The sequence below is a fragment of the Camelus bactrianus genome, chromosome 23 (genome assembly GCF_048773025.1).
Source record: "Camelus bactrianus isolate YW-2024 breed Bactrian camel chromosome 23, ASM4877302v1, whole genome shotgun sequence".
NCBI lineage: Eukaryota > Metazoa > Chordata > Mammalia > Artiodactyla > Camelidae > Camelus > Camelus bactrianus.
In genome coordinates, this window is record NC_133561.1 from 40885103 (window position 1) to 40954338 (window position 69236).

The following is a 69236-nucleotide window of genomic DNA, read 5'->3' on the forward strand; positions in this document are numbered from 1 at the left end:
ACCTGTAACTACATTTTACAGATGGTGTGTCATTGCGCCTCTTTACAGAAGAGAGAGGAAGAGAATCTTCCTGGGATGAGGTACAGTCTGTTGTTGTTAATGTCCTTGTGTGACTATATAAGTACCAGGGGATTCTGAGATATAAACCGGAGGTTGGTGTGAGTGTGCATTTTCACGTTTGCATCTGATGATGAGAATTTTTGACTTATGCTTTTAACTTACAGTTTAGGATGTGATTCTGTGCTTCAGGCCGTAGGACTGTATAATGCACTTGTGTTCATTTTCCAGACTCACATAATGTAGCCATTGTCTGTATGGGCATTCTTGTTTTCAGGGTCTTTCCCTTACATTTCATTAGAGGATATTGAAAAGAAATACATCCCTGGGAAAGTTAGGTGCATCTTGGTGTTGGTTCTTGTTTTACCTGTCCTCACTTGAAATTAATTAAGTGATGTTTCATTTTCAAGGCAGCATGCTTTGTCTTCCCATTCCACCGCCAGTAACAGTTGTCTAGTTTACATAATGCCTTACGCTGTTTCCAACCTGCTCCTTTTACTCAGGCTGCCCTTCCCCAAAGCCCTTCCACATCCCCCCTCTGCGCTGGATCTTTCTTTTTTGAAACAGTGCGGTCTTCCCAGCATTCCCTGAGCTATCCACGTGCAGCGGACTCTCCTGTCCTTTGTGGCGTTACTGTACCCATTCACCTCAGTTTGTAGAGCTGTTGAAATGTTTCTGTGCTGAATTGTTTTCATGGATCCTGTGCCTCTGGCAGAACAGAGAGGAGAATCTGCCTTTTATTTGTACCACCAGCTTCTCCCAGGATAGGGCTTATGTTATGATACCTTCGGTAAATATCTGTTGTCTACCTGACTGACTAAGCTTAGGCATATTATCTGAAGTTCGGTTCCTGATTTATCTTGTTTTGTGTTCCTAGGAAGGGGCGACTAAGCAAGAAATTACAAAACTGGAGTACGCAACTGGGACTGTAGGAGTGGCTCCGCAGGAGCTGACGGATCATAAAACACTGACCTCTGTTGTTGGAGCACACGGAGCTTATTATACACTGGGTAAGTTAGTGAACGTGGCTGGCATTTCTTGTTCTCTGTGCCTAAAAAATAGTGTGCTCTTGGGGAAAGGGTATATGTAGCTCAGCAGTAGAGCGAATGCGGGCTTAGCATGCAGGAGTTCCTGGGGTCAGTATCCAGTTCCTCCAAGAAACGAGTGTGATACGGGGAAGGAAGGAAGGAAGGAAGGCGCAAAGGTTTTGTTTCGCTTCAGCAGTGACTTCGCAGGAAAGCCTAATCCTCCATCCTTTTCTGTGGTTTTTAGCCGACGCGGGACCTGGCGCGGCTCCGGTGTGGCCCGGCAGCGCCCACCCACCTGCGGCGGCCGCGGAGGCCCAGGGAATTGGGGTGGTCATGCTCTGTTGGGCCTCGTCCTGGGAAAGGTGATCGTCCCGTTCTCCCGGCAGCCGTTCCTGGCCTCGACTGCATACTGTGTGTCCTGTGACAGGTCTGGCGTGGCGTGTCGCTGCCTTTTTCAGACTCAAAATTCTTGCCCAGGAGCCAGTGGGCTGCTTGTCCCGGGAGCCCGTCGCCTTGTCTGGTGCCTGCAAGAGCCTTGAGGGAGTTCTTAGGAGCCGGGGCCCGCATACTTTGACTGTGGTTTTCACGAAGCAGCGTGAGGAGAGTGAGCCCTCACTACACACTGACTTCTCCTGGCTCGGCTGACTCGTTCCTCACCTCCTGCACCTGGGGTTGCTCCTGGGTCACTTAGACGGGTTTCTGTGTCGTCGTTCTTTTGACTGGTTTCCCGGCTCAGGCCAGGTGATTCTCCTGTTTAGAATGTCCATTCAGATCCTGGTAACTGGAAAAGGGGCAAAGCCCTCCCTCCAGCTTTGTACGGTTTGCTTTGTGCAACTTGGAGTCTTCCTGGTTTTGGTAAACGTCACAGCCCGTCACTGTCTTTTCTCGGGAGGTAAGTGTGTCTTGGCAGCTGCCTCCAGTTGTACTCTGGGCAGAAAAGCCTGGCTATCGGAGATGGTGCATTTGTAGTAGGGAATAGAGTCTGGAAGGTAGAGAGCCCGCAGGGAAAATGCCCCCTTCCCTGCGGGGGAATTCCGATGCGCATCAGAGTGCGTACGTTTTTATTGTCCCCCACCCTGCGCCGGGTCGGGCCTGCCCTGGAAGCTGTCAGAGCTGCTCGTCGGTCTCATGGCACACCGTGGGGTTTTGCGCACGAGCTGGTACATTCCCTTTGGTGTCAGGTGTGGGGTTGAGACTCCCCACGTCACTCTCCCGTAGCACGCAGGTAGGGTGCGTTCCGTAGCGAACGTAAAATCCAGACATCCCTGAGGATAGGGATGATTGTAGCGGAGCCTGAGTCCCTTCTGAGGACAGCCTTGTCCCCTCAGGAGCCCTTGGCCAGCTCCGCCGCAGGACTCTGGGATGCCCAGCTCCCCAGGGCTCTTTGCGCCCAGGGGCAGCCCCTGCGTGGAGGAGGAGGCCCTTGGTGAGGAGGGTGCAGAGAGGGCATGGTAAGGTCCTGCAGGCAGAGCCCTGCAGGCAGAGCCCTGCAGGCAGAGCCCTGCAGGCATAGCGGTGACCATGGTGCGGCTCTGCTTGCTCGTGTGGAGAATGAGCTCTTCACGTCCGTCCCGTGTCCGTGTTCCTGGTCCACGCCGGGCAAGCTTGCTTGGAGGCGGGGAAATTGGCGGGGAGGGCCGTCCCGCCCAGGGCGGCTGGCTGTTGGGAAGGCGCTAGATTGCCCGTGGGCTGGAAGCTCTGTGTGCAGCCTCTCGGAACGTAGGACCCTTGGCTTCCTCCAATTGGTGACATCGGCGGGGGTGACGTGCGGCATCAGGGTCGTATCCCCGTGTCCCCCTGTGCGACACAGGCTGCAGGCAGACCCCAGAGGTCTGGGCGGAGCGTGTGGCACTGTGCTACTCTCTGGGCACCCGGTGGAGGGGAGGGTGCCCGGTGCCGACGGCTGCTGCGTTGGGTTTTGGCTCTTGTCGGTGTTGGCGCTTTTGTCTGTCATCCAACCCAGCCCTCCCTTCTGTCCTGCAGGTCACCCCTTGGGCCGGAGAGCCCCAACCTTTCTGAGGACCAGACTGCGTGGCCTGCCCCGGGTGCGGCCTGTCGTCGCCCAGCTGGGCACCTGCACCTGGTCCCTCTTGGTGCCCTGTGCATTCTCGCCCCCCATGGACAGCTGCTCCGCTCGGTAAGAGGAAAGCATTGTCCTCTGTTTCTTCCTTGAGTCACTGCAGAAAAAGGGCCGATCGCTCTCCGGGGCTTCCCTGTGCACGGGCGGCTGTGACTGGGCTCACGGCCATGTGCCTCTGGTCCCTTAGAAGACGCATTTGATGGATCGTGTCTTCCCCGTCCTGCCCTGGGAAGGGAAGTGTCTGTTGTAGAGGGAAAGAGGGTCCTCGGACGGAGGGGAGACGTGTCGGTTCTGCACACGGGCCTTCAACAGACACCACGTTCCGGGCTCCCTGGAAGACAAGCCCGCCCATGTCACTGTCTGCAGCGAGTGGAGCCCTGACCTTCCACAGCCGATGATCGGTTATTGGAGACACACACGAACACGGGGCCTGTGGTATCTTCAGTGAAGGGTCCAGTGACCAGTCTCTCACTCGGTCTGATGTGAGACTTAGTGTGATACGGGGAAGAAGGCCTCAAAGTTCTTTTGCGCTTCAGAAAACTAACATATTTTGTAAGGCAATGAACCGTGAAAGAGTGTTTTGTATTTTATTTTATCTATGCCGAGAAGCTAGTTGAATCGGGGAAGGACATAGGTTGGTGGTAAATAGAATGCTTGCTTAGCATGCCGAATTCCGTGTGCTCAATCCCGGGACTTCCATTTAAAAACAGAAGAAAAGAAAAAACAAAAACAAGAGCAAACTTCAAATGTTAGAAATACATAATGCGCAAACCCAAATTCCATATCCATTCTTTTTACGTGTTTTCTTCTTACTACATGGTTTGAAATATATCCCAACCGTGACTTAAGCATTTTTTTCAGAAAATGCTCTAACTCTTTGAAAGTCTTTTCTGCCACTTTTGTTTTGACACATCCACGAACGGAGATAGATGCACATGGTAGTTTTAATATAAATTCGTGAATATCCTCATTAATGTACCTGTAACTACATTTTACAGATGGTGTGTCAGTGCGCCTCTTTACAGAAGAGAGAGGAAGAGAATCTTCCTGGGATGAGGTACAGTCTGTTGTTGTTAATGTCCTTGTGTGACTATATAAGTTCCAGGGGATTCTGAGATATAAACCGGAGGTTGGTGTGAGTGTGCATTTTCACGTTTGCATCTGCTGATGAGAATTTTTGACTTATGCTTTTAACTTACAGTTTAGGATGTGATTCTGTGCTTCAGGCCGTAGGACTGTATAATGCACTTGTGTTCATTTTCCAGACTCATATAATGTAGCCATTGTCTGTATGGGCATTCTTGTTTTCAGGGTCTTTCCCTTACATTTCATTAGAGGATATTGAAAAGAAATACATCCCTGGGAAAGTTAGGTGCATCTTGGTGTTGGTTCTTGTTTTACCTGTCCTCACTTGAAATTCATTAAGTGATGTTTCATTTTCAAGGCAGCATGCCTTGTCTTCCCATTCCACCGCCAGTAACAGTTGTCTAGTTTACATAATGCCTTACGCTGTTTCCCACCTGCTCCTTTTACTCAGGCTGCCCTTCCCCAAAGCCCTTCCACATCCCCCCTCTGCGCTGGATCTTTCTTTTTTGAAACAGTGCGGTCTTCCCAGCATTCCCTGAGCTATCCACGTGCAGCGGACTCTCCTGTCCTTTGTGGCGTTACTGTACCCATTCACCTCAGTTGTAGAGCTGTTGAAACGTTTCTGTGCTGAATTGTTTTCATGGATCCTGTGCCTCTGGCAGAACAGAGAGGAGAATCTGCCTTTTATTTGTACCACCAGCTTCTCCCAGGATAGGGCTTATGTTATGATACCTTCGGTAAATATCTGTTGTCTACCTGACTGACTAAGCTTAGGCATATTATCTGAAGTTCGGTTCCTGATTTATCTTGTTTTGTGTTCCTAGGAAGGGGCGACTAAGCCCGAAATTACAAAACTGGAGTACGCAACTGGGACTGTAGGAGTGGCTCCGCAGGAGCTGACGGATCATAAAACACTGACCTCTGTTGTTGGAGCACACGGAGCTTATTATACACTGGGTAAGTTAGTGAACGTGGCTGGCATTTCTTGTTCTCTGTGCCTAGAAAGTAGTGTGCTCTTGGGGGAAGGGTATATGTAGCTCAGCAGTAGAGCGAATGCGGGCTTAGCATGCAGGAGTTCCTGGGGTCAGTATCCAGTTCCTCCAAGAAACGAGTGTGATACGGGGAATGAAGGAAGGAAGGAAGGCGCAAACGTTTTGTTTCGCTTCAGCAGTGACTTCGCAGGAAAGCCTAATCCTCCATCCTTTTCTGTGGTTTTTAGCCGACGCGGGACCTGGCGCGGCTCCGGTGTGGCCCGGCAGCGCCCACCCACCTGCGGCGGCCGCGGAGGCCCAGGGAATTGGGGTGGTCATGCTCTGTTGGGCCTCGTCCTGGGAAAGGTGATCGTCCCGTTCTCCCGGCAGCCGTTCCTGGCCTCGACTGCATACTGTGTGTCCTGTGACAGGTCTGGCGTGGCGTGTCGCTGCCTTTTTCAGACTCAAAACTCTTGCCCAGGAGCCAGTGGGCTGCTACTCCCGGGAGCCCGTTGCCTTGGCTGATGCCTGCAGGAGCCATGAGGGAGTGCTTAGGAGCCGGGGCCCGCAGAATTTGACTGTGGGTTTCTCGAAGCAGCGTGAGGAGAGTGAGCCCTCGCTCCACACTGACTTCTCCTGGCTCGGCTGACTCCTTCCTGACCTCATGCACCTGGGATTGATCCTGGGTCACTGAGACAGATTTCTGTGTCGTCGTTCTTTTGACTGGTTTCCTGGTTCAGGCCAGGTGATTCTCCTGTTTACAATATCCATTCAGATCCTGGTAACTGGAAAAGGGGCAAAGACCTCCCTCCAGCTCTGTACGGTGTGCTTTGTGCAACTTGGAGTCTTCCTGGTTGTGGTAAACGTCACAGACAGACACTGTCTTTTCTCGGGAGGTAAGTGTGCCTTGGCCGCTGCCTCCAGTTGTACTCTGGGCAGAAAAGCCTGGCTCTCGGAGATGGTGCGTTTGTAGTAGGGAATAGAGGCTGGAAGGGAAAGAGCCCACCGGGAAAATGCCTCCTTCCCTGCGGGGGAATTCCGATGCGCACCAGAGTGCGTACTTTGTGTTTGTCCCCCACTCTGCGCCGGGTCGGGCCTGCCCTGGAAGCTGTCAGAGCTGCTCGTCGGTCTCATGGCACACCGTGGTGTTTTGCGCACGAGCTGGTACAGTCCATTTGGTGTCAGGTGTGGGGATGAGACTCCCCACGTCACTCTCCCGTAGCACGCAGTTAGGGTGCGTTCCGTAGCGAACGTAAAATCCAGAAGTCCCTGAGGATAGGGATGATTGTAGCGGAGCCTGAGTCCCTTCTGAGGACAGCCTTGTCCCCTCAGGAGCCCATGGCCAGTTCCGCCGCTGGACTCTTGGATGCCCAGCACCCCAGTGCAATTTCCGCCCAGGGGAAGCCCCTGTGGGGCGGAGGAGGGCCCTTTGTGTGGAGGGGGCAGAGAGGGCCTGGCAGGGTCCTGAAGGCAGAGCCCTGCAGGCAGAGTGGTGGCCCTGTTGAGGCTCTGCTTGCTCGTTTGGAGAATGAGTTCTTCACCTCCGTCCAGTCTCTTTGTACCTGGTCCGCACCGGGCAAGCTTGCGTGGAGCTGGGGAAGGTGGCGGGGAGGGCCCTCACAACCAGAGCGGCTGGCTGTTGGGAAGGCGCTAGTTTGCCCGTGTGCTGGAAACTCTGTGTGCAGCCTCTCGGGCAGGAGGACCGTTGGTTTCCTCCACTTGGAGACAGCGGTGAAGGCGACGTGCTGCATCAGGGTCGTATCCCCTTGTCCCCCTGTGCGGCCCTGGCTGCAGGCAGGCCCCAGAGGCCTGGGCGGAGCGTGTGGCACCGTGCTGCTCTCTGGGCACCCGGTGGAGGGGAGGGTGCCCGGTGCCGACGGCTGCTGCATTGGGTTTCGGCTCTAGTCGGTGTTGGCGCTTTTTTCTGTCATACAACCCAGCCCTCCCTTCTGTCCTGCAGGTCACCTCGTGGGCCGGAGGGCCCCAAACTTTCCGAGGACAAGCCTGCGTGGCCTGCCCCGGGTGCGGCCCGTCGTCGCCCAGCTGGGCACCTGAACCTGGTCTCCCTTGGTGCTCTGTGCAAACTCGCCCCCAACCGCCAGCTGCTCCGCTCGGTAAGAGGAAAGCATAGTCCTCTGTTTCTTCCTTGAGTCACTGCAGAAGAAGTGCAGATCGCTCTCCGGGGCTTCCACGTGCACGGGCGGCCGTGACTGTGCTCACGACCGTGTACCTCTTGTCCCTTATCTGACGCACTTGATGGACCGCGTCTTCCCCGTCCTGCCTTGTGGAGGGAGGTGTCTGTTGTAGAGGGAAAGAGGGTCCTCTGACGGAGGGCAGACGTGTCGGTTCTGCACATGGGCCTACAACAGATACCCCGTTCCGGGTTCCCTGGGTGACAAGCCCGCCCCTGTAACTGTCTGCAGCGAGTGGAGCCCTGACTTTCCACAGCCGATGATCGGTTATGGAAAAAACACCCGAACCCGTGGCCTGTGGTCTCTTCAGTCAAGTGTCCTGAGACCTGTCTCCCACTCGGTCTGATGTGAGACTTAGTGTGATATGGGGAAGAAGGCCTCAAAGATCTTTTGCGCTTCAGCAAACTAACATGTTTTGTAAGGCAGTGAAACGTGAAAGAGTAATTTGTATATTATTTTATCTATGCCGAGAAGCTAGATGACTCGGCGAAGGACATAAGTTAGTGGCAAATAGAATGCTTGTTTAGCATGCCGAATTCCGTGTGCTCATTCCCGGTACCTCCATTTAAAAACAGAAGAAAAGAAAAAACAAAAACAGGAGCAAACTTCAAATGTTAGAAATACATAGTGAGCCAACCCAACTTCCATATCCATTCTATTTACTTGTTTTCTTCTTACTACTTGGTTTGAATTATATCCCAACCGTGACTTAAGCATTTTTTTCAGAATATGCTCTAACTCTTTGAAAGTCTTTTCTGCCACTTTTGTTTTGACACATCCACGAACGGAGATAGATGCACATGGTGGCTTTAATATACAATCGTGAATATTCTCATTAATGTTCCTGTAAATACATTTTACAAATGGTGTGTCCGTGCGCCACTTTAAAGAAGAGAGAAAAATAGAATCTTCCTGGGATGAGGTAGAGTCTCTTGTTGTTAATGTCCTTGTGTGACTATATAAGTACCAGGGGATTCTGAGTCATAAACCGCGGGTTGGTTTGAGTGTGCATTTTCACGTTTTCATCTACTGATGAGAATTTTTGATTTATGCTTTTAACTTACAGTTTAGGATGTGATTCTGTGCTTAATGCCGTAGGACTGGATAATGCACTTGTGTTCATTTTCCAGACTCACCTAGTGAAACCAGTGTCTGTGTGGGCATTCTTTTTTTCAGGGTCTTTCCCTTACAGTTTATTAGAGGATATTGAAAAGAAATCCATCCCTGGGAAAGTTAGGTGTATCTTGGAGTTGGTTCTTATTTTAGCCGTTCTCACTTGAAATAAATTAAGTGATGTTTCATTTTCAAAGCAGCATGTTTTTTCTTCCCACTCCACCGCCAGTAACAGTGGTCTAGTTTCCTTAATGCCTTACGCTGTTTCCCACCTGCTCCTTTTACTCAGGCTGCCCTTCCCCAAAGCCCCTCCACATCCCCCCTCTGCACTGGATCTCTCTTACGAAACAATGCGGTCTTCCCAGCAATCCCTGAGCTATCCACGTGCAGGGGACTCTCCTGTGCTTTGTGGCGTTACTGTACCCATTCACCTCAGTTGTAGAGCTGTTGAAATTTTTCTGTGCTGATTTGTTTTCATGGATCCTGTGCCTCTGGCAGAACAGAGAGGAGAATCTGCCTTTTATTTGTACCGCCAACTTCTCCCAGGATAGGGCTTATGTTCTGATAGCTTCGGTAAATTACTGTTGTCTACCTGACTGACTAAGCGTAGGCACATGATCTGAAGTTCGGTTCCTGATTTGTCTTGTTTTGTGTTCCTAGGAAGGGGCGACTAATCCCGAAATTACAAAACTGGAGTATGCTACTGGGACTGTAGAAGTGGCTCCACAGGAGCTGACGGATCATAAAACACGGACCTCTGTTGGTGGAGCACACCGAGCTTATTATACACTGATTAAGTTAGTGAACGTGGCTGGCTTTTCTTATTCTCTGTGCCTAGAAACTAGTGTGCTCTTGGGGGAAGGGTATATGTAGCTCATCAGTAGAGCGAATGCGGGCTTAGCATGCAAGAGTTCCTGGGGTCAGTATCCAGTTCCTCCAAGAAACGAGTGTGATACGGGGAAGGAAGGAAGGAAGGAAGGCTCAAAGTTTTTGTTTCGCTTCAGCATTGTCTTAACAGGAAATCCTTATCCTCCATTCTTTTCTGTGGTTTTTAGCCGACGCGGGAACTGGAGCGGATCCGGTGTGGCCCGGCAGCGCCCGCCAACTTGCGGTGGCCCCGGAGGCCCAGGGAAGTGGGGTGGTCATGCTCTGTTGAGCCTCGTCCTGGGAAAGGTGATCTTCCCGTACTCCCGGCAGCCGATTCTGGCCTAGTCGCAGACTCTGTGTCCTGTGACGGGTCTGGCGTGGCGTGTCGCTGCCTTTTTCAGACTCAAAACTCTTGCCTAGGATCCAGTGGGCTGCTTCTCCCGGGGGCCCGTCTCCTTGGCTGGTGCCTGCAGGATCCACTAGGGAGCGCTTAGGAGACGGGGCCCGCAGAATTTGACAGTGGGTTTCTCGAAGCAGCGTGAGGATAGTGAGCCCTCGCTCCACACTGACATCTCCTGGCTCGGCTGGCTCCTTCTTGACCTCCTGCACCTAGGGTTGCTCCTGGGTAACTTAGACTGATTTCGGTTTTGTCGTTCTTTTGACTGGTTTCCCGGCTCAGGCCAGGTGATTCTCCTGTTTAGAATGTCCATTCAGATCCTGGTAACTGGAAAAGGGTCAAAGCCCTCCCTCCAGCTTTGTATGGTGTGCTTTGTGCAACTTTGTGTCTTCCTGGTTGTGGTAAAAGTCACAGACAGACACTGTCTTTTCTCGGGAGGTAAGTGTGCCTTGGCCGCTGCCTCCAGTTGTACTCTGGGCAGAAAAGCCTGGCTCTCGGTGATGGTGCGTTTGTAGTAGGAAATAGAGGCTGGAAGGGAAAGAGCCCACCGGGAAAATGCCTCCTTCCCTTCGGGGGAAATCCGATGTGCACCAGAGTGCGTACGTTGTGTTTGTCCCCCACTCTGCGCCGGGTTGGGCCTGCCCTTGAAGCTGTCAGAGCTGCTCGTCGGTCTCATGGCACACGGTGGGGTTTTGCGCACGAGCTGGAACATTCCCTTTGGTGTGAGGTGTGGGGTTGAGACTCCCCACGTCACTCTCCCGTAGCACGCAGTTAGGGTGGGTTCCGTAGCGAACGTAAAATCCAGACGTCCCTGAGGATAGGGGTGATTGTAGCGGAGCCTGAGTCCCTTCTGAGGACAGCCTTGTCCCCTCAGGAGCCCTAGGCCAGCTCCGGAGCAGGAATTCGGGATGCCCAGCTCCCCAGGGAACTTTGAGCCAAGGGGAAGCCCCTGCGGGGCGGAGGAGGGCCCTTTATGAGGAGGGGGCTGAGAGGGCCTGGCAGGGTCCTGAAGGCAGAGCCCTGCAAGCAGAGTGGTGACCCTGGTGCGGCTCTGCTTGCTCGTGTGGAGAATGAGCTTTTCACATCCGTCCCGTCTCCGTGTTCCTGGTCCGCACCGGGCAAGCTTGCGTGGAGCTGGTGAAGGTGGCGGGGAGGGCCGTCCCTCCCAGAGTGGCTGGCTGTTGGGAAGGCGCTAGTTTGCCCGTGTGCTGGAAGCTCTGTGTGCAGCCTCTGTGGCAGGAGGTCCCTTGGCTTCCTCCATTTGGAAACAGCGGCAGAGGCGACGTGCGGCATCAGGGTCGTATCCCCTTGTCCCCCTGTGCGGCCCAGGCTGCAGGCAGGCCCCAGAGGCCTGGGCGGAGCGTGTGGCACCGTGGTGTTCTCTGGGCACCCGGTGGAGGGGAGGGTGCCCGGTGCCGACGGCTGCTGCATTGGGATTCGGCTATTGTCGGTGTTGGCGCTTTTTTCTGTCATCCAACCCTGCCCTCCCTTCTGTCCTACAGGATACCCCGTGGGCCGGAGGGCCCCAAACTTTCTGAGGACGAGCCTGCGTGGCCTGCCCCGGGTGCGGCCCGTCGTCGCCCAGCTGGGCACCTGCACCTGGTCCCCCTTGGTGCCCTGTGCAAACTCCCCCCCGCCGCCAGCTGCTCCGCTCGGTAAGAGGAAAGCATAGTCTTCTGTATCTTCCTGGAGTCAATGCAGAAGAAGGGCAGATCGCTCTCCGGGGTTTCCCCGTGCACGGGCAGCCGTGAATGGGCTCACGGCCGTGTACCTCTGGTCCCTTAGCAGACGCACTTGATGGACCGCGTCTTCCCCGTCCTGCCCTGGGGACGGAGGTGTCTGTTGTAAAGGGAAAGAGGGTCCTCTGACGGAGGGCAGACGTGTCGGTTCTGCACACGGGCCTTCAACAGACACCACGTTCCGGGCTCCCTGGAGGACAAGCCCGCCCCTGTCACAGTCTGCAGCGTGTGGAGCCCTGAACTTCCACAGCCGATGACCGGTTATGGAAGACACACCCGAACCCGGGGCCTGTGGTCTCTTCAGTCAAGGGTCCTGAGACCTGTCTCCCACTCGGTCTGATATGAGACTTAGTGTGATACGGGGAAAAAGGCCTCAAAGATCTTTTGCTCTTCAGCAAACTAACATGTTTTGTGAGGCACTGAACCGTGAAAGGGTGTTTTGTATTTTATTTTATCTATGCCGAGAAGCTAGTTGGCTCGGGGAAGGACATAGGTTAGTGGTAAATAGAATGCTTGCTTAGCATGCCGAATTCCGTGTGCTCATTCCCGGTACCTCCATTTAAAAACAGAAGAAAAGAAAAAACAAAAACAAGGGCAAACTTCAAATGATAGAAATACATAGTGCGCAAACCCAACTTCAATATCCATTCTTTTTACGTGTTTTCCTCTTACTACTTGGTTTGAAATATATTCCAACCGTGACTTGAGAATTTTTTTCAGAAAATGCTCTAACTCTTTGAGAGTCTTTTCTGCCACTTTTGTTTTGACACATCCACGAACGGAGATAGACGCACATGGTGGCTTTAATATACAATCGTGAATATTCTCATTAATGTACCTGTAACTACATTTTACAGATGGTGTGTCAGTGCGCCACTTTACAGAAGAGAGAGGAATAGAATCTTCCTGGGATGATGTACAGTCTCTTGTTGTTAATGTCCTTGTGTGACTATATAAGTACCAGGGGATTCTGAGACATAAACCGGGGGTTGGTGTGTGTGTGCATTTTCACGTTTGCATCTGCTGATGAGAATTTTTGACTTATGCTTTTAACTTACAGTTTAGGATGTGATTCTGTGCTTAATGCCGTAGGACTGGATAATGCACTTGTGTTCAATTTCCAGACTCACCTAGTGAAACCATTGTCTGTGTGGGCATTCTTTTTTTCAGGGTCTTTCCCTTACAGTTTATTAGAGGATATTGAAAAGAAATTCATCCCTGGGAAAGTTAGGTGTATCTTGGAGTTGGTTCTTGTTTTAGCCGTCTTCACTTGAAATAAATTAAGTGATGTTTCATTTTCAAAGCAGCATGTTTTGTCTTCCCATTTAACCGCCAGTAACAGTGGTCTAGTTTCCTTAATGCCTTACGCTGTTTCCCACCTGCTCCTTTTACTCAGGCTGCCCTTCCCCAAAGCCCTTCCACATCCCCTCTCTGCACTGGATCTCTCTTTTACGAAACAGTGCGGTCATCCCAGCATTCCCTGAGCTATTCACGTGCAGGGGACTCTCCTGTCCTTTGTGGCATTACTGTACCCATTCACCTCAGTTGTAGAGCTGTTGAAATTTTTCTGTGCTGATTTGTCTTCATGGATCCTGTGCCTCTGGCATAACAAAGAGTAGAATCTCCCTTTTATTTGTACTGCCAGCTTCTCCCAGGATAGGGCTTATGTTCTGATAGCTTCGGTAAATAACTGTTGTCTACCTGACTAACTAAGCGTAGGCACATGATCTGAAGTTCGTTTCCAGATTTGTCTTGTTTTGTGTTTCTACGAAGGGGCGACTAATCTCGAAATTGCAAAACCAGAGTACGCTACTGGGACTGTAGAAGTGGCTCCGCAGGAGCTGACGGATCATAAAACACTGACCTCTGTTGGTGGAACACACGGAGCTTATTATACACTGGGTAAGTTAGTGAACGTGGCTGGCATTTCTTGTTCTCTGGCCTAGAAACTAGTGTGCTCTGGGGGGAAGGGTATATGTAGCTCAGGAGTAGAGAGAATGCGGGCTTAGCATGCAGGAGTTCCTGGGGTCAGTATCCAGTTCCTCCAAGAAACGAGTGTGATACGGGGAAGGAAGGAAGGAAGGAAGGCTCAAAGGTTTTATTTCGCTTCAGCAGTGTCTTCGCAGGAAAGCCTAATCCTCTACCATTTTCTGTGGTTTTTAGCCGACGCGGGACCTGGCGCGGCTCCGGTTTGGTCCAGCAGCGACCGCCCACCTGGGGCGGCCCCGGAGGCCCAGGGAAGTGGGTTGGTCATGCTCTGTTGGGCCTCGTCATGGGAAAGGTGATCTTCCGGTTCTCCAGGCAGCCGTTCCTGGCCTCGTCTGCAGACTGTATGTCCTGTGATGGGTCTGGCGTGGCGTGTCGCTGCCTTTTTCAGACTCAAAACTCTTGCCCAAGAGCCAGTGGGCTGCTTCTCCCGGGAGCCCGTCCCCTTGCCTAGTGCCTGCAGGAGACATGAGGGAGTGCTTAGGAGCCGGGGCCCGCAGACTTTTACTGTGGGTTTCTCAAAGCAGCATGAGGAGAGTGAGCCCTCGCTCCACACTGAATTCTCCTGGCTCGGCTGACTCCTTCCTGACCTCCTGCACCTGTGGTTGCTCCTGGGTCACTGAGACGGGTTTCTGTGTCGTCGTTCTTTTGACTGGTTTCCCGGCTCAGGCCAGGTGATTCTCCTGTTTAGAATGTCCATTCAGATCCTGGTAACTGGAAAAGGGGCAAAGACCTCCCTCCAGCTTTGTACGGTGTGCTTTGTGCAACTTGGAGTTTTCCTGGGTGTGGTAAACGTCACAGCCCGACACTGTCTTTTCTCGGGAGGTAAGTGTGCTTTGGCCGCTGCCTCCAGTTGTACTCTGGGCAGAAAATCCTGGCTCTAAGAGATTGTGCATTTGTAGTAGGGAATAGAGGCTGGAAGGGAAAGAGCCCGCCGGGAAAATGCCTCCTTCCCTGCGGGGGAATTCCGATGCTCACCAGAGTGCGTATGTTGTGTTTGTACCCCACCCTGCGCCGGGTCGGGCCTGCCCTGGAAGCTGTCAGAGCTGCTCGTCGGTCTCATGGCACACGGTGGGGTTTTGCGCACGAGCTGGTACAGTCCCTTTGGTGTCAGGTGTGGGGTTGAGACTCCCCACGTCACTGTCCCGTAGCACGCAGTTAGGGTAGGTTCCGTAGCGAACGTAAAATCCAGACGTCCCTGAGGATAGGGATGATTGTAGCGGAGCCTGAGTCCGTTCTGAGGACAGCCTTGTCCCCTCAGGTGCCCTTGGCCAGCTCCGCCGCAGGACTCCGTGATGCCCAGCTCCCCAGGGCACTTTGCGCCCAGGGGAAGCCCCTGCGGGGCGGAGGAGGGCCCTTTGTGAGGAGGGGGCAGAGAGGGCCTGGCAGGGTCATGAAGGCAGAGCCCTGCAGGCAGATTGGTGACCCTGGTGCCGCTCTGCTTGCTCGTGTGGAGAATGAGCTCTTCACCTCCGTCCCGTCTCCGTGTTTCTGGTCCGCGCGGGGCAAGCTTACGTGGAGCTGGGGAAGGTAGCGGGGAGGGCCGTCACGCCCAGAGCAGCTGGCTGTTGTGAAGGCGCTAGTTTGCCCGTGTGCTGGATGCTCTGTGTGCAGCCTCTCGGGCAGTAGGACCCTTGGCTTCCTCCACTTGGAGACAGCGGCGGAGGCGACGTGCGGCGTCAGGGACGTATCCCCGTGTCACACATTGCGGCCCAGGCTGCAGGCAGGCCAAAGAGGCCTGGGCGGAGCGTGTGGCACCGTGCGGCTGTCTGGGCACCCGGTGGAGGTGAGGGTGCCCGGTGCCGACGTTTGTTGCGTTGGGTTTCGGCTCTTGTCGGTGTTGGCGCTTTTGTCTGTCATCCAACCCAACCCTCCCTTCTGTCCTGCAAGTCACCCCGTGGGCCGGAGGGCCCCAACCTTTCCGAGGACCAGACTGCGTGGCCTGACCAGGGTGCGGCCCGTCGTCGCTCAGCAGGGCACATACACCTGGTCCCCCTTGGTGCCCTGTGCATCCTCGCCCCCCACCGCCAGCTGCTCCGCTCGGTAAGAGGAAAGCATAGTCCTCTGTTTCTTCCTGGAGTCACTGCAGAAGAAGGGCAGATCGCTCTCCGGGGCTTCCCCGTGCACGGGCGGCCGTGACTGGGCTCAAGGCCGTGTCCCTCTGGTCCCTTAGCAGACGCACTTGATGGACCGCGTCTTCCCCGTCCTGCCCTGGGGACGGAGGTGTCTGTTGTAGAGGGAAAGAGGATCCTCTGACGGAGGGCAGACGTGTCGGTTCTGCACACGGGCCTTCAATAGACACCACGTTCCGGGCTCCCTGGAGGACAAGCCCGCCCCTTTCACTGTCTGCAGCGAGTGGAGCCCTGAACTTCCACAGCCGATGATCGGTTATGGAAGACACACCCGAACCCGGGGCCTGTGGTCTCTTCAGTCATTGGTCCTGAGACCTGTCTCCCACTCGGTCTGATTTGAGACTTATTGTGATACGGGGAAGAAGGCCTCAAATATCTTTTGTGCTTCAGCAAACTAACATGTTTTGTAAGGCAGTGAACCGTGAAAGAGTGTTTTGTATTTTATTTTATCTATGCCGAGAAGCTAGTTGGCTCGGGGAAGGATATATGTTAGTGGTAAATAGAATGCTTGCTTAGCATGCCGAAATCCGTGTGCTCATTCCCGGTACCTCCATTTAAAAACAGAAGAAAAGAAAAAACAAAAACAAGGGCAAACTTCAAATGATAGAAATACATAGTGCACAAACCCAACTTCCATATCCATTCTTTTTACGTGTTTTCCTCTTACTACTTGGTTTGAAATATATCCCAACAGTGACTTGAGAATTTTTTTCAGAAAATGCTCTAACTCTTTGAAAGTCTTTTCTGCCACTTTTGTTTTGACACATCCACGAACGGAGGTAGACGCACATGGTGGTTTTAGTAAACATTCGTGAATATTCTCATTAATGTACCTGTAAATACATTTTACAGATGGTGTGTCAGTGCGCCACTTTACAGAAGAGAGAGGAAGAGAATCTTCCTGGGATGAGGTACAGTCTCTTGTTGTTAATGTCCTTGTGTGACTATATATGTACCAGGGGATTCTGAGACATAAACCGGGGGTTGGTGTGAGTGTGCATTTTCACGTTTGCATCTGCTGATGAGAATTTTTGACTTATGCTTTTAACTTACAGTTTAGGATGTGATTCTGTGCTTAATGCCGTAGGACTGGATAATGCACTTGTGTTCAATTTCCAGACTCACCTAGTGAAACCAGTGTCTGTGTGGGCATTCCTTCTTTCAGGGTCTTTCCCTTACAGATTATTAGAGGATATTGAAAAGAAATTCATCCCTGGGAAAGTTAGGTGCATCTTGAAGTTGGTTCTTGTTTTAGCCGTCCTCACTTGAAATAAATTAAGTGATGTTTCATTTTCAAAGCAGCATGTTTTGTCTTCCCATTCCACCGCAAGTAACAGTGGTCTAGTTTCCTTAATGCCTTACGCTGTTTCCCACCTGCTCCTTTTACTCAGGCTGCCCTTCCCCAAAGCCCCTCCACATCCCCCCTCTGCGCTGGATCTCTCTTTTACGAAACAGTGCGGTCATCCCAGCATTCCCTGAGCTATTCACATGCAGGGGACTCTCCTGTCCTTTGTGGCATTACTGTACCCATTCACCTCAGTTGTAGAGCTGTTGAAATTTTTCTGTGCTGATTTGTCTTCATGGATCCTGTGCCTCTGGCAGAACAGAGAGGAGAATCTCCCTTTTATTTGTACCGCCAGCTTCTCCCAGGATAGGGCTTATGTTCTGATAGCTTCGGTAAATAACTGTTGTCTACCTGACTGACTAAGCGTAGCCACATGATCTGAAGTTCGGTTCCTGATTTGTCTTGTTTTGTGTTCCTAGGATGGGGCGACTATCCCGAAATTGCAAAACCGGAGTACGCTAATGGGACTGCAGTAGTGGCTCCGCAGGAACTGACGGATCATAAAACACGGACCTCTGTTGGTGGAACACACGGAGCTTATTATACTCTGGGTAAGTTAGTGAACGTGGCTGGCATTTCTTGTTCTCTGTGCCTAGAAATTAGTGTGCTCTTGGGGGAAGGGTATATGTAGCGCAGGAGTAGAGAGAATGCGGGCTTAGCATGCAGGAGTTCCTGGGGTCAGTATGCAGTTCCTCCAAGAAACGAGTGTGATACGGGGAAGGAAGGAAGGAAGGAAGGCTCAAAGTTTTTGTTTCGCTTCAGCAGTGTCTTCGCAGGAAAGCCTAATCCTCCATCGTTTTCTGTGGTTTTTAGCCGACGCGGGACCTGGCGCGGCTCCGGTATGATCCGGCAGCGACAGCAAACCTGGGGCGGCTCCGGAGGCACAGGGAAGTGGGGTGGTAATGCTCTGTTGGGCCTCGTCATGGGAAAGTTGATCTTCCCGTTCTCCCGGCAGCCGTTCCTGGCCTCGTCTGCAGACTGTGTGTCCTGTGACTGGTATGGTGTAGAGTGTCGCTGCCTTTTTCAGACCCAAAACTCTTGCCCAGGAGCCATTGGGCTGCTTCTCCGGGGAGCCCTTCGCCTTGGCTGGTGCCTGCAGGAGCCATGAGGGAGTGCTTAGGAGCCGGGGCCCGCAGACTTTTACTGTGGGTTTCTCGAAGCAGCATGAGGAGAGTGAGCCCTCGCTCCACACTGACTTCTCCTGGCTCGGCTGACTCCTTCCTGACCTCCTGCACCTGGGGTTGCTCCTGGGTCACTGAGACGGATTTCTGTGTCGTCGTTCTTTTGACTGGTTTCCCGGCTCAGGCCAGGTGATTCTCCTGTTTAGAATGTCCATTTAGATCCTGGTAACTGGAAAAGGGGCAAAGACCTCCCTCCAGCTTTGTACGGTGTGCTTTGTGCAACTTGGAGTCTTCCTGGGTGTGGTAAACGTCACAGCCCGACACTGTCTTTTCTCGGGAGGTAAGTGTGCCTTGGCCGCTGCCTCCAGTTGTACTCTGGGCAGAAAAGCCTGGCTCTCGGAGATGGTGCGTTTGTAGCAGGGAATAGAGGCTGGAAGGGAAAGAGCCCACCGGGAAAATGCCTCCTTCCCTGCGGGGGAATTCCGATGCTCACCAGAGTGCGTACGTTGTGTTTGTACCCCACCCTGCGCCGGGTCGGGCCTGCCCTGGAAGCTGTCAGAGCTGCTCGTCGGTCTCATGGCACACGGTGGGTTTTTTCGCACGAGTTGGTACAGTCCCTTTGGTGTCAGGTGTGGGGTTGAGACTCCCCACGTCACTGTCCCGTAGCACGCAGTTAGGGTGGGTTCCGTAGAGAACGTAAAATCCAGACGTCCCTGAGGATAGGGATGATTGTAGCAGAGCCTGAGTCCCTTCTGAGGACAGCCTTGTCCCCTCAGGAGCCCTTGGCCAGCTCCGCCGCAGGACTCCGGTATGCCCAGCTCCCCAGGGCACTTTGCGCCCAGGGGAAGCCACTGCGGGGCGGAGGAGGGCCCTTTGTGAGGAGGGGGCAGAGAGGGCCTGGCAGGGTCCTGAAGGCAGAGCCCTGCAAGCAGAGTGGTGACCCTGGTGCGGCTCTGCTTGCTCGTGTGGAGAATGAGCTCTTCACCTCCGTCCCGTCTCCGTGTTTCTGGTCCGCGCGGGGCAAGCTTGCGTGGAGCTGGGGAAGGTGGTGGGGAGGGCCGTCACGCCCAGAGCGGCTGGTTGTTGGGAAGGCGCTAGTTTGCCCGTGTGCTGGAAGCTCTGTGTGCAGCCTCTCGGGCAGTAGGACCCTTGGCTTCCTCCGCTTGGAGACAGCGGCGGAGGCGACGTGCGGCGTCAGGGTCGTATCCCCGTGTCCCAATTTGCGGCCCAGGCTTCAGGCAGGCCAAAGAGGCCTGGGCGGAGCGTGTGGCACCGTGCTGCTCTCTGGGCACCCGGTGGAGGGGAGGGTGCCCGGTGCCGACGGTTGCTGCGTTGGGTTTCTGCTCTTGTCGGTGTTGGCGCTTTTGTCTTTCATCCAACCCAGCCCTCCCTTCTATCCTGCAGGTCACCCCGTGGGCCAGAGGGCCCCAACCTTTCCGAGGACAAGACTGCGTGGCCTGCCCTGGGTGCAGCCCGTCGTCGCCCAGCAGGGCACTTACAACTGGTCCCCCTTGGTGCCCTGTGCAACCTGGCCCCCCACCGCCAGCTGCTCCGCTCGGTAAGAGGAAAGCATAGTCTTCTGTTTCTTCCTGGAGTCACTGAAGAAGAAGGGCAGATCGCTCTCCGGGGCAACCCCGTGCACGGGCGGCCGTGAATGGGCTCTCGGCCGTGTCCCTGTGGTCCCTTAGCAGACGCACTTGATGGACCGCGTCTTCCTCGTCCTTCCCTGGGGACGGAGGTGTCTGTTGTAGAGGGAAAGAGGGTCCTCTGACAGAGGGCAGACGTGTCGGTTCTGCACACGGGCTTTCAACAGACACCACGTTCCGGGCTCCCTGGAGGACAAGCCCGCCACTGTCACTGTCTGCAGCGAGTGGAGCCCTGAACTTCCACAGCTGATGATCGGTTATGGAAGACCCACCCGAACCCGGGGCCTGTGGTCTCTTCAGTCATTGGTCCTGAGACCTGTCTCCCACTCGGTCTGATGTTAGACTTAGTGTGATACGGGGAAAAAGGCCTCAAAAATCTTTTGCGCTTCAGCATACTAACATATTTTGTAAGGCAGTGAACAGTGAAAGAGTGTTTTGTATTTTATTTTATCTATGCCGAGAAGCTAGTTGGCTCGGGGAAGGACATATGTAAGTGGTAAATAGAATGCTTGCTTAGCATGCCGAATTCCGTGTGCTCATTCCCGGTACCTCCATTTAAAAACAGAAGAAAAGAAAAAACAAAAACAAGGGCAAAATTCAAATGATAGAAATACATAGTGCGCAAACCCAACTTCCATATCCATTCTTTTTACGTGTTTTCCTCTTACTACTGGGTTTGAATTATATCCCAACCGTGACTTAAGCATTATTTTCAGAAAATGCTCTAACTCTTTGAAAGTCTTTTCTGCCACTTATGTTTTGACACATCCACGAACGGAGATAGACGCACATGGTGGTTTTAATATACATTCGTGAATATTCTCATTAATGTACCTGTAACTACATTTAACAGATGGTGTGTCAGTGCGCCACTTTACAGAAGAGAGAGGAAGAGAATCTTCCTGGGATGAGGTAAAGTCTCTTGTTGTTAATGTCCTTGTGTGACTATATAAGTACCAGGGGATACTGAGACATAAACCGGGTGTTGGTGTGAGTGTGTATTTTCACGTTTGCATCTGCTGATGAGAATTTTTGACTTATGCTTTTAACTTACAGTTTAGGATGTGATTCTGTGCTTAATGCCGTAGGACTGGATAATGCACTTGTGTTCATTTTCCAGACTCACCTAGTGAAACCAGTGTCTGTGTGGGCATTCTTTATTTCAGGGTCTTTCCCTTACAGTTTATTAGAGGATATTGAAAAGAAATACTTCCCTGGGAAAGTTAGGTGTATCTTGTTGTTGGTTCTTATTTTAGCCGTCCTCACTTGAAATAAATTAAGTGATGTTTCATTTTCAAAGCAGCATGCTTTGTCTTCCCATTCCACCGCAAGTAACAGTGGTCTAGTTTCCTTAATGCCTTACGCTGTTTCCCACCTGCTCCTTTTACTCAGGCTGCCCTTCCCCAAAGCCACTCCACAACCCCCCTCTGCGCTGGATCTCTCTTTTATGAAGCATTGCGGTCTTCCCAGCATTCCCTGAGCTATCCACGTGCAGGGGACTCTCCTGTGCTTTGTGGCGTTACTGTACCCATTCACCTCAGTTGTAGAGCTGTTGAAATTTTTCTGTGCTGATTTGTTTTCATGGATCCTGTGCCTCTGGCAGAACAGAGAGGAGAATCTGCCTTTTATTTGTACCGCCAGCTTCTCCAAGGTTAGGGCTTATGTTATGATAGCTTCGGTAAATAACTGTTGTCTACCTGACTGACTAAACGTAGGCACATGATCTGAAGTTCGGTTCCAGATTTGTCTTGTTTTGTGTTCCTAGGAAGGGGTGACTAATCCCGAAATTACAAAACCGGAGTACGCTAATGGGACTGCAGAAGTGGCTCCGCAGGAACTGACGGATCATAAAACACTGACCTCTGTTGGTGGAACACACGGAGCTTATTATACTCTGGGTAAGTTTGTGAACGTGGCTGGCATTTCTTGTTCTCTGTGCCTAGAAATTAGTGTGCTCTGGGGGGAAGGGTATATGTAGCTCAGGAGTAGAGAGAATGCGGGCTTAGCATGCAGGAGTTCCTGGGGTCAGTATCCAGTTCCTCCAAGAAACGAGTGTGATACGGGGAAGGAAGGAAGGAAGGAAGGCTCAAAGGTTTTGTTTCGCTTCAGCAGTGTCTTCGCAGGAAAGCCTAATCCTCCATTCTTTTCTGTGGTTTTTAGCCGACGCGGTACCTGGCGCGGCTCCGGTTTGGTCCAGCAGCGACCGCCCACCTGCGGCGGCCCCGGAGGCCCAGGGAAGTGGGGGGTCATGCTCTGTTGTGCCTCGTCCTGGGAATGGTGATCTTCCCGTTCTCCCGGCAGCCGTTCCTGGCCTCGTCTGCAGACTGTGTGTCCTGTGACGGGTCTGGCGCGACGTGTCGCTGCCTTTTTCAGACTCAAAACTCTTGCCCAGGAGCCATTGGGCTGCTTCTCCCGGGAGCCCGTCGCCTTGGCTGGTGCCTGCAGGAGCCATGAGGGAGTGCTTAAGAGCCGGGGCCCGCAGACTTTGACTGTGGGTTTCTCGAAGCAGCGTGAGGAGAGTGAGCCCTCGCTCCACACTGACTTCTCCTGGCTCGGCTGACTCCTTCCTGACCTCCTGCACCTGGGGTTGCTCCTGGGTCACTGAGACGGATTTCTGTGTCGTCGTTCTTTTGACTGGTTTCCCGGCTCAGGCCAGGTGATATTCCTGTTTAGAATGTCCGTTCAGATCCTGGTAACTGGAAAAGGGGCAAAGACCTCCCTCCAGCTTTGTACGGTGTGCTTTGTGCAACTTGGAGTCTTCCTGGGTGTGGTAAACGTCACAGCCCGACACTGTCTTTTCTCGGGAGGTAATTGTGCCTTGGCCGCTGCCTCCAGTTGTACTCTGGGCAGAAAAGCCTGGCTCTCGGAGATGGTGCGTTTGTAGTAGGGAATAGAGGCTGGAAGGGAAAGAGCCCACCGGGAAAATGCCTCCTTCCCTGCGGGGGAATTCCGATGCGCACCAGAGTGCGTACGTTGTGTTTGTCCCCCACCCTGCGCCGGGACGGGCCTGCCCTGGAAGCTGTCAGAGCTGCTCGTCGGTCTCATGGCACAAGGTGGGGTTTTGCGCACGAGCTGGTACAGTCCCTTTGGTGTCAGTTGTGGGGTTGAGACTCCCCACGTCACTCTCCCGTAGCACGCAGTTAGGGTGGTTTCCGTAGCGAACGTAAAATCCAGACGTCCCTGAGGATAGGGATGATTGTAGCGGAGCCTGAGTCCCTTCTGAGGACAGCCTTGTCCCCTCAGGATCCCTTGGCAAGCTCCGCCGCAGGACTCCGGTATGCCCAGCTCCCCAGGGCACTTTGCGCCCAGGGGAAGCCCCTGCGGGGCGGAGGAGAGCCCTTTGTTGTGAGGGGGCAGAGAGGGCCTGGCAGGGTCCTGAAGGCAGAGCCCTGCAAGCAGAGTGGTGACCCTGGTGCGGCTCTGCTTGCTCGTGTGGAGAATGAGCTCTTCACCTCCGTCCCGTCTCCGTGTTTCTGGTCCGCGCGGGGCAAGCTTGCGTGGAGCTGGGGAAGGTGGTGGGGAGGGCCGTCACACCCAGAGCGGCTGGTTGTTGGGAAGGCGCTAGTTTGCCCGTGTGCTGGAAGCTCTGTGTGCAGCCTCTCGGGCAGTAGGACCCTTGGCTTCCTCCACTTGGAGACAGCGGCGGAGGCGACGTGCGGCGTCAGGGTCGTATCCCCGTGTCCCAATTTGCGGCCCAGGCTTCAGGCAGGCCAAAGAGGCCTGGGCGGAGCGTGTGGCACCGTGCTGCTCTCTGGGCACCTGGTGGAGGGGAGGGTGCCCGGTGCCGACGGTTGCTGCGTTGGGTTTCTGCTCTTGTCGGTGTTGGCGCTTTTGTCTTTCATCCAACCCAGCCCTCCCTTCTATCCTGCAGGTCACCCCGTGGGCCGGAGGGCCCCAACCTTTCCGAGGACCAGACTGCGTGGCCTGCCCAGGGTGCGGCCCGTCGTCGCCCAGCAGGGCACTTACAACTGGTCCCCCTTGGTGCCCTGTGCAACCTGGCCCCACACCGCCAGCTGCTCCGCTCGGTAAGAGGAAAGCATAGTCTTCTGTTTCTTCCTGGAGTCACTGAAGAAGAAGGGCAGATCGCTCTCCGGGGCTACCCCGTGCACGGGCGGCCGTGAATGGGCTCACGGCCGTGTCCCTGTGGTCCCTTAGCAGACGCACTTGATGGACCGCGTCTTCCTCGTCCTTCCCTGGGGACGGAGGTGTCTGTTGTAGAGGGAAAGAGGGTCCTCTGACGGAGGGCAGACGTGTCGGTTCTGCACACGGGCTTTCAACAGACACCACGTTCCGGGCTCCCTGGAGGACAAGCCCGCCACTGTCACTGTCTGCAGCGAGTGGAGCCCTGAACTTCCACAGCTGATGATCGGTTATGGAAGACACACCCGAACCCGGGGCCTGTGGTCTCTTCAGTCATTGGTCCTGAGACCTGTCTCCCACTCGGTCTGATGTTAGACTTAGTGTGATACGGGGAAAAAGGCCTCAAAGATCTTTTGCGCTTCAGCAAACTAACATATTTTGTAAGGCAGTGAACAGTGAAAGAGTGTTTTGTATTTTATTTTATCTATGCCGAGAAGCTAGTTGGCTCGGGGAAGGACATATGTAAGTGGTAAATAGAATGCTTGCTTAGCATGCCGAATTCCGTGTGCTCATTCCCGGTACCTCCATTTAAAAACAGAAGAAAAGAAAAAACAAAAACAAGGGCAAAATTCAAATGATAGAAATACATAGTGCGCAAACCCAACTTCCATATCCATTCTTTTTACGTGTTTTCCTCTTACTACTGGGTTTGAATTATATCCCAACCGTGACTTAAGCATTATTTTCAGAAAATGCTCTAACTCTTTGAAAGTCTTTTCTGCCACTTATGTTTTGACACATCCACGAACGGAGATAGACGCACATGGTGGTTTTAATATACATTCGTGAATATTCTCATTTATGTACCTGTAACTACATTTTACAGATGGTGTGTCAGTGCGCCACTTTACAGAAGAGAGAGGAAGAGAATCTTCCTGGGATGAGGTAAAGTCTCTTGTTGTTAATGTCCTTGTGTGACTATATAAGTACCAGGGGATTCTGAGACATAAACCGGGGGTTGGTGTGAGTGTGCATTTTCACGTTTGCATCTGCTCATGAGAATTTTTGACTTATGCTTTTAACTTACAGTTTAGGATGTGATTCTGTGCTTAATGCCGTAGGACTTGATAATGCACTTGTGTTCATTTTGCAGACTCACCTAGTGAAAACAGTGTCTGTGTGGGCATTCTTTTTTTCAGGGTCTTTCCCTTACAGTTCATTAGAGGATATTGAAAAGAAATTCATCCCTGGGAAAGTTAGGTGTACCTTGGAGTTGGTTCTTGTTTTAGCCGTCCTCACTTGAAATAATTTAAGTGAAGTTTCATTTTCAATGCAGCATGTTTTGTTTTCCCATTCCACAGCCAGTAAATGTGGTCTAGTTCCTTAATGCCTTACGCTGTTTCCCACCTGCTCCTTTTACTCAGGCTGCCCTTCCCCAAAGCCCCTCCACATCCCCTCTCTGCGCTGGATCTCTCTTTTATGAAGCATTGCGGTCTTCCCAGCATTCCCTGAGCTATCCACGTGCAGGGGACTCTCCTGTGCTTTGTGGCGTTACTGTACCCATTCACCTCAGTTGTAGAGCTGTTGAAATTTTTCTGTGCTGATTTGTTTTCATGGATCCTGTGCCTCTGGCAGAACAGAGAGGAGAATCTGCCTTTTATTTGTACCGCCAGCTTCTCCAAGGTTAGGGCTTATGTTATGATAGCTTCGGTAAATAACTGTTGTCTACCTGACTGACTAAACGTAGGCACATGATCTGAAGTTCGGTTCCAGATTTGTCTTGTTTTGTGTTCCTAGGAAGGGGTGACTAATCCCGAAATTACAAAACCGGAGTACGCTAATGGGACTGCAGAAGTGGCTCCGCAGGAACTGACGGATCATAAAACACTGACCTCTGTTGGTGGAACACACGGAGCTTATTATACTCTGGGTAAGTTTGTGAACGTGGCTGGCATTTCTTGTTCTCTGTGCCTAGAAATTAGTGTGCTCTGGGGGGAAGGGTATATGTAGCTCAGGAGTAGAGAGAATGCGGGCTTAGCATGCAGGAGTTCCTGGGGTCAGTATCCAGTTCCTCCAAGAAACGAGTGTGATACGGGGAAGGAAGGAAGGAAGGAAGGCTCAAAGGTTTTGTTTCGCTTCAGCAGTGTCTTCGCAGGAAAGCCTAATCCTCCATTCTTTTCTGTGGTTTTTAGCCGACGCGGTACCTGGCGCGGCTCCGGTTTGGTCCAGCAGCGACCGCCCACCTGCGGCGGCCCCGGAGGCCCAGGGAAGTGGGGGGTCATGCTCTGTTGTGCCTCGTCCTGGGAATGGTGATCTTCCCGTTCTCCCGGCAGCCGTTCCTGGCCTCGTCTGCAGACTGTGTGTCCTGTGACGGGTCTGGCGCGACGTGTCGCTGCCTTTTTCAGACTCAAAACTCTTGCCCAGGAGCCATTGGGCTGCTTCTCCCGGGAGCCCGTCGCCTTGGCTGGTGCCTGCAGGAGCCATGAGGGAGTGCTTAAGAGCCGGGGCCCGCAGACTTTGACTGTGGGTTTCTCGAAGCAGCGTGAGGAGAGTGAGCCCTCGCTCCACACTGACTTCTCCTGGCTCGGCTGACTCCTTCCTGACCTCCTGCACCTGGGGTTGCTCCTGGGTCACTGAGACGGATTTCTGTGTCGTCGTTCTTTTGACTGGTTTCCCGGCTCAGGCCAGGTGATATTCCTGTTTAGAATGTCCGTTCAGATCCTGGTAACTGGAAAAGGGGCAAAGACCTCCCTCCAGCTTTGTACGGTGTGCTTTGTGCAACTTGGAGTCTTCCTGGGTGTGGTAAACGTCACAGCCCGACACTGTCTTTTCTCGGGAGGTAATTGTGCCTTGGCCGCTGCCTCCAGTTGTACTCTGGGCAGAAAAGCCTGGCTCTCGGAGATGGTGCGTTTGTAGTAGGGAATAGAGGCTGGAAGGGAAAGAGCCCACCGGGAAAATGCCTCCTTCCCTGCGGGGGAATTCCGATGCGCACCAGAGTGCGTACGTTGTGTTTGTCCCCCACCCTGCGCCGGGACGGGCCTGCCCTGGAAGCTGTCAGAGCTGCTCGTCGGTCTCATGGCACAAGGTGGGGTTTTGCGCACGAGCTGGTACAGTCCCTTTGGTGTCAGGTGTGGGGTTGAGACTCCCCACGTCACTCTCCCGTAGCACGCAGTTAGGGTGGTTTCCGTAGCGAACGTAAAATCCAGACGTCCCTGAGGATAGGGATGATTGTAGCGGAGCCTGAGTCCCTTCTGAGGACAGCCTTGTCCCCTCAGGATCCCTTGGCAAGCTCCGCCGCAGGACTCCGGTATGCCCAGCTCCCCAGGGCACTTTGCGCCCAGGGGAAGCCCCTGCGGGGCGGAGGAGAGCCCTTTGTTGTGAGGGGGCAGAGAGGGCCTGGCAGGGTCCTGAAGGCAGAGCCCTGCAAGCAGAGTGGTGACCCTGGTGCGGCTCTGCTTGCTCGTGTGGAGAATGAGCTCTTCACCTCCGTCCCGTCTCCGTGTTTCTGGTCCGCGCGGGGCAAGCTTGCGTGGAGCTGGGGAAGGTGGTGGGGAGGGCCGTCACACCCAGAGCGGCTGGTTGTTGGGAAGGCGCTAGTTTGCCCGTGTGCTGGAAGCTCTGTGTGCAGCCTCTCGGGCAGTAGGACCCTTGGCTTCCTCCACTTGGAGACAGCGGCGGAGGCGACGTGCGGCGTCAGGGTCGTATCCCCGTGTCCCAATTTGCGGCCCAGGCTTCAGGCAGGCCAAAGAGGCCTGGGCGGAGCGTGTGGCACCGTGCTGCTCTCTGGGCACCTGGTGGAGGGGAGGGTGCCCGGTGCCGACGGTTGCTGCGTTGGGTTTCTGCTCTTGTCGGTGTTGGCGCTTTTGTCTTTCATCCAACCCAGCCCTCCCTTCTATCCTGCAGGTCACCCCGTGGGCCGGAGGGCCCCAACCTTTCCGAGGACCAGACTGCGTGGCCTGCCCAGGGTGCGGCCCGTCGTCGCCCAGCAGGGCACTTACAACTGGTCCCCCTTGGTGCCCTGTGCAACCTGGCCCCACACCGCCAGCTGCTCCGCTCGGTAAGAGGAAAGCATAGTCTTCTGTTTCTTCCTGGAGTCACTGAAGAAGAAGGGCAGATCGCTCTCCGGGGCTACCCCGTGCACGGGCGGCCGTGAATGGGCTCACGGCCGTGTCCCTGTGGTCCCTTAGCAGACGCACTTGATGGACCGCGTCTTCCTCGTCCTTCCCTGGGGACGGAGGTGTCTGTTGTAGAGGGAAAGAGGGTCCTCTGACGGAGGGCAGACGTGTCGGTTCTGCACACGGGCTTTCAACAGACACCACGTTCCGGGCTCCCTGGAGGACAAGCCCGCCACTGTCACTGTCTGCAGCGAGTGGAGCCCTGAACTTCCACAGCTGATGATCGGTTATGGAAGACACACCCGAACCCGGGGCCTGTGGTCTCTTCAGTCATTGGTCCTGAGACCTGTCTCCCACTCGGTCTGATGTTAGACTTAGTGTGATACGGGGAAAAAGGCCTCAAAGATCTTTTGCGCTTCAGCAAACTAACATATTTTGTAAGGCAGTGAACAGTGAAAGAGTGTTTTGTATTTTATTTTATCTATGCCGAGAAGCTAGTTGGCTCGGGGAAGGACATATGTAAGTGGTAAATAGAATGCTTGCTTAGCATGCCGAATTCCGTGTGCTCATTCCCGGTACCTCCATTTAAAAACAGAAGAAAAGAAAAAACAAAAACAAGGGCAAAATTCAAATGATAGAAATACATAGTGCGCAAACCCAACTTCCATATCCATTCTTTTTACGTGTTTTCCTCTTACTACTGGGTTTGAATTATATCCCAACCGTGACTTAAGCATTATTTTCAGAAAATGCTCTAACTCTTTGAAAGTCTTTTCTGCCACTTATGTTTTGACACATCCACGAACGGAGATAGACGCACATGGTGGTTTTAATATACATTCGTGAATATTCTCATTTATGTACCTGTAACTACATTTTACAGATGGTGTGTCAGTGCGCCACTTTACAGAAGAGAGAGGAAGAGAATCTTCCTGGGATGAGGTAAAGTCTCTTGTTGTTAATGTCCTTGTGTGACTATATAAGTACCAGGGGATTCTGAGACATAAACCGGGTGTTGGTGTGAGTGTGTATTTTCACGTTTGCATCTGCTCATGAGAATTTTTGACTTATGCTTTTAACTTACAGTTTAGGATGTGATTCTGTGCTTAATGCCGTAGGACTTGATAATGCACTTGTGTTCATTTTGCAGACTCACCTAGTGAAAACAGTGTCTGTGTGGGCATTCTTTTTTTCAGGGTCTTTCCCTTACAGTTCATTAGAGGATATTGAAAAGAAATTCATCCCTGGGAAAGTTAGGTGTACCTTGGAGTTGGTTCTTGTTTTAGCCGTCCTCACTTGAAATAATTTAAGTGAAGTTTCATTTTCAATGCAGCATGTTTTGTTTTCCCATTCCACAGCCAGTAAATGTGGTCTAGTTCCTTAATGCCTTACGCTGTTTCCCACCTGCTCCTTTTACTCAGGCTGCCCTTCCCCAAAGCCCCTCCACATCCCCTCTCTGCGCTGGATCTCTCTTTTATGAAGCATTGCGGTCTTCCCAGCATTCCCTGAGCTATCCACGTGCAGGGGACTCTCCTGTGCTTTGTGGCGTTACTGTACCCATTCACCTCAGTTGTAGAGCTGTTGAAATTTTTCTGTGCTGATTTGTTTTCATGGATCCTGTGCCTCTGGCAGAACAGAGAGGAGAATCTGCCTTTTATTTGTACCGCCAGCTTCTCCAAGGTTAGGGCTTATGTTATGATAGCTTCGGTAAATAACTGTTGTCTACCTGACTGACTAAACGTAGGCACATGATCTGAAGTTCGGTTCCAGATTTGTCTTGTTTTGTGTTCCTAGGAAGGGGTGACTAATCCCGAAATTACAAAACCGGAGTACGCTAATGGGACTGCAGAAGTGGCTCCGCAGGAACTGACGGATCATAAAACACTGACCTCTGTTGGTGGAACACACGGAGCTTATTATACTCTGGGTAAGTTTGTGAACGTGGCTGGCATTTCTTGTTCTCTGTGCCTAGAAATTAGTGTGCTCTGGGGGGAAGGGTATATGTAGCTCAGGAGTAGAGAGAATGCGGGCTTAGCATGCAGGAGTTCCTGGGGTCAGTATCCAGTTCCTCCAAGAAACGAGTGTGATACGGGGAAGGAAGGAAGGAAGGAAGGCTCAAAGGTTTTGTTTCGCTTCAGCAGTGTCTTCGCAGGAAAGCCTAATCCTCCATTCTTTTCTGTGGTTTTTAGCCGACGCGGTACCTGGCGCGGCTCCGGTTTGGTCCAGCAGCGACCGCCCACCTGCGGCGGCCCCGGAGGCCCAGGGAAGTGGGGGGTCATGCTCTGTTGTGCCTCGTCCTGGGAATGGTGATCTTCCCGTTCTCCCGGCAGCCGTTCCTGGCCTCGTCTGCAGACTGTGTGTCCTGTGACGGGTCTGGCGCGACGTGTCGCTGCCTTTTTCAGACTCAAAACTCTTGCCCAGGAGCCATTGGGCTGCTTCTCCCGGGAGCCCGTCGCCTTGGCTGGTGCCTGCAGGAGCCATGAGGGAGTGCTTAAGAGCCGGGGCCCGCAGACTTTGACTGTGGGTTTCTCGAAGCAGCGTGAGGAGAGTGAGCCCTCGCTCCACACTGACTTCTCCTGGCTCGGCTGACTCCTTCCTGACCTCCTGCACCTGGGGTTGCTCCTGGGTCACTGAGACGGATTTCTGTGTCGTCGTTCTTTTGACTGGTTTCCCGGCTCAGGCCAGGTGATATTCCTGTTTAGAATGTCCGTTCAGATCCTGGTAACTGGAAAAGGGGCAAAGACCTCCCTCCAGCTTTGTACGGTGTGCTTTGTGCAACTTGGAGTCTTCCTGGGTGTGGTAAACGTCACAGCCCGACACTGTCTTTTCTCGGGAGGTAATTGTGCCTTGGCCGCTGCCTCCAGTTGTACTCTGGGCAGAAAAGCCTGGCTCTCGGAGATGGTGCGTTTGTAGTAGGGAATAGAGGCTGGAAGGGAAAGAGCCCACCGGGAAAATGCCTCCTTCCCTGCGGGGGAATTCCGATGCGCACCAGAGTGCGTACGTTGTGTTTGTCCCCCACCCTGCGCCGGGACGGGCCTGCCCTGGAAGCTGTCAGAGCTGCTCGTCGGTCTCATGGCACAAGGTGGGGTTTTGCGCACGAGCTGGTACAGTCCCTTTGGTGTCAGGTGTGGGGTTGAGACTCCCCACGTCACTCTCCCGTAGCACGCAGTTAGGGTGGTTTCCGTAGCGAACGTAAAATCCAGACGTCCCTGAGGATAGGGATGATTGTAGCGGAGCCTGAGTCCCTTCTGAGGACAGCCTTGTCCCCTCAGGATCCCTTGGCAAGCTCCGCCGCAGGACTCCGGTATGCCCAGCTCCCCAGGGCACTTTGCGCCCAGGGGAAGCCCCTGCGGGGCGGAGGAGAGCCCTTTGTTGTGAGGGGGCAGAGAGGGCCTGGCAGGGTCCTGAAGGCAGAGCCCTGCAAGCAGAGTGGTGACCCTGGTGCGGCTCTGCTTGCTCGTGTGGAGAATGAGCTCTTCACCTCCGTCCCGTCTCCGTGTTTCTGGTCCGCGCGGGGCAAGCTTGCGTGGAGCTGGGGAAGGTGGTGGGGAGGGCCGTCACGCCCAGAGCGGCTGGTTGTTGGGAAGGCGCTAGTTTGCCCGTGTGCTGGAAGCTCTGTGTGCAGCCTCTCGGGCAGTAGGACCCTTGGCTTCCTCCACTTGGAGACAGCGGCGGAGGCGACGTGCGGCGTCAGGGTCGTATCCCCGTGTCCCAATTTGCGGCCCAGGCTTCAGGCAGGCCAAAGAGGCCTGGGCGGAGCGTGTGGCACCGTGCTGCTCTCTGGGCACCTGGTGGAGGGGAGGGTGCCCGGTGCCGACGGTTGCTGCGTTGGGTTTCTGCTCTTGTCGGTGTTGGCGCTTTTGTCTTTCATCCAACCCAGCCCTCCCTTCTATCCTGCAGGTCACCCCGTGGGCCGGAGGGCCCCAACCTTTCCGAGGACCAGACTGCGTGGCCTGCCCAGGGTGCGGCCCGTCGTCGCCCAGCAGGGCACTTACAACTGGTCCCCCTTGGTGCCCTGTGCAACCTGGCCCCACACCGCCAGCTGCTCCGCTCGGTAAGAGGAAAGCATAGTCTTCTGTTTCTTCCTGGAGTCACTGAAGAAGAAGGGCAGATCGCTCTCCGGGGCTACCCCGTGCACGGGCGGCCGTGAATGGGCTCACGGCCGTGTCCCTGTGGTCCCTTAGCAGACGCACTTGATGGACCGCGTCTTCCTCGTCCTTCCCTGGGGACGGAGGTGTCTGTTGTAGAGGGAAAGAGGGTCCTCTGACGGAGGGCAGACGTGTCGGTTCTGCACACGGGCTTTCAACAGACACCACGTTCCGGGCTCCCTGGAGGACAAGCCCGCCACTGTCACTGTCTGCAGCGAGTGGAGCCCTGAACTTCCACAGCTGATGATCGGTTATGGAAGACACACCCGAACCCGGGGCCTGTGGTCTCTTCAGTCATTGGTCCTGAGACCTGTCTCCCACTCGGTCTGATGTTAGACTTAGTGTGATACGGGGAAAAAGGCCTCAAAGATCTTTTGCGCTTCAGCAAACTAACATATTTTGTAAGGCAGTGAACAGTGAAAGAGTGTTTTGTATTTTATTTTATCTATGACGAGAAGCTAGTTGGCTCGGGGAAGGACATATGTAAGTGGTAAATAGAATGCTTGCTTAGCATGCCGAATTCCGTGTGCTCATTCCCGGTACCTCCATTTAAAAACAGAAGAAAAGAAAAAACAAAAACAAGGGCAAAATTCAAATGATAGAAATACATAGTGCGCAAACCCAACTTCCATATCCATTCTTTTTACGTGTTTTCCTCTTACTACTGGGTTTGAATTATATCCCAACCGTGACTTAAGCATTATTTTCAGAAAATGCTCTAACTCTTTGAAAGTCTTTTCTGCCACTTATGTTTTGACACATCCACGAACGGAGATAGACGCACATGGTGGTTTTAATATACATTCGTGAATATTCTCATTTATGTACCTGTAACTACATTTTACAGATGGTGTGTCAGTGCGCCACTTTACAGAAGAGAGAGGAAGAGAATCTTCCTGGGATGAGGTAAAGTCTCTTGTTGTTAATGTCCTTGTGTGACTATATAAGTACCAGGGGATTCTGAGACATAAACCGGGGGTTGGTGTGAGTGTGCATTTTCACGTTTGCATCTGCTCATGAGAATTTTTGACTTATGCTTTTAACTTACAGTTTAGGATGTGATTCTGTGCTTAATGCCGTAGGACTTGATAATGCACTTGTGTTCATTTTGCAGACTCACCTAGTGAAAACAGTGTCTGTGTGGGCATTCTTTTTTTCAGGGTCTTTCCCTTACAGTTTATTAGAGGATATTGAAAAGAAATTCATCCCTGGGAAAGTTAGGTGTACCTTGGAGTTGGTTCTTGTTTTAGCCGTCCTCACTTGAAATAATTTAAGTGAAGTTTCATTTTCAATGCAGCATGTTTTGTTTTCCCATTCCACAGCCAGTAAATGTGGTCTAGTTCCTTAATGCCTTACGCTGTTTCCCACCTGCTCCTTTTACTCAGGCTGCCCTTCCCCAAAGCCCCTCCACATCCCCTCTCTGCACTGGATCTCTCTTTTATGAAACAGTGCGGTCTTCCCAGCATTCCCTGAGCTATCCACGTGCAGGGGACTCTCCTGTTCTTTGTGGCGTTACTGTACCCATTCACCTCAATTGTAGAGCTGTTGAAATTTTTCTGTGCTGATTTGTTTTAATGGATCCAGTGCCTCTGGCAGAACAGAGAGGAGAATCTGCCTTTTATTTGTACCACCAGCTTCTCCCAGGATAGGGCTTATGTTCTATTAGCTTCGGTAAATAACTGTTGTCTACCTGACTGACTAAGCATAGGCACATGATCTGAAGTTCGGTTCCAGATTTGTCTTGTTTTGTGTTCCTAGGAAGGGGTGACTAATCCCGAAATTACAAAATCGGAGTACGCAACTGGGACTGTAGAAGTGGCTCCGCAGGAGCTGACGGATCATAAAACACTGACCTCTGTTGGTGGAACACACGGAGCTTATTATACTCTGGGTAAGATAGTGAACGTGGCTGGCATTTCTTGTTCTCTGTGCCTAGAAATTAGTGTGCTCTGGGGGGAAGGGTATATGTAGCTCAGCAGAAGAGAGAGTGCGGGCTTAGCATGCAGGAGTTCCTGGGGTCAGTATCCAGTTCCTCCAAGAAACGAGTGTGATACGGGGAAGGAAGGAAGGAAGGAAGGCTCAAAGGTTTTGTTTCGCTTCAGCAGTGTTTTCGCAGGAAAGCCTAATCCTCCATTCTTTTCTGTGGTTTTTAGCCGACGCGGGACCTGGCGCGGCTCCGGTTTGGTCCGGCAGTGACCGCCCAATTGCAGAGGCCCCGGAGGCCCAGGGAAGTGGGGTGGTCGTGCTGTGTTGGGCCTCGTTCTGGGAATGGTGATCTTCCCGTTCTCCCGGCAGCCGTTCTTGGCCTCGTCTGCAGACTGTGTTTCCTGTGACGAGTCTGGCGTGGCGTGTCACTGCCATTTTCAGATTCAAAACTCTTGCCCAGGAGACAGTGGGCTGCTTGTCCCGGGAGCCCGTCGCCTTGGCTGGTACCTGCAGGAGCCATGAGGGAGTGCTTAGGAGCCGGGGCCCGCATACATTGACTGTGTGTTTCTCGAAGCAGCGTGAGAAGAGTGAGCCCTCGCTCCACACTGACTTCTCCTGGCTCGGCTGACTCCTTCCTGACCTCCAGCACCTGGGGTTGCTCCTGGGTCACTGAGACGGATTTCTGTGTCGTCGTTCTTTTGACTGGTTTCCCGGCTCAGGCCAGGTGATTCTCCTGTTTAGAATGTCCATTCAGATCCTGGTAACTGGAAAAGGGGCAAAGACCTCCCTCCAGCTTTGTACGGTGTGCTTTGTGCAACTTGGAGTCTTCCTGGGTGTGGTAAACTTCACAGCCCGACACTGTCTTTTCTCGGGAGGTAAGTGTGCCATGGGCGCTGCCTAAAGTTGTACTCTGGGCAGAAAAGCCTGGCTCTAGGACATGGTGCGTTTGTAGTAGGGAATAGAGGCTGGAAATGAAAGAGCCCGCCGGGAAAATGCCTCCTTCCCTGCGGGGGAATTCCGATGCGCACCAGAGTGCGTACGTTGTGTTTGTCCCCAGCCCTGCGCCGGGTCGGGCCTGCCCTGGAAGCTGTCAGAGCTGCTCGTCGGTCTCATGGCACACGGTTGGGTTTTGCACACGAGCTGTTACAGTCCCTTTGGTGTCAGGTGTGGGGTTAAGACTCCCCACGTCACTGTCCCGTAGCACGCAGTTAAGGTGGGTTCCGTAGCGAACGTAAAATCCAGACGTCCCTGAGGATAAGGATGATTGTAGCGGAGCCTGTGTCCCTTCTGAGGACAGCCTTGCCCCTCAGGAGCCCTTGGCCAGCTCCGCCGAAGGATTCCGGAATGCACAGCTCCCCAGTGCACTTTGCGCCCAGGGGAAGCCCCTGCGGGGCGGAGGAGGGCCCTTTGTCAGGAGGGGGCAGAGAGGGCCTGGCAGGGTCCTGAAGGCAGAGACCTGCAGGCAGAGTGGTGACCCTGGTGCGGCTCTGCTTGCTCCTGTGGAGAATGAGCTCTTCACCTCCGTCCCGTCTCCGTGTACCTGGACGCGCCGGGCAAGCTTGTGTGGAGCTGGTGAAGGTGGCGGGGAGTGCCGTCCCCCCCAGGGCGGCTGGCTGTTGGGAAGGCGCTAGTTTGCCCGTGTGCTGAAAGCTCTGTGTGCAGCCTCTCGGGCAGGAGGACCCTTGGCTTCCTCCACTTGGAGACAGAGGCGGAGGCTACGTGCGGCGTCAGGGACGTATCCCCATGTCCCCCTGTGCGGCGCAGGCTGCAGGAAGGCCCCAGAGGCCTGGGCGGAGCGTGTGGCACCGTGCTGTTCCCTGGGCACCCGGTGGAGTGGAGGGTGCCCGGTGCCGACGGCTGCTGCGTTGGGTTTCGGCTCTTGTCGGTGTTGGCGCATTTTTCTGTCATCCAACCCAGCCCTCCCTTCTGTCCTGCAGGTCACCCCGTGGGCCGGAGGGCCCCAACTTTTCCGAGGACCAGCCTGCGTGGCCTGCCACGGGTGCGGCCCGTCGTCGCCCAGCTGGGCACCTGCACCTGGTCCCCCTTGGTGCCCTGTGCATCCTCGCCCCCCACTGCCAGCTGCTCCGCTTGGTATGAGGAAAGCATAGTCCATTGTTTCTTCCTTGAGTCACTGCAAAAGAAGGGCAGATCGCTCTCCGGGGCTTCCCCGTGCACGGGCGGCCGTGACTGGGCTCACGGCCGTGTCCCTCTGGTCCCTTAGCAGACGCACTTGATGGACCGCGTTTTCCCCGTCCTGCCCTGGGGAGGGAGGTGTCTGTTGTAGAGGGAAAGAGGGTCCTATGTCGGAGGGCAGACGGGTCGGTTCTGCACACGGGCCTTCAACAGACACCACATTCCGGGCTCCCTGGAGGACAAGCCCGCCCCTGTCACTGTCTGCAGCGATTGGAGCCCTGACTTTCCACAGCCGATGAACGGTTATGGAAGACACACCCAAACACGGGGCCTGTGGTCTCTTCAGTCATTGGTCCTGAGACCTGTCTCCCACTCTGTCTGATGTGAGACTTAGTGTGATACGGCGAAGAAGGCCTCAAATATCTTTTGCGCTTCAGCAAACTAACATGTTTTGTAAGGCAGTGAACTGTGAAATAGTGTTTTGTATTTTATTTTATCTATGAAGAGAATCTAGTTGACTCGGGGAATTACATACGTTAGTGGTAAATAGAATGATTGCTTAGCATGCCGAAATCCGTGTGCTCATTCCCGGTACCTCCATTTAAAAACAGAAGAAAAGAAAAAACAAAAACAAGGGCAAAATTCAAATGTTAGAAATACATATTGCGCAAACCCAACTTCCATATCTATTCTTTTTACGTGTTTTCCTCTTACTACTTGGTTTGAAATATATCCCAACCGTGACTTAAGCATTTTTTTCAGAAAATGCTCTAACTCTTTGAAAGTCTTTTCTGCCACTTTTGTTTTGACACATCCACGAACGGAGATAGATGCACATGGTTGTTTTAATATAAATTCGTGAATATTCTCATTAATGTATCTGTAACTACATTTTACAGATGGTGTGTCAGTGCGCCACTTTACAGAAGAGAGAGGAAGAGATTCTTCCTGGGATGAGGTACAGTCTCTTGATGTTAATGTCCTTGTGTGACTATATATGTACCAGGGGATTCTGAGAGATATACCGGGGGTTGGTGTGAGTGTGCATTTTCACGTTTGCATCTGCTGATGAAAATTTTTGACTTATGCTTTTAACTTACAGTTTAGGATGTGATTCTGTGCTTAATGCCGTAGGATTGGATAATGCACTTGTGTTCATTTTTCAGACTCACCTATTGAAAACAGTGTCTGTGAGGGCATTCTTTCTTCAGGGTCTTTCTCTTACAGTTTATTAGAGGATATTGAAAAGAAATTCATCCCTGGTAAAGTTAGGTGTATCTTCGAGTTGGTTCTTGTTTTAGCCGTCCTCACTTGAAATAATTTAAGTGATGTTTCATTTTCAAGGCAGCATGTTTTGTCTTCCCATTCCACAGCCAGTAACAGTGGTCTAGTTCCTTAATGCCTTACACTGTTTCCCACCTGCTCCTTTTACTCAGGCTGCCCTTCCCCAAAGCCCCTCCACATGCCCCCTCTGCGCTGGAACTCTCTTTTATGAAACAGTGTGGTCTTCCCAGCATTCCCTGAGCTATCCACGTGCAGGGGACTCTCCTGTGCTTTGTGGCTTTACTGTACACATTCACCTCAGTTGTAGAGCTGTTGAAATTTTTCTGTGCTGAATTGTTTTCATGGATCCTGTTCCTCTGGCAGAACACAGAAGAGAATCTTCCTTTTATTTGTACCGCCAGCTTCTCCCAGTATAGGGCTTATGTTCTGATAGCTTCGGTAAATAACTGTTGTCTACCTGACTGACTTAGCATAGGCACATGATCTGAAGTTCGGTTCCTGATTTGTCTTGTTTTGTGTTCCTAGGAAGGGGCGACCTATCCCGAAATTACAAAACCGGAGTACGCTACTGGGACTGTAGAAGTGGCTCTTCAGGAGCTTACGGATCATAAAACACTGACCTCTGTTGGTGGAGCACACGGAGCTTATTTAACACTGGGTAAGTTAGTGAACGTGGCTGGCATTTCTTGTTCTCTGTGCCTAGAAACTAGTGTGCTCTCGGGGGAAGGGTATATGTAGCTCAGCAGTAGAGAGAATGTGGGCTTAGCATGCAGGAGTTCCTGGGGTCAGTATCCAGCTCCTCCAAGAAACGAGTGTGATACGGGGAATGTAGGAAGGAAGGAAGGCTCAAACGTTTTGTTTCGCTTCAGCAGTGTCTTCGCAGGAAAGCCTAATCCTCTACCATTTTCTGTGGTTTTTAGCCGACGCGGGACCTGGCGCGGCTCCGGTGTGGCCCGGCAGCGCCCGCCCTCCTGCGGCGGCCCCGGAGGCCCAGGGAAGTGGGTTGGTCATGCTCTGTTGTGCCTCGTCCTGGGAAAGGTGATCTTCCCGTTCTCCCGGCAGCCGTTCCTGGCCTCGTCTGCAGACTATGTGTCCTGTGATGGGTCTGGCGTGGCGTGTCACTGCCTTTTTCAGACTCAAAACTCTTGCCCAGGAGCCAGTGGGCTGCTACTCCCGGGAGCCCTTCCCCTTGGCTGGTGCCTGCAGGAGCCATGCGGGGGTGCTTAGGAGCCGGGGCCCGCAGACTTTGTCTGTGGATTTCTCGAAGCAGCGTGAGGAGAGTGAGCCCTCGCTCCACACTGACTTCTCCTGGCTCGGCTGACTCCTTCCTGACCTCCTGCACCTGGGGTTGCTCCTGGGTCACTGAGACGGATTTCTGTTTCGTCGTTCTTTTGACTGGTTTCCCGGCTCAGGCCAGGTGATTCTCATGTTTAGAATGTCCATTCAGATCCTGGTAACTGGAAAAGGGGCAAAGCCCTCCCTCCACCTTTGTACGGTGTGCTTTGTGCAACTTGGAGTCTTCCTGGGTGTGGTAAACGTCACAGCCTGACACTGTCTTTTCTCGGGAGGTAAGTGTGCCTTGGCCGCTGCCTCCAGTTGTACTCTGGGCAGAAAAGCCTGACTCTCGGAGATGGTGCGTTTGTAGTAGGGAATAGAGGCTGGAAGTGAAAGAGCCCGCCGGGAAAATGCCTCCTTCCATGCGGGGGAATTCCGATGCGCACCAGAGTGCGTACGTTGTGTTAGTCCCCCACCCTGCGCCGGGACGGACCTGCCCTGGAAGCTGTCAGAGCTGCTCGTCGGTCTCATGGCACAAGGTGGGGTTTTGCGCACGAGCTGGTACAGTCCCTTTGGTGTCAGGTGTGGGGTTGAGACTCCGCACGTCACTCTCCCGTAGCACGCAGTTAGGTTGGGTTCCGTAGCGAACGTAAAATCCAGACGTCCCTGAGGATAGGGATGATTGTAGCGGAGCCTGAGTCCCTTCTGAGGACAGCCTTGTCCCCTCAGGAGCCCTTGGCCAGCTTCGCCGCAGGACTCCGTGATGCCCAGCACCCCAGGGCACTTTGCGCCCAGGGGAAGCCCCTGTGGGGCGGAGGAGGGCCGTTTGTGAGGAGGGGCCGTGAGGGCCTTGCAGGGTCCTGCAGGCAGAGCCCTGCAGGCAGAGCCCTGCAGGCAGAGCCCTGCAGGCAGAGCGGTGACCCTGGTGTGGCTCTGCTTGCTCGTGTGGAGAATGAGCTCTTCACCTCTGTCCCGTCTCCGTGTTCCTGGTCCGCGCCGGGCAATGTTCCGTGGAGCTGGGGAAGGTGGCGGGGAGGGCCGTCCCACCCAGAGCGGCTGGCTGTTGGGAAAGCGCTAGTTTGCCTGTGTGCTGGAAGCTCTGTGTGCAGCCTCTCGGGCAGGAGGACCCTTGGCTTCCTCCAATTGGAGACAGCGGCGGATGCGACGTGCGGCGTCAGGGTCGTATCCCCGTGTCCCCCTGTGCGGCCCAGGCTGCAGGCAGGCCCCAGAGGCCTGGGCGGAACGTGTGGCACCGTGCTGCTCTCTGGGCACCCTGTGGATGAGTGGGAGCCCGGTGCCGATGGCTGCTGCGTTGGGTTTCGGCTCTTGTCGGTGTTGGCGCTTTTGTCTGTCATCCAACCCAGCCCTCCCTTCTGTCCTGCAGGTCACCCCGTGGGCCGGAGGGCCCCAACTTTTCCGAAGACCAGCCTGCGTGGCCTGCCCCGGGTGCGGCCCGTCGTCGCCCAGCTGGGCACCTGCACCTGGTCCTCCTTGGTGCCCTGCGCAAAATTGCCCCCCACCGCCAGCTGCTCCGCTCGGTAAGAGGAAAGTATAGTCCTCTTTTTCTTCCTTGAGTCACTGCAGAAGAAGGGCAGATCGCTCTCCGGGGCTTCCCCGTGCACGGGCGGCCGTGACTGTGATCACGGCCGTGTCCCTCTTGTCCCTTAGCAGAAGAACTTGATGGACCGCGTCTTCCCATTCCTGCCCTGGGGAGGGAGTTGTCTGTTGTAGAGGGAAAGATGGTCCTCGAACGGAGGGCAGAACTATCGGTTCTGCACACGGGCCTTCAACAGACACCACGTTCCGGGCTCCCTGGAGGACAAGCCCGCCCCTGTCACTGAGTGCAGCGAGTGGAGCCCTGACTTTCCACAGCCGATGAACGATTATGGAAGACACACCCGAACCCGGGGCCTGTGGCCTCTTCAGGCATTGGTCCTGAGACCTGTCTCCCACTGGGTCTGATGTGAGACTTAGTGTGATACGGGGAAGAAGGCTTCAAAGATCTTTTGCGCTTCAGCAAACTAACATATTTTGTAAGGCAGTGAACCGTGAAAGAGTGTTTTGTATTGTATTTTATCTATGCCGAGAAGCTAGTTGACTCGGGGAATTACATAGTTTTGTGGTAAATAGAATGCTTGCTTAGCATGCCGAATTCCGTGTGCTCATTCCCGGTACCTCCATTTTAAAACAGAAGAAAAGAAAAAACAAAAAAGAGGGCAAACTTCAAATGTTAGAAATACATAGTGCGCAAACCCAACTTCACTATCCATTCTTTTTACGTGTTTTCCTCTTACTACTTGGTTTGAAATATATCCCAACCGTGACTTAAGCATTTTTTTCAGAAAATGCTCTAACTCTTTGAAAGTCTTTTCTGCCACTTTTGTTTTGACACATCCACGAACGGAGATAGACGCACATGGTGGTTTTAATATACATTCGTGAATATTTTTATTAATGTACCTGTAACTACATTTTACAGATGGTGTGTCAGTGCGCCACTTTACAGAATAGAGAAGAAGAGAATCTTCCTGGGATGAGGTACAGTCTCTTGTTGTTAATGTCCTTCTGTGACTATATAAGTACCAGGGGATTCTGAGACATATACCGGGGGTTGGTGTGAGTGTGCATTTTCACGTTTGCATCTGCTGATGAGAATTTTTGACTTATGCTTTTAACTTACAGTTTAGGATGTGATTCTGTGCTTAATGCCGTAGGACTGGATAATGCACTTGTGTTCATTTTCCAGACTCACCTAGTGAAACCAGTGTCTGTGTGGGCATTCTTTTTTTCAGGGTCTTTCCCTTACAGTTCATTAGAGGATATTGAAAAGAAATTCATCCCTGGGAAAGTTAGGTGTACCTTGGAGTTGGTTCATGTTTTAGCCCTCCTCACTTGAAATAATTTAAGTGATGTTTCATTTTCAAGGCAGCATGTCTTGTTTTCCCATTCCACCGCCAGTAAATGTGGTCTAGTTCCTTAATGCCTTACGCTGTTTCCCACCTGCTCCTTTTACTCAGGCTGCCCCTCCCCAAAGCCCCTCCACATCCCCCCTCTGCGCTGGATCTCTCTTTTACGAAACAGTGCGGTCTTCCCAGCATTCCCTGAGCTATCCACGTGCAGGGGACTCTCCTGTGCTTTGTGGCGTTACTGTGCACATTCACCTCAGTTGTAGAGCTGTTGAAATTTTTCTGTGCTGATTTGTTTTAATGGATCCAGTGCCTCTGGCAGAACAGAGAGGAGAATCTGCCTTTTATTTGTACCACCAGCTTCTCCCAGGATAGGGCTTATGTTCTGTTAGCTTCGGTAAATAACTGTTGTCTACCTGACTGACTTAGCATAGGTACATGATCTGAAGTTCGGTTCCTGATTTGTCTTGTTTTGTGTTCCTAGGAAGGGGTGACTAATCCCGAAATTACAAAATCGGAGTACGCAACTGGGACTGTAGAAGTGGCTCCGCAGGAGCTGACGGATCATAAAACACTGACCTCTGTTGGTGGAACACACGGAGCTTATTATACTCTGGGTAAGTTAGTGAACTTGGCTGGCATTTCTTGTTCTCTGTGCCTAGAAATTAGTGTGCTCTGGGGGGAAGGGTATATGTAGCTCAGCAGTAGAGAGAGTGCGGGCTTAGCATGCAGGAGTTCCTGGGGTCAGTATCCAGTTCCTCCAAGAAACGAGTGTGATACGGGGAAGGAGAAGGAAGGAAGGCTCAAAGGTTTTGTTTCGCTTCAGCAGTGTCTTCGCAGGAAAGCCTAATCCTCCATTCTTTTCTGTGGGTTTTAGCCGATGCGGGACCTGGCGCGGCTCCGGTTTGGTCCGGCAGCGACCGCCCACTTGCGGCGGCCCCGGAGGCCCAGGGAAGTGGGGTGGTCATGCTATGTTGGGCCTCGTCCTGGGAATGGTGATCTTCCCGTTCTCCCGGCAGCCGTTCTTGGCCTCGTCTGCAGAATGTGTGTCCTGTGACAGGTCTGGCGTGGCGTGTCACTGCCTTTTTCAGATTCAAAACTCTTGCCCAGGAGACAGTGGGCTGCTTCTCCTGGGAGCCCGTCACCTTGGCTGGTACCTGCAGGAGCCATGAGGGAGTGCTTAGGAGCCGGTTCCCGCAGACTTTGACTGTGTGTTTCTCGAAGCAGCGTGAGAAGAGTGAGCCCTCGCTCCACACTGACTTCTCCTGGCTCGGCTGACTCCATCCTGACCTCCAGCACCTGGGGTTGCTCCTGGGTCACTGAGACGGATTTCTGTGTCGTCGTTCTTTTGACTGGTTTCCCGGCTCAGGCCAGGTGATTCTCCTGTTTAGAATGTCCATTCAGATCCTGGTAACTGGAAAAGGGGCAAAGACCTCCCTCCAGCTTTGTACGGTGTGCTTTGTGCAACTTGGAGTCTTCCTGGGTGTGGTAAACGTCACAGCCCGACACTGTCTTTTCTCGGGAGGTAAGTGTGCCTTGGCCGCTGCCTCCAGTTGTACTCTGGGCAGAAAAGCCTGACTCTCGGAGATGGTGCGTTTGTAGTAGGGAATAGAGGCTGGAAATGAAAGAGCCCGCCGGGAAAATGCCTCCTTCCCTGCGGGGGAATTCCGATGCGCACCAGAGTGTGTACGTTGTGTTTGTCCCCAACCCTGCGCCGGGTCGGGCCTGCCCTGGAAGCTGTCAGAGCTGCTCGTCGGTCTCATGGCACACGGTTGGGTTTTGCGCACGAGCTTGTACAGTCCCTTTGGTGTCAGGTGTGGGGTTGAGACTCCCCACGTCACTGTCCCGTAGCACGCTGTTCGGGTGGGTTCCGTAGAGAACGTAAAATCCAGACGTCCCTGAGGATAGGGATGTTTGTAGCGGAGCCTGAGTCCCTTCTGAGGACAGCCTTGTCCCCTCAGGAGCCCTTGGCCAGCTCCGCCGAAGGATTCCGGAATGCACAGCTCCCCAGTGCACTTTGCGCCCAGGGGAAGCCCCTGCGGGGCGGAGGAGGGCCCTTTGTGAGGAGGGGGCAGAGAGGGCCTGGCAGGGTCCTGAAGGCAGAGACCTGCAGGCAGAGTGGTGACCCTGGTGCGGCTCTGCTTGCTCCTGTGGAGAATGAGCTCTTCACCTCCGTCCCGTCTCCGTGTACCTGGATGCGCCGGGCAAACTTGTGTGGAGCTGGTGAAGGTGGCGGGGAGTGCTGTCCCCCCCAGGGCGGCTGGCTGTTGGGAAGGCGCTAGTTTGCCCGTGTGCTGAAAGCTCTGTGTGCAGCCTCTCGGGCAGGAGGACCCTTGGCTTCCTCCACTTGGAGACAGAGGCGGAGGCTACGTGCGGCGTCAGGGACGTATCCCCATGTCCCCCTGTGGAGCGCAGGCTGCAGGAAGGCCCCAGAGGCCTGGGCGGAGTGTGTGGAACCGTGCTGTTCTCTGGGCACCCGGTTGAGGGGAGGGTGCCCGGTGCCGACGTCTGCTGCGTTGGGTTTCGGCTCTTGTCGGTGTTGGCGCATTTGTCTGTCATCCAACCCAGCCCTCCCTTCTGTCCTGCAGGTCACCCCGTGGGCCGGAGGGCCCCAACTTTTCCGAGGACCAGCCTGCGTGGCCTGCCCCGGGTGCGGCCCGACGTCGCCCAGCTGGGCACCTGCACCTGGTCCCCCTTGGTGCCCTGTGCAACCTCGCCCCCCACTGCCAGCTGCTCCGCTCGGTATGAGGAAAGCATAGTCCATTGTTTCTTCCTTGAGTCACTGCAAACGAAGGGCAGATCGCTCTCCGGGGCTTCCCCGTGCACGGGCAGCCGTGACTGGGCTCACGGCCGTGTCCCTCTGGTCCCTTAGCAGACGCACTTGATGGACCGCGTTTTCCCCGTCCTGCCATGTGGAGGGAGGTGTATGTTGTAGAGGGAAAGAGGGTCCTCTGACGGAGGGCGGACGTGTCGGTTCTGCACACGGGCCTTCAACAGACACCACGTTCCGGGCTCCCTGGAGGACAAGCCCGCCCCTGTCACTGTCTGCAGCGAGTGGAGCCCTGACTTTCCACAGCCGATGAACGGTTATGGAAGACACACCCAAACCCGGGGCCTGTGGTCTCTTCAGTCATTGGTCCTGAGGCCTGTCTCCCACTCGGTCTGATGTGAGACTTAGTGTGATACGGTGAAGAAGGCCTCAAAGATCTTTTGCGCTTCAGCAAACTAACATATTTTGTAAGGCAGTGAACTGTGAAATAGTGTTTAGTATTTTATTTTATCTATGAAGAGAATCTAGTTGACTCGGGGAATTACATACGTTAGTGGTAAATAGAATGATTGCTTAGCATGCCGAAATCCGTGTGCTCATTCCCGGTACCTCCATTTAAAAACAGAAGAAAAGAAAAAACAAAAACAAGGGCAAACTTCAAATGTTAGAAATACATATTGCGCAAACCCAAATTCCATATCTATACTTTTTACGTGTTTTCCTCTTACTACTTGGTTTGAAATATATCCCAACCGTGACTTAAGCATTTTTTCCAGAAAATGCTCTAACTCTTTGAAAGTCTTTTCTGCCACTTTTGTTTTGACACATCCACGAACGGAGATAGATGCACATGGTTGTTTTAATATAAATTCGTGAATATTCTCATTAATGTACCTGTAACTACATTTTACAGATGGTGTGTCAGTGCGCCACTTTACAGAAGAGAGAGGAAGAGGTTCTTCCTGGGATGAGGTACAGTCTCTTGTTGTTAATGTCCTTGTGTGACTATATATGTACCAGGTGATTCTGAGACATATACTGGGGGTTGGTGTGAGTGTGCATTTTCACGTTTGCATCTGCTGATGAGAATTTTTGACTTATGCTTTTAACTTACAGTTTAGGATGTGATTCTGTGCTTAATGTTGTAGGACTGGATAATGCACTTGTGTTCATTTTCCAGACTCACCTAGTGAAACCAGTGTCTGTGTGGGCATTCTTTATTTCAGGGTCTTTCCCTTACAGTTTATTAGAGGATATTGAAAAGAAATTCATCCCTGGGAAAGTTAGGTGTATCTTGGAGTTGGTTCTTGTTTTAGCAGTCCTCACTTGAAATAATTAAAGTGATGTTTCATTTTCAAGGCAGCATGTTTTGTCTTCCCATTCCACCGCCAGTAACAGTGGTCTAGTTCCTTAATGCCTTACACTGTTTCCCACCTGCTCCTTTTACTCAGGCTGCCCTTCCCCAAAGCCCCTCCACATACCCCCTCTGTGCTGGAACTCTCTTTTTTGAAACAGTGCGGTCTTCCCAGCATTCCCTGAGCTATCCACGTGCAGGGGACTCTCCTGTGCTTTGTGGCTTTACTGTACACATTCACCTCAGTTGTAGAGCTGTTGAAATTTTTCTGTGCTGATTTGTTTTCATGGATCCTGTGCCTCTGGCAGAACAGAGAGGAGAATCTGCCTTTTATTTGTACCGCCAGCTTCTCCCAGTATAGGGCTTATGTTCTGATAGCTTCGGTAAATAACTGTTGTCTACCTGACTGACTTAGCATAGGTACATGATCTGAAGTTCGGTTCCTGATTTGTCTTGTTTTGTGTTCCTAGGAAGGGGCGACCTATCCCGAAATTAAAAAACCGGAGTACGCTACTGGGACTGTAGAAGTGGCTCCGCAGGAGCTTACGGATCATAAAACACTGACCTCTGTTGGTGGAGCACACGGAGCTTATTTAACACTGGGTAAGTTAGTGAACGTGGCTGGCATTTCTTGTTCTCTGTGCCTAGAATCTAGTGTGCTCTCGGGGGAAGGGTATATGTAGCTCAGCAGTAGAGAGAATGCGGGCTTAGCATGCAGGAGTTCCTGGGGTCAGTATCCAGCTCCTCCAAGAAACGAGTGTGATACGGGGAATGACGGAAGGAAGGAAGGCTCAAACGTTTTGTTTCGCTTCAGCAGGGTCTTCGCAGGAAAGCCTAATCCTCTACCATTTTCTGTGGTTTTTAGCCGACGCGGGACCTGGCGCAGCTGCGGTGTGGCCCGGCAGCGCCCGCCCTCCTGCGGCGGCCCCGGAGGCCCAGGGAATTGGGGAGGTCATGATCTGTTGGGCCTTTTCCTGGGAAAGGTGATCTTCCCGTTCTCCCGGCAGCCGTTCCTGGCCTCGTCTGCAGACTATGTGTCCTGTGATGGGTCTGGCGTGGCGTGTCACTGCCTTTTTCAGACTCAAAACTCTTGCCCAGGAGCCAGTGGGCTGCTTCTCCCGGGAGCCCTTCGCCTTGGCTGGTGCCTGCAGGAGCCATGAGTGAGTGCTTAGGAGCCGGGGCCCGCAGACCATGTCTGTGGATTTCTCCAAGCAGCGTGAGGAGAGTGAGCCCTCGCTCCACACTGACTTCTCCTGGCTCGGCTGACTCCTTCCTGACCTCCTGCACCTGGGGTTGCTCCTGGGTCACTGAGACGGATTTCTGTGTCGTCGTTCTTTTGACTGGTTTCCCGGCTCAGGCCAGGTGATTCTCATGTTTAGAATGTCCATTCAGATCCTGGTAACTGGAAAAGGGGCAAAGACCTCCCTCCAGCTTTGTACGGTGTGCTTTGTGCAACTTGGAGTCTTCCTGGGTGTGGTAAACGTCACAGCCCGACACTATCTTTTCTCGGGAGGTAAGTGTGCCTTGGCCGCTGCCTCCAGTTGTACTCTGGGCAGAAAAGCCTGACTCTCGGAGATGGTGCGTTTGTAGTAGGGAATAGAGGCTGGAAGGGAAAGAGCCCGCCGTGAAAATGCCTCCTTCCCTGCGGGGGAATTCCGATGCGCACCAGAGTGCGTACGTTGTGTTTGTCCCCAACCCTGCGCCGGGACGGGCCTGCCCTGGAAGCTGTCAGAGCTGCTCGTCGGTCTCATGGCACAAGGTGGGGTTTTGCGCACGAGCTCTTACAGTCCCTTTGGTGTCAGGTGTGGGGTTGAGACTCCGCACGTCACTCTCCCGTAGCACGCAGTTAGGTTGGGTTCCGTAGCGAACGTAAAATCCAGACGTCCCTGAGGATAGGGATGATTGTAGCGGAGCCTGAGTCCCTTCTGAGGACAGCCTTGTCCCCTCAGGAGCCCTTGGTCAGCTCCGCCGCAGGACTCCGGGATGCCCAGCACCCCAGGGCACTTTGCGCCCAGGGGAAGCCCCTGTGGGGAGGAGGAGGGCCGTTTGTGAGGAGGGGCCGAGAGGGCCTTGCAGGGTCCTGCAGGCAGAGCCCTGCAGGCAGAGCCCTGCAATCAGAGCCCTGCAGGCAGAGCGGTGACAATGGTGCGGCTCTGCTTGCTCGTGTGGAGAATGAGCTCTTCATCTCTGTCCCGTCTCCGTGTTCCTGGTCCGCGCCGGGCAAGCTTGCGTGGAGCTGGGGAAGGTGGTGGGGAGGGCCGTCCCACCCAGAGCGGCTGGCTGTTGGGAAAGCGCTAGTTTGCCTGTGTGCTGGAAGCTCTGTGTGCAGCCTCTCGGGCAGGAGGACCCTTGGCTTCCTCCACTTGGAGACAGCGGCGGATGCGACGAGCGGCGTCAGGGTCGTATCCCCGTGTCCCCCTGTGCGGCCCAGGCTGCAGGCAGGCCCCAGAGGCCTGGGCGGAACATGTGGCACCGTGCTGGTCTCTGGGCACCCGGTGGAGGAGTGGGTGCCCGGTGCCGACGGCTGCTGCGTTGGGTTTTGTCTCTAGTCGGTTTTGGCGCTTTTGTCTGTCATCCAACCCAGCCCTCCCTTCTGTCCTGCAGGTCACCCCGTGGGCCGGAGGGCCCCAAATTTTCCGAAGACCAGCCTGCGTGGCCTGCCCCGGGTGCGGCCCATCGTGGCCCAGCTGGGCACCTGCACCTTGTCCTCCTTGGTGCCCTGTGCAACCTCGCCCCCCACCGCCAAAAGCTCCGCTCTGTAAGAGGAAAGCATAGTCCTCTGTTTCTTCCTTGAGTCACTGCAGAAGAAGGGCAGATCGCTCTCCGGGGCTTCCCCGTGCACGGGCGGCCGTGACTGTGATCACGGCCGTGTCCCTCTGGTCCCTTAGCAGAAGAACTTGATGGACTGCGTCTTCCCATTCCTGCCCTGGGGAGGGAGTTGTCTGTTGTAGAGGGAAAGATGGTCCTCGAACGGAGGGCAGACCTATCGGTTCTGCACACGGGCCTTCAACAAACACCACGTTCCGGGCTCCCTGGAGGACAAGCCCGCCCCTGTCACTGTCTGCAGCGAGTGGATCCCTGACATTCCACAGCCGATGATCGGTTATGGAAGACACACCCGAATCCGGGGCCTGTGGTCTCTTCAGTCATTTGTCCTGTGACCTGTCTCCCACTCGGTCTGATGTAAGACTTAGTGTGATACGCGGTATAAGGCCGCAAAGATCTTTTGCGCTTCAGCAAACTAACATGTTTTGTAAGGCAGTGAACCGTGAAAGAGTGTTTTGTATTTTATTTTATCTATGCCGAGAAGCTAGTTGACTCGGGGAATTACATAGTTTTGTGGTAAATAGAATGCTTGCTTAGCATGCCGAATTCCGTTTGCTCATTCCCGGTACCTCCATTTAAAAACAGAAGAAAATAAAAAACAAAAACAAGAGCAAACTTCAAATGTTAGAAATACATAGTGCGCAAACCCAAATTCCATATCCATTCTTTTTACGTGTTTTCTTCTTACTACTTGGTTTGAAAGATATCCCAACCGTGACTGAAGCATTTTTTTCAGAAAATGCTCTAACTCTTTGAAAGTCTTTTCTGCCACTTTTGTTTTGACACATCCACGAACGGAGATAGACACACATGGTTGTTTAATATACATTCGTGAATATTCTCATTAATGTACCTGTGACTACATTTCACAGATGGTGTGTCAGTGCGCCACTTTACAGTAGGGAGAGGAAGAGAATCTTCCTGGGATGAGGTACAGTCTCTTGTTGTTAATGTCCTTGAGTGACTATATATGTACCAGGGGATTCTGAGACATAAACCGGGGGTTGGTGTGAGTGTGCATCTTCACGTTTGCATCTGCTGATGAGAATTTTTGACTTATGTTTTTAACTTACAGTTTAGGATGTGATTCTGTGCTTAATGCCGTAGGACTGGATAATGCACTTGTGTTCAATTTCCAGACTCACCTAATGAATCCAGTGTCTGTATGTGCATTCTTGTTTTCAGGGTCTTTCCATTACAATTCATTAGAGGATATTGAAAAGAAATTCATCCCTGGGAAAGTTAGGTGCATCTTGATGGTGGTTCTTGTTTTAGCCGTTCTCACTTGAAATTAATTAAGTGATGTTTCATTTTAAAGGCAGCAAGTTTTGTTTTCCCTTTCCACCACCAGTAACAGTGGTCTAGTTTCCTTAATGCCTTACGGTGTTTCTCACCTGCTCCTTTTACTCAGGCCGCCCTTCCCGAAATCCCATCCAAATCCCCCCTCTGCACTGAATCTCTCTTTTACGAAACAGTGCGGTCTTCCCAGCATTCCCTGAGTTATCCACGTGCAGCGGACTCTCCTGTCCTTTGTGGAGTTACTGTACCCGTTCATCTCAGTTGTAGAGCTGTTGAAACTTTTATGTGCTGATTTGTTTTCATGGATCCTGTGCCTCTGGAAGAACAGAGAGGAGAATCTGCCTTTTATTTTTTACCGCCAGCTTCTCCCAGGATAAGGCTTATGTTCTGATAGCTTCGGTAAATAACTGTTGTCTAACTGAATGAATAAGCGTAGGCACATGTTCTGAACTTCGGTTCCTGATTTATCTTGTTTTGTGTTCCTAGGAAGGGGAGACTTAGCCCGAAATTACAAAACCGGAGTACGCTACTGGGACTGTAGAATTGGCTCTGCAGGAGCTGACGGATCATAAAACACTGACCACTGTTGGTGGATCACACGGAGCTTATTATACACTGGGTAAGTTAGTGAACGTGGCTGGCATTTCTTGTTCTCTCTGACTAGAAATTAGTGTGCTCTGGGGGGAAGGGTATATGTAGCTCAGCAGTAGAGCGAATGCGGGCTTAGCATGCAGGAGTTCCTGGGGTCAGTATCCAGTTCCTCCAATTAACGAGTGTGATACGGGGAAGGAAGGAAAGAAGGAAGGAAGGCGCAAAGGTTTTGATTCGCTTCAGCAGTGTCTTCGAAGGAAAGTCTAATCCTTCATTCTTTTCTGTGGTTTTTAGCCGATGCAGGACCTGGCGCGGCTCCGGTGTGGCCCGGCAGCGCCCGCCCCCCTGCGGCGGCCCCGGAGGCCCAGGGAAGTGGGGTGGTCATGCTCTGTTGGGCCTCGTCCTGGGAAAGGTGATCTTCCCGTTCTCCCGGCAGCCGTTCCTGGAATCGTCTGCAAACTGTTTGTCCTGTGACGGGTCTGGCGTGGCGTGTCGCTGCCTTTTTCAGACTCAAAACTCTTTCCCAGGAGCCAGTGGGCTGCTTCTCCCGGGAGCCCGTTGCATTGGCTGGAGCCTGCAGGAGCAATGAGTGAGTGCTTAGGAGCCGGGGCCCGCAGACTTTGACAGTGGGTTTCACGAAGCAGCATGAGGAGAGTGAGCCCTCGCTCCACACTGACTTCTCCTGGCTCAGCTGACTCCTTCCTGACCTCCTGCACCTAGGGTTGCTCCTGGGTCACTGAGATGGGTTTCTGTGTCGTCGTTCTTTGGACTGGTTTCCCGGCTCAGGCCAGGTTATTCTCCTGTTTAGAATGTCCATTCAGATCCTGGCAACTGGAAAAAGGGCAAAGCCCGCCCTCCAGCTTTGTACGGTGTGCTTTGCGCAACTTGGAGTCTTCCTGGGTGTGGTAAGCTTCACAGCCCGACACGGTCTTTTCTCGGGAGGTAAGTGTGTCTTGGCCACTGCCTCCAGTTGTACTCTGGGCAGAAAAGCCTGGCTCTCGGAGATGGTGCGTATTTAGTAGGGAATAGAGGCTGAAAGGGAAAGAGCCCGCCGGGAAAATGCCTCCTTCCCTGCGGGGGAATTCCGATGCGCACCAGAGTGCGTACGTTATGTTTGTCCCCCAACCTGCGCCGGGTCGGGCCTGCCCTGGAAGCTGTCAGAGCTGCTCGTCGTTCGCATGGCACACCGTGGGGTTTTTGTGCACGAGCTGGTATAGTCCCTTTGGTGTCAGGTGTGGGAATGAGACTCCCAACGTCACTCACCCGTAGCACGCAGGTAGGGTGCGTTCCGTAGCGAACGTAAAATCCAGACGTCCCTGAGGATAGGGATGATTGAAGCGGAGCCTGAGTCCCTTCTGAGGACAGCCTTGTCACCTCGGGAGCCCATGGCCAGCTCCGCCGCAGGACTCTGGGATGCCCAGCTCCCCAATGCTCTTTGCGCCCAGGGGCAGCCCTTGCGTTGAGGAGGAGGGCCCTTTGTGAGGAGGGGGCAGAGAGGGCCTGACAGGGTCCTGAAGGCAGAGCCCTGCAGGCAGAGTGGTGACCCTGGTGCGGCTCTGCTTGCTCGTGTGGAGAATGAGCTCTTCACGTCCGTCCTGTCTCTGTGTTCCTGGTCCGCGCCGGGCAAGCTTGCGTGGAGCTGGGGAAGGTGGCGGGGAGGTCCGTCCCCCCCAGAGCGGCTGGCTGTTGGGAAGGCGCTAGTTTGCCCCTGTGCTGGAAGCTCTCTGTGCAGCCTCTCGGGCAGGAGGACCCTTGGCTTCCTCCACTTGGAGACAGCGGCGGCGGCGACGTGCGGCCTCATGGACGTAACCCCGTGTCCCCCTGTGTGGCCCAGGATGCAGGCAGGCCCCAGAGTTTTGGGCGGAGCGTGTGGCACCATGCTGCTCTCTTGGAACCCGGTTGAGGGGAGGGTGCCCGGTGCCGACGTCTGCTGCGTTGGGTTTCGGCTCTTGTCGGTGTTGGCGCTTTTGTCTGTCATCCAACCCAGCCCTCCCTTCTGCCCTGCAGGTCACCCCGTGTGCCGGAGGGCCCCAAACTTCCCGAGGACCAGCCTGTGTGGCCTGCCCCGGGTGCGGCCCTTCGTCGCCCAGCTGGGCACCTGCACCTGGTCCCCCTTGGTGCCCTGTGCATCCTCGCCCCCCACCGCCAGCTGCTCCGCTCGGTAAGAGGAAAGCATAGTCCTCTGTTTCTTCCTTGAGTCACTGCAGAAGAAGGGCAGATCGCTCTCTGGGGCTTCCCCGTGCACGGGCGCCCGTGACTGGGCTCACGGCCGTGTCCCTCTTGTCCCTTAGCAGACGCACTTGATGGACCGCATATTCCCCATCCTGCCCTGGGGAGGGTTTTGTCTGTTGTAGAGGGAAAGTGGGTCCTCTGACGGAGGGCAGACCTGTCGGTTCTGCACACGGGCCTACAACAGATACCACGTTCTGGGATCCCTGGAGGAGAAGCCCGCCCCTGTCTCTGTCTGCAGTGAGTGGAGCCCTGATCTTCCACAGCCGATTATCGGTTATGGAAGACACACCAGAACCCGGGGCCTGTGGTCTCTTCAGTCAAGGGTCCTGAGACCTGTCTCCCACTCGGTCTGAAGTGAAACTTATTGTGATACGGGGAAGAAGGCTTCAAAGATCTTTTGCGCTTCAGCAAACTAACATGTTTTGTAAGGCAGTGAACCGTGAAACAGTGTTTTGTATTTTATTTTATCTATGCCGAGAAGCTAGTTGACTCGGGGAAGGACATAGGTTAGTGGTAAAGAGAATGCTTGCTTTGCATGCCGAATTCCGTGTGCTCATTCCAAGTACCTCCATTTAAAAACAGAAGAAAAGAAAAAACAAAAACAAGAGCAAACTTCAAATGTTAGAAATATATAGTGCGCAAATCCAACTTCCATATCCATTCTTTTTACGTGTTTTCCTCTTACTACTTGGTTTGAAATATATCCCAACCGTGACTTAAGCATTATTTTCAGAAAATGCTCTAACTCTTTGAAAGTCTTTTCTGCCACTTTTGTTTTGACACATCCACGAACGGACATAGACGCACATGGTGGTTTTAATATACATTCGTGGATATTCTCATTAATGTACCTGTAACTACATTTTACAGATGGTGTGTCAGGGCGCCACTTTACAGAAGAGAGAGGAAGAGAATCTTCCTGGGATGAGGTACAGTCTCTTGTTGTTAATGTCCTTGTGTGACTATATAAGTACCAGGGGATTTTGAGACATAAACCGTGGGTTGGTGTTAGTGTGCATCTTCACGTTTGAATCTGCTGATGAGAATTTTTGACTTATGCTTTTAACTTACAGTTTAGGATGTGATTCTGTGCTTAATGCCGTAGGACTGGATAATGTACTTGTGTTCATTTTCCAGACTCACCTTTTGAAACCAGTGTCTGTGTGGGCATTCTTTTTTTCAGGGTCTTTCCCTTAAACTTTATTAGAGGATATTGAAAAGAAATTCATCCCAGGGAAAGTTAGTTGTATCTTGGAGTTGGTTCTTGTTTTAGCCGTCCTCACTTGAAATAAATTAAGTGATGTTTCATTTTCAAGGCAGCATGTTTTGTCTTCCCATTCCACCGCCAGTAACAGTGGTCTAGTTTCCTTAATGCCTTACGCTGTTTCCCACCTGCTCCTTTAACACAGGCTGCCATTCCCCAAAGCCCCTCCACATACCCCCTCTGCGCTGGATCTATCTTTTACGACACAGTGCGGTCTTCCCAGCATTCCCTGAGCTATCCACGTGCAGGGGACTCTCCTGTGCTTTGTGGCGTTACTGTACCCATTCACCTCAGTTGTAGAGCTGTTGAAATTTTTCTGTGCTGATTTGTTTTCATGGATCCCGTGCCTCTGGCAGAACAGAGAGGAGAATCTGCCTTTTATTTGTACCGCCAGCTTCTCCCAGGATAGGGCTTATGTTCTGATAGCTTCGGTAAATAACTGTTGTCTACCTGACTGACTAAGCGTAGGCACATCATCTGAAGTTCGGTTCCTGATTTGTCTTGTTTTGTGTTCCTAGGAAGGGGCGACTAATCCCGAAATTACAAAACCGGAGTACGCTACTGGGACTGTAGTAGTGGCTCCGCAGGAGCTGACGGATCATAAAACACTGACCTCTGTTGGTGGAGAACACGGAGCTTATTATACACTGGGTAAGTTAGTGAACGTGGCTGGCATTTCTTGTTCTCTGTGCCTAGAAATTAGTGTGCTCTGGGGGAAGGGTATATGTAGCTCAGCAGTAGAGAGAATGCAGGCTTAGCATGCAGGAGTTCCTGGGGTCAGTATCCAGTTCCTCCAAGAAACGAGTGTGATACGGGGAAGGAAGAAAGGAAGGAAGGCTCAAAGATTTTGTTTCGCTTCAGCAGTGTCTTCGCAGAAAAGCCTAATCCTCCATTCTTTTCTGTGGTTTTTAGCCGACGCGGGACATGGCGCGACTCCGGTTTGGTCCGGCAGCGACCGCCCTCCTGCGGCGGCCCCGGGGGCCCAGGGAAGTGCGGTGGTCATGCTCTGTTGGGCCTCGTCCTGGGAATGGTGATCTTCCCATTCTCCCGGCAGCCGTTCTTGGCCTCGTCTGCAGACTGTGTGTCCTGTGACGGGTCTGGCGTGGCGTGTCACTGCCTTTTTCAGATTCAAAACTCTTGCCCAGTCGACAGTGGGCTGCTTCTCCCGGGAGCCCGTCGCCTTGGCTGGTGCCTGCAGGAGCCATGAGGGAGTGCTTAGGAGCCGGGGCCCGCAGACTTTGACTGTGTGTTTCTTGAAGCAGCGTGAGGAGAGTGAGCCCTCGCTCCACACTGACTTCTCCTGGCTCGGCTGTCTCCTTCCTGACCTCCTGCATCTGGGGTTGCTCCTGGGTCACTGAGACTGATTTCTGTGTCGTCGTTCTTTTGACTGGTTTCCCGGCTCAGGCCAGGTGATTCTCCTGTTTAGAATGTCCATTCAGATCCTGGTAACTGGAAAAGGGGCAAAGACCTCCCTCCAGCTTTGTACGGTGTGCTTTGTGCAACTTGGAGTCTTCCTGGGTGTGGTAAACGTCACAGCCCGACACTGTCTTTTCTCGGGAGGTAAGTGTGCCTTGGGCGCTGCCTCCAGTTGTACTCTGGGCAGAAAAGCCTGGCTCTCGGAGATGGTGCGTTTGTAGTAGGGAATAGAGGCTGGAAGGGAAAGAGCCCGCCGGGAAAATGCCTCCTTCCCTGCGGGGGAATTCCGATGCGCACCAGAGTGCGTACGTTGTGTTTGTCCCCAAACCTGCGCCGTGTCGGGCCTGCCCTGGAAGCTGTCAGAGCTGCTCGTCGGTCTCATGGCACACGGTTGGGTTTTGCGCACGAGCTGGTACAGTCCCTTTGGTGTCAGGTGTGGGGTTGAGACTCCCCACGTCACTGTCCCGTAGCACGCAGTTAGGGTGGGTTCCGTAGCGAACGTAAAATCCAGACGTCCCTGAGGATAGGGATGTTTGTAGCGGAGCCTGAGTCCCTTCTGAGGACAGCCTTGTCCCCTCAGGAGCCCTTGGCCAGCTCCGCCGCAGGATTCTGGAATGCCCAGCACCCCAGTGCACTTTGCTCCCAGGGGAAGCCCCTGGGGGGCGGAGGAGGGCACTTTGTGAGGAGGGGGCCGAGAGGGCCTGGCAGGGTCCTGAAGGCAGAGACCTGCAGGCAGAGCGGTGACCCTGGTTCGGCTCTGCTTGCTCCTGTGGAGAATGAGCTCTTCACCTCCGTCCCACCTCCGTGTACCTTGCCGCGCCGGGCAAGCTTGCGTGGAGCTGGGGATGGTGGCGGGGAGGGCCAACCCCCCAGAGCGGCTGGCTGTTGGGAAGGCGCTAGTTTGCCCGTGTGCTGAAAGCTCTGTGTGCAGCCTCTCGGGCAGGAGGACCCTTGGCTTCCTCCACTTGGAGACAGAGGCGGAGGCGACGTGCGGCTTCAGGGTCGTATCCCCATGTCCCTCTGTGTGGTGCAGGCTGCAGGAAGGCCCCAGAGGCCTGGGCGGAGCGTGTGGCACCGTGCTGTTCTCTGGGCACCCGGTGGAGGGGAGGGTGCCCGGTGCTGACGGCTGCTGCGTTGGGTTTCGGCTCTTGTCGGTGTTGGCGCATTTGTCTGTCATCCAACCCAGCCCTCCCTTCTGTCCTGCAGGTCACCCCGTGGGCCGGAGGGCCCCAAACTTTCCGAGGAACTGCCTGCGTGGCCTACCCCGGGTGCGGCCCGTCGTCGCCCAGCTGGGCACATGCACCTGGTCCCCCTTGGTGCCCTGTGCATCCTCGCCCCCCACCATCAAATGCTCCGCTCGGTATGAGGATAGCATAGTCCATTGTTTCTTCCTTGAGTCACTGCAAAAGTAGGGCAGATCGCTCTCCCGGGCTTCCCCGTGCACGGGCGGCCGTGACTGGGCTCACGGCCGTGTCCCTCTGGTCCCTTAGCAGACGCACTTGATGGACCGCGTTTCCCCTTCCTGCCCTGGGGAGGGAGGTGTCTGTTGTAGAGGGAAAGAGGGTCCACTGACGGAGGGCAGACGTGTCGGTTCTGCACACGGGCCTTCAACAGACACCACGTTCCGGGCTCCCTGGAGGACAAGACCGCCCCTGTCACTGTCTGCAGCGGGTGGAGCCCTGAGTTTCCACAGTCGATGTACGGTTATGGAAGACACACCCGAATCCGGGGCCTGTGGTCTCTTCAGTCATTGGTCCTGAGACCTGTCTCCCACTCGTTCTGATATGAGACTTAGTGTGATACGGCGAAGAAGGCCTCAAAGATCTTTTGCGCTTCAGCAAACTAACATGTTTTGTAAGGCAGTGAACCGTGAAATAGTGTTTTGTATATTATTTTATCTATGCCGAGAAGCTAGTTGACTCGGGGAATTACATACTTTAGTGGTAAATAGAATGATTGCTTAGCATGCCGAAATCCGTGTGCTCATTCCCGGTACCTCCATTTAAAAACAGAAGAAAAGAAAAAACAAAAACAAGGGCAAACTTCAAATGTTAGAAATACATAGTGCGCAAACCCAACTTCCATATCCATTCTTTTTACGTGTTTTCCTCTTACTACTTGTTTTGAAATATATCCCAACCGTGACTTAAGCATTTTTTTCAGAAAATGCTCTAACACATTGAAAGTCTTTTCTGCCACTTTTGTTTTGACACATCCACGAACGGAGATAGATGCACATGGTAGTTTTAATATAAATTCATGAATATTCTCATTAATGTACCTGTAACTACATTTTACAGATGGTGTGTCAGTGCGCCACTTTACAGAAGAGAGAGGAAGAGATTCTTCCTGGGATGAGGTACAGTCTCTTGTTGTTAATGTCCTTGTGTGACTATATAAGTACCAGGGGATTCTGAGACATATACCGGGGGTTGGTGTGAGTGTGCATTTTCACGTTTGCATCTGCTGATGAGAATTTTTGACTTATGCTTTTAACTTACAGTTTAGGATGTGATTCTGTGCTTAATGCTGTAGGACTGGATAATGCACTTGTGTTCATTTTCCAGACTCACCTAGTGAAACCAGTGTCTGTGTGGGCATTCTTTTTTTCAGGGTCTTTCCCTTACAGTTTGTTAGAGGATATTGAAAAGAAATTCATCCCTGGTAAAGTTAGGTGTATCTTGGAGTAGGTTCTTGTTTTAGCCGTCCTCACTTGAAATAATTTAAGTGATGTTTCATTTTCAAGGCAGCATGTTTTGTCTTCCCATTCCACAGCCAGTAACAGTGGTCTAGTTACTTAATGCCTTACACTGTTTCCCACCTGCTCCTTTTACTCAGGCTTCCCTTCCCCAAAGCCCCTCCACATACCCCCTATGTGCCGGAACTCTCTTTTATGAAACAGTGCGGTCTTCCCAGCATTCCCTGGGCTATCCACGTGCAGGGGACTCTCCTTTGCTTTGTGGCTTTACTGTACACATTCACCTCATTTGTAGAGCTGTTGAAATTTTTCTGTGCTGATTTGTTTTCATGGATCCTGTGCCTCTGGCAGAACAGAGAGGAGAATCTGCCTTTTATTTGTACCGCCAGCTTCTCCCAGGATAGGGCTTATGTTCTGATAGCTTCGGTAAATAACTGTTGTCTACCTGACTGACTTAGCGTAGGCACATGATCTGAAGTTCGGTTCCTGATTTGTCTTGTTTTGTGTTCCTAGGAAGGGGCAACCTATCCCGAAATTACAAAACCGGAGTACGCTACTGGGACTTTAGAAGTGGCTCCGCAGGAGCTTACGGATCATAAAACACTGACCTCTGTTGGTGGAGCACACGGAGCTTATTAAACACTGGGTAAGTTAGTGAACGTGGCTGGCATTTCTTGTTTTCTGTGCCTAGAAAATTGTGTGCTCTCGGAGGAAGGGTATATGTAGCTCAGCAGTAGAGAGAATGCGGGCTTAGCATGCAGGAGTTCCTGGGGTCAGTATCCAGCTCCTCTAAGAAACGAGTGTGATACGGGGAATGAAGGAAGGAAGGAAGGCTCAAACGTTTTGTTTCGCTTCAGCAGTGTCTTCGCAGGAAAGCCTAATCCTCTACCATTTTCTGTGGATTATAGCCGACGCGGGACCTGGCGCGGCTCCGGTTTTGTCCGGCAGCGACCGCCCTCCTTCAGCGCCCCGGAGGCCCAGGGAAGTGGGGTGGTCATGCTCTGTTGGGCCTCTTCCTGGGAAAGGTGATCTTCCCGTTCTCCCGGCAGCCGTTCCTGGCCTCGTCTGCAGACTATGTGTCCTGTGATGGGTCTGGCGTGGCGTGTCACTGCCTTTTTCAGACTCAAAACTCTTGCCCAGGAGCCAGTGGGCTGCTTCTCCCGGGAGCCCTTCGCCTTGGCTGGTGCCTGCAGTAGCCATGCGGGGGTGCTTAGGAGCCGGGGCCCGCAGACTTTGTCTGTGGGTTTCTCGAAGCAGCGTGAGGAGAGTGAGCCCTCGCTCCACACTGACTTCTCCTGGCTCGGCTGACTCCTTCCTGACCTCCTGCACCTGGGGTTGCTCCTGGGTCACTGAGACGGATTTCTGTGTCGTCGTTCTTTTGACTGGTTTCCCGGCTCAGGCCAGGTGATTCTCATGTTTAGAATGTCCATTCAGATCCTGGTAACTGGAAAAGGGGCAAAGCCCACCCTCCACCTTTGTACGGTGTGCTTTGTGCAACTTGGAGTCTTCCTGGGTGTGGTAAACGTCACAGGCTGACACTGTCTTTTCTCGGGAGGTAAGTGTGCCTTGGCCGCTGCCTCCAGTTGTACTCTGGGCAGAAAAGCCTGGCTCTCGGAGATGGTGCGTTTGTAGTAGGGAATAGAGACTGGAAGGGAAAGAGCCCGCCGGGAAAATGCCTCCTTCCCTGCGGGGGAATTCCGATGTGCACCAGAGTGCGTACGTTGTGTTTGTCCCCCACCCTGCGCCGGGACGGGCCTGCCCTGGAAGCTGTCAGAGCTGCTCGTCGGTCTCATGGCACAAGGTGGGGTTTTGCGCACGAGCTGTTACAGTCCCTTTGGTGTCAGGTGTGGTGTTCAGACTCCGCACGTCACTCTCCCGTAGCACGCAGTTAGGTTGTGTTCCGTAGCGAACGTAAAATCCAGACGTCCCTGAGGATAGGGATGATTGTAGCGGAGCCTGAGTCCCTTCTGAGGACAGCCTTGTCCCCTCAGGATCCCTTGGCCAGCTCCGCCGCAGGACTCCGGTATGCCCAGCTCCCCAGGGCACTTTGCGCCCAGGGGAAGCCCCTGTGGGGCGGAGGAGGGCCGTTTGTGAGGAGGGGCCGAGAGGGCCTTGCAGGGTCCTGCAGGCAGAGCCCTGCAGGCAGAGCCCTGCAGGCAGATCCCTGCAGGCAGAGCCCTGCAGGCAGAGCGGTGACCCTGGTGCGGCTCTGCTTGCTCGTGTGGAGAATGAGCTCTTCACCTCTGTCCCGTCTCCGTGTTCCTGGTCTGCGCCGGGCAAGCTTGCGTGGAGCTGGGGAAGGTGGCGGGGAGGGCCGTTCCACACAGTGCGGCTGGCTGTTTGGAAAGCGCTAGTTTGCCTGTGTGCTGGAAGCTCTGTGTGCAGCCTCTCAGGCAGGAGGACCCTTGGCTTCCTCCACTTGGAGACAGCGGTGGATGCGACGTGCGGCGTCAGGGTCATATCCCCGTGTCCCCCTGTGCGGCCCAGGCTGCAGGCAGGCCCCAGAGGCCTGGGCGGAACGTGTGGCAACGTGCTGCTCTCTGGGCACCCGGTGGAGGGGTGGGTGCCCGGTGCCGACGGCTGCTGCGTTGGGTTTTGGGTCTTGTCGGTTTTGGCGCTTTTGTCTGTCATCCAACCCAGCCCTCCCTTCTGTCCTGCAGGTAACCCCGTGGGCCGGAGGGCCCCAACTTTTCCGAGGACCAGCCTGTGTGGCCTGCCCCGGGTGCGGCCCGTCGTCGCCCAGCTGGGCACCTGCACCTGGTCCTCCTTGGTGCCCTGTGCAACCTCGCCCCCCACCGCCAGCTGCTCCGCTCGGTAAGAGGAAAGCATAGTCCTCTGTTTCTTCCTTGAGTCACTGCAGAAGAAGTGCAGATCGCTCTGCGGGACTTCCCCGTGCACGGGCGGCCGTGACTGTGATCACGGCCATGTCCCTCTGGTCCCTTAGCAGAAGAACTTGATGGACCGCGTCTTCCGATTCCTGCCCTGGGGAGGGAGTTGTCTGTTGTAGAGGGAAAGACGGTCCTCGAACGGAGGGCAGACCTATCGGTTCTGCACATGGGCCTTCATCAAACACCACGTTCCGGGCTCCCTGGAGGACAAGCCCGCCCCTGTCACTGTCTGCAGCGAGTGGAGCCCTGACATTCCACAGCCGATGATCGGTTATGGAAGACACACCCGAATCCGGGGCCTGTGGTCTCTTCAGTCATTTGTACTGTGACCTATCTCCCACTCGGTCTGATGTAATACTTAGTGTGATACGCGGAATAAGGCCGCAAAGATCTTTTGCGCTTCAGCAAACTAACATGTTTTGTAAGGCAGTGAACCGTGAAAGAGTGTTTTGTATTTTATTTTATCTATACCGAGAAGCTAGTTGACTCGGGGAATTACATAGTTTTGTGGTAAATAGAATGCTTGCTTAGCATGCCGAATTCCATTTGCTCATTCCCGGTACCTCCATTTAAAAACAGAAGAAAAGAAAAAACAAAAACAAGAGCAAACTTCAAATGTTAGAAATACATAGTGCGCAAACCCAAATTCCATATCCATTCTTTTTACGTGTTTTCTTCTTACTACTTGGTTTGAAAGATATCCCAACCATGACTTAAGCATTTTTTTCAGAAAATGCTCTAACTCTTTGAAAGTCTTTTCTGCCACTTTTGTTTGGACACATCCACGAACGGAGATAGACACACATGGTTGTTTTAATATACATTCGTGAATATTCTCATTAATGTACCTGTGACTACATTTTACAGATGGTGTGTCAGTGCGTCACTTTACAGAAGGGAGAGGAAGAGAATCTTCCTGGGATGAGGTACAGTCTCTTGTTGTTAATGTCCTTGAGTGACTATATATGTACCAGGGGATTCTGAGACATAAACCGGGGGTTGGTGTGAGTGTGCATCTTCAGGTTTGCAACTGCTGATGAGAATTATTGACTTATGCTTTTAACTTACAGTTTAGGATGTGATTCTGTGCTTAATGCCGTAGGACTGGATAATGTACTTGTGTTCATTTTCCAGACTCACCTAGTGAAACCGGTGTCTGTGTGGGCATTCTTTTTTTCAGGGTCTTTCCCTTACAATTTATTAGAGGATATTGAAAAGAAATTCATCCCTGGGAAAGTTAGGTGTATCTTGGAGTTGGTTCTTGTTTTAGCCGTCCTCACTTGAAATTAATTAAGTGATGTTTCATTTTCAAGGCAGCATGTTTTGTCTTCCCATTCCACCGCCAGTAACAGTGGTCTAGTTCCTTAATGCCTTACGCTGTTTCCCACCTGCTCCTTTTACTCAGGCTGCCCTTCCCCAAAGCCCCTCCACATCCCCCCTCTGCACTGGATCTCTCTTTTACGAAACAGTGCGGTCTTCCCAGCATTCCCTGAGCTATCCACGTGCAGCGGACTCTCCTGTCCTTTGTGGTGTTACTGTACCCTTTCACCTAGTTGTAAAGCTGTTGAAACTTTTCTGTGCTGATATGTTTTCATGGATCTTGTGCCTCTGGCAGAACAGAGAGGAGAATCTGCCTTTTACTTGTACCGCCAGCTTCTCCCAGTATAGGGCTTATGTTCTGATAGCTTCGGTAAATAACTGTTGTCTACCTGACTGACTAAGCGTAGGCACATTATATGAAGTTCGGTTCCTGATTTATCTTGTTTTGTGTTCTTAGGAAGGGGCGAGTAAGCCCGAAATTACAAAACTGGAGTATGCTACTGGGACTGTAGAAGTGGCTCTGCAGGAGCTGATGGATCATAAAACACTGACCTCTGTTGGTGGAGCACACAGAGGTTATTATACACTGGGTAAGTTAGTGAACGTGGCTGCAATTTCTTGTTCTCTGGGCCTAGAAACTAGTGTGCTCTGGGGGGAAGGGTATATGTAGTTCATCATTAGAGCGAATGCGGGCTTAGCCTGCAGGAGTTCCTGGGGTCAGTATACAGTTCCTCCAAGAAACGAGTGTGATACGGGGAAGGAAGGAAGGAAGGAAGGCGCAAAGTCTTTGTTTGGCTTCAGCAGTGTCTTCGCAGGAAATCCTAATCCTCCATACTATTGTGTGGTTTTTAAACGACGCGGGACTTGGCGCGGCTCCGATATGGACCGGCAGCGACCGCCCACCTGCGGCGGCACCGGAAGCCCAGGGAAGTGGGAGGCTCATGCTCTGTTCTTCCTCTTCCTGGGATAGGTGATATTCCCGTTCTCCCGGCAGCCGTTCCTGGCCTTGTCTGCAGAATGTGTGTCCTGTGACGGGTCTGGCGTGGTGTGTCGCTGCCTTTTTCAGACTCAAAACTCTTGCCCAGGAGCCAGTGGGCTGCTTCTCCTGGGAGCCCGTCACCTTGGCTGGTGCCTGCAGGAGCCATGAGGGAGTGCTTAGGTGTCGGGGCCCGCAGACTTTGACTGTGGGTTTCTCGAAGCAGCGTGAGGAGAGTGAGCCCTCGCTCCACACTGAATTCTCCTGGCTCGGCTGACTCCTTCCTGACCTCCTGCACCTGGGGTTGCTCCTGTGTCACTGAGACGGATTTCTGTGTCGTCGTTCTTTTGACTGGTTTCCCGGCTCAGGCCAGGTGATTCTCCTGTTTAAAATGTCCATTCAGATCCTGGTAACAGGAAAAGGGTCAAAGCCCTCCCTCCAGCTTTGTACGGTGTGCTTTGTGCAACTTGGAGTCTTCCTGGGAGTGGTAAACGTCACAGCCCGTCACTGTCTTTTCTCGGGAGGTAACTGTGTCTTGGCAGCTGCCTCCAGTTGTACTCTGGGCCGAAAAGCCTGGCTCTCTGAGATGGTGCGTTTGTAGTAGGAAATAGAGGCTGGAAGGGAAAGAGCCCGCCGTGAAAATGCCTCCTTCCCTGCGGGGGAATTCCGACGCGCACCAGAGTGCGTACATTGTGTGTGTTCCCCCACCCTGTGCCAGGTCGGGACTGCCCTGGAAGCTGTCAGAGCTGCTCGACGGTCTCATGGCACACGGTGGGGTTTTGCGCACGAGCTGGTACAGTCCCTTTGGTGTCAGTTGTGGGGTTGAGACTCCCCACGTCACTCTCCCATAGCACGCAGGTAGGGAGCGTTCCATTGCGAACATAAAATCCAGACGTCCCTCAGGATAGGGATGATTCTAGCGGAGCCTGAGTCCCTTCTGATGACAGCCTTGTCCCTTCAGGAGCCCTTGGCCAGCTCCACCGCAGGACTTCAGGATGCCCAGCACCCCAGTGCTCTTTGCCCCGAGGGGAAGCCCCTGCGGGGCGGAGGAAGGCCCTTTGTGAGGAGGGGGCAGAGAGGGCCTGGCAGGGTCCTGCAGGCAGAGCCTTCCAGGCAGAGCGGTTACCCTGGTGCGGCTCTGCTTGCTCGTGTGGAGAATGAGCTCTTCACCTTCGTCCCGTATCCGTGTTCCTGGTCCACGCCGGGCAAGCTTGCGTGGAGCTGGGGAAGGTGGCGGGGAGGGCCGTCCCGACCAGAGCGGCTGGCTGTTGGGAAGGCGCTAGTTTGCCCGTGTGCTGGAAGCTCTGTGTGCAGCCTCCTGGGCAGTAGGACCCTTGGCTTCCTCCACTTGGAGACAGCGGCGGCGGCGACGTGCGGCATCATGGTCGTATCCCCGTGTCACCCTGTGCGGCCCAGGCTGCAGGCAGGCCCCAGAGTGCTGGGCGGAGCGTGTGGCACCGTGCTGATCTCTGGGCACCCGGTGGAGGGGAGGGTGCCCGGTGCCGACGTCTGCTGCTTTGGGTTTCGGCTCTTGTCGTTGTTGGCGCTTTTGTCTGTCATTCAACCCAGCCCTCCCTTCTGTCCTGCAGGTCAAACCGTGGGCCGGAGGGCCCCAAGCTTTCCGAGAACCAGCCTGCGTGGCCTGCCACGGGTGCGGCCCGTCGTCGCCCAGCTGGGCACCTGCACCTGGTCCCCCTTGGTGCCCTGTGCATCCTCGCCCCCCACTTCTAGATGCTCCGCTCGGTAAGAGGAAAGCATAGTCCTATGTTTCTTCCTGGAGTCACTGCAGAAGAAGGGCAGATCGCTCTCCGGGGATTCCCCGTGCACGGGTGGCCGTGACTGGGCTCAAGGCCGTGTACCTCTGGTCCCTTTGCAGACGCACTTGATGGACCGCATATTCCCCATCCTGCCCTGGGGAGGGAGTTGTCTGTTGTAGAAGGATAGTGGGTCCTCTGACGGAGGGCAGACCTGTCGGTACTGCACACGGGCCTTCAACAGATACCACGTTCCGGGATCCCTGGAGGACAAGCCTGCCCCTGTCACTGTCTGCAGCGAGTGGAGCCCTGACCTTCCACAGCCGATGATCGGTTATGGAACACACACCCGAACCCGGGGCCTGTGGTCTCTTCAGTCAAGGGTCCTGAGACCTGTCTCCCACTCGGTCTGATGTGAGACTTAGTGTGATACGGGGAAGAAGGCCTCAAAGATCTTTTGCGCTTCAGCAAACTAACATGTTTTGTAAGGCAGTGAACCGTGAAATAGTGTTTTGTATTTTATTTTATCTATGCCGAGAAGCTAGTTGACTCGGTGAATTACATAGTTTAGTGGTAAATAGAATGCTTGCTTAGCATGCCGAATTCCGTGTGCTCATTCCTGGTACCTCCATTTAAAAACAGAAGAAAAGGAAAAACAAAAACAAGAGCAAACTTCAAATGTTAGAAATACATAGTGCGCAAACTCTAATTCCATAGCCATTCTTTTCACGTGTTTTCCTCTTACTACTTGGTTTGATATATATCCCAACCCTGACTTAAGCATTTTTTTCAGAAAATTCTCTAACTCTTTGAAAGTCTTTTCTGCCACTTTTGTTTTGACACATCCACGAACGGAGATAGACGCACATGGTTGTTTTAATATACATTCGTGAATATTCTCATTAATGTACCTGTAACTACATTTTACAGATGGTGTGTCAGTGCGCCACTTTACAGAAGAGAGAGGAAGAAAATCTTCCTGGGATGAGGTACAGTCTCTTGTTGTTAATATCTTTGTGTGACTATATGTACCAGGGGATTCTGAGACATGAACCGGGGGTTGATGTGAGTGTGCATCTTCACGATTGCATCTGCTGATGAGAAATTTTGACTTATGCTTTTAACTTACAGTTTAGGATGTGATTCTGTGCTTAATGCCGTAGGAATGAATAATGTACTTGTGTTCATTTTCCAGACTCACCTAGTGAAACCACTGTCTGTGTGGGCATTCTTATTTTCAGGGTCTTTCCCTTACACTTCATTAGAGGGTAATGAAAAGAAATTCATCCCTGGGAAAGTTAGGTGTATCTTGGAGTTGGTTCTTGTTTTAGCCGTCCTCACTTGAAATTAATTAAGTGATGTTTCATTTTCAAGGCAGCATGTTTTGTCTTCCCATTCCACCGCCAGTAACAGTGGTCTAGTTTCCTTAATGCTTTACGCTGTTTCCCACCTGCTCCTTTTACTCAGGCTTCCCTTCCCCAAAGCCCCTCCACATCCTCCCTCTGCACTGGACCTCTCTTTTACGAAACAGTGCGGTCTTCCCAGCATTCCCTGAGCTATGCACGTGCAGCGGACTCTCCTGTCCTTTGTGGTGTTACTGTACCCGTGCACCTAGTTGTAGAGCTGTTGAAACTTTTCTGCGCTGATTTGTTTTCATGGATCCTGTGCCTCTGGCAGAACAGAGAGGAGAATCTGCCTTTTACTTGTACCGCCAGCTTCTCCCAGGATAGGACTTATGTTCTGATAGCTTCGGTAAATAACTGTTGTCTACCTGACTGACTAAGCGTAGTCACATTATATGAAGCTCGGTTGCTGATTTATCTTGTATTGTGTTCCTAGTAAGAGGGGACTAAGCCCGAAATTACAAAACCGGAGTATGCTACTGGGACTGTAGAAGTGGCTCTGCAGGAGCTGACGGATCATAAAACACTGACCTCTGTTGGTGGAGCACACAGAGGTTATTATACACTGGGTAAGTTAGTGAACGTGGCTGCAATTTCTTGTTCTCTGGGCCTAGAAAATAGTGTGCTCTGTGGGGAAGGGTATATGTAGCTCATCAGTAGAGCGAATGCGGTCTTAGCCTGCAGGAGTTCCTGGGGTCAGTATCCAGTTCCTCCAAGGAACGAGTGTGATACGGGGAAGGAATGAAGGAAGGAAGGAAAGCGCATAGGCTTTGTTTGGCTTCAGCAGTGTCTTCGCAAGAAAGCCTAATCCTCCATACTATTCTGTGGTTTTTAAGCCGACGCGGCACCTGGCGCGGCTCCGGTGTGTCCCGGCAGCGACCGCCCACCTGCGGCGGCCCCGGAGGCCCAGGGAAGAGGGGTGGTCATGCTCTGTTGGGCCTCGTTCTGGGACAGGTGATCTTCCCGTTCTCCCGGCAGCCGTTCCTGGCCTCGTCTGCAGACTGTGTGTCCTGTGACGGTTCTGGCGTGGCGTGTCGCTGCCTTTTTCAGACTCAAAACTCTTGCCAAGGAGCCAGTGGGCTGCTTCTCCTGGGAGCCCGTCGCCTTGGCTGGTGCCTGCAGGAGCTATGAGGGAGTGCTTAGGAGCCGGGGCCCGCAGAATTTGACTGTGTGTTTCTCGAAACAGCATGAGGAGGGTGAGCCCTCGCTCCACACTGACTTCTCCTGGCTCGGCTGACTCCTTCATGACCTCCTGCACCTAGGGTTGCTCCTTGGTCACTGAGACGGATTTCTGTGTCGTCGTTCTTTTGACTGGTTTCCCGGCTCAGGCCAGGTGATTCTCCTGTTTAGAATGTCCATTCAGATCCTGGTAACTGGAAAAGGGGCAAAGCCCTCCCTCCAGCTTTGTACGGTGTGCTTTGTGCAACTTGGAGTCTTCCTGGGTGTGGTAAACTTCACAGCCCGTCACTGTCTTTTCTCGGGAGGTAAGTGTGTCTTGGCCGCTGCCTCCAGTTGTACTCTGGGCAGAAAAGCCTGGCTCTCGTAGATGGTGCGTTTGTAGTAGGGAATAGAGGCTGGAAGGGAAAGAGCCCGCCGTGAAAATGCCTCCTTTCATGCGGGGGAATTCCGACGCGCACCAGTGTGCTTACTTTGTGTGTGTTCCCCCACCCTGCGCCGGGTCGGGCCTGCCCTGGAAACTGTCAGAGCTGCTCGTCGGTCTCATGGCACACGGTGGTGTTTTGCGCACGAGCTGGTACAGTAGCTTTGGTGTAAGTTGTGGGTTTGAGACTCCCCACTTCACTCTGCCGTAGCACGCAGGTAGGGTGGGTTCCGTAGTGAACATAAAATCCAGAAGTCCCTGAGAATACGGATGATTTTAGCGGAGCCTGAGTCCATTCTGAGGACAGCCTTGTCCCCTCAGGAGCCCTTTGCCAACTCCGCCACAGGGCTCCGGGATGCCCAGCACCCCAGGGCAATTTGCGCCGAGAGGAAGACCCTGCGGGGCGGAGGAGGGACCTTTGTGAGGTGGTGGCAGAGAGGGCCTGACAGGGTCTTGAAGGCAGAGGCCTTCAGGCAGAGCGGTGACCCTGGTGCGGCTCTGCTTGCTCGTGTGGAGAATGAGTTCTTCACCTCCGTCCCGTCTCCGTGTTCCTGGTCCGCGCCGGGCAAGCTTGCGTGGAGCTGGTGAAGGTGGCGGGGAGGGCCGTCCCGCCCAGAGCGGCTGGCTGTTGGGAAGGCGCTAGTTTGCCCGTGTGCTGGAAGCTCTGTGTGCAGCCTCTCGGGCAGGAGGACCCTTGGCTTCCTCCAATTGGAGACAGCGGCGGAGGAGATGTGCTGCGTCAGGGTCGTATCCCCGTATCCCCGTGTGCGGCCCAGGCTTCAGGCAGGCCCCAGAGGGCTGGGCGGAGCGTGTGGCACCGTGCTGCTCTCTGGGCACCCGGTGGAGGGGAGGGTGCTCTGTGCCGACCTGTTCTGCATTGGGTTTCTGCTCTTCTCTGTGTTGGCGCTTTTGTCTGTCATCCAAGCCAGCCATCCCTTCTGACCAGCAGGTCACTCCGTGGGCCGGAGGGCCCCAAATTTCTGAGGACCAGCCTGCGTGGCCTGCCCCGGGTGCGGCCTGTAGTCGCCCAGCTGGACACCTGCACCTGGTCCCCCTTGGTGCCCTCTGCAAACTCGCCCACCACCGCCAACTGCTCCGCTGGGTAAGAGGAAAGCATAGTCCTCTGTTTCTTCCTGGAGTCACTGCAGAAGAAGGGCAGATCGCTCTCCAGGATTTCCCCGTGCACGGGCGGCCGTGACTGGGCTCACGGCCGTGTAC

At 53.3% G+C, this 69236-nt stretch overlaps 4 long non-coding RNA genes across 5 annotated transcripts; all 4 read left to right on the plus strand.

Annotated features, from left to right (window-relative positions):
- Positions 1 to 18710: 18710 nt before the first annotated feature.
- Positions 18711 to 22779, plus strand: LOC141574872 (uncharacterized). The gene is made up of 4 exons (XR_012502000.1): positions 18711 to 19672; positions 20614 to 20672; positions 21526 to 21658; positions 21921 to 22779. It is a non-coding gene; the product is annotated as an uncharacterized LOC141574872 (long non-coding RNA).
- Positions 22780 to 23623: 844 nt separating this feature from the next.
- On the plus strand, positions 23624 to 26891 carry LOC141574873 (uncharacterized). The gene is made up of 4 exons (XR_012502001.1): positions 23624 to 23785; positions 24727 to 24785; positions 25638 to 25770; positions 26033 to 26891. It is a non-coding gene; the product is annotated as an uncharacterized LOC141574873 (long non-coding RNA).
- An 844-nt stretch (positions 26892 to 27735) lies between these two features.
- LOC141574874 (uncharacterized) lies at positions 27736 to 31003 on the plus strand. The gene is made up of 4 exons (XR_012502002.1): positions 27736 to 27897; positions 28839 to 28897; positions 29750 to 29882; positions 30145 to 31003. It is a non-coding gene; the product is annotated as an uncharacterized LOC141574874 (long non-coding RNA).
- An 846-nt stretch (positions 31004 to 31849) lies between these two features.
- Positions 31850 to 47247, plus strand: LOC141574875 (uncharacterized). Of its 2 annotated transcripts, none has more exons than XR_012502003.1 (16): positions 31850 to 32009; positions 32951 to 33009; positions 33862 to 33994; positions 34257 to 34904; positions 35967 to 36120; positions 37062 to 37120; positions 37972 to 38104; positions 38367 to 39260; positions 40106 to 40259; positions 41201 to 41259; positions 42112 to 42244; positions 42852 to 43001; positions 44216 to 44369; positions 45311 to 45369; positions 46222 to 46354; positions 46759 to 47247. It is a non-coding gene; the product is annotated as an uncharacterized LOC141574875 (long non-coding RNA). The 2 variants fall into 2 exon arrangements; XR_012502004.1 differs by having other exon boundaries at positions 42855 to 43001.
- Positions 47248 to 69236: the final 21989 nt, after the last annotated feature.